Source organism: Ranitomeya variabilis, chromosome 4 (genome assembly GCF_051348905.1).
Source record: "Ranitomeya variabilis isolate aRanVar5 chromosome 4, aRanVar5.hap1, whole genome shotgun sequence".
NCBI classification, from domain to species: domain Eukaryota; kingdom Metazoa; phylum Chordata; class Amphibia; order Anura; family Dendrobatidae; genus Ranitomeya; species Ranitomeya variabilis.
In genome coordinates, this window is record NC_135235.1 from 47905776 (window position 1) to 47976727 (window position 70952).

Sequence of the window (70952 nt, forward strand, 5' to 3'; positions counted from 1 at the left end):
CTGTGCCAGACATAGGATCTCTTTACCTGAACTACAACTGCTATGCAGACTTGTGATGCATTCTTAAAGAAAAAAAATAATTAAAACCTGTGAATTTTTTCCCCTAGAAATCTAGGGGACTGGTAATCCTTGTAGAGATCGGCGTAGAAACTTAAAAGTTAGACATTGCCCCTGAGAATAAAAAAGGGATGACAATTAGATCACTTGCAAGAAGAAAGCCAACCCTCTACTCACACTATTGGAGATAGCCACCCTGTAAGTCAATGTCGACCCTTTATCGAGCCTTGCCATGTGTCTTAGGATACTGGTCTATTCGCCAGTCCGTGAACTGCTGTCCGATCTTGGTCCTTCTGACCTGTATGTCTGTACCCTGAATTATCAAGCTAAAGATGGTCTTGTATTAATCTATTGTAAATGAGAACATTAGGAAAAAAACTGCAGAGAACCAATTCGCTTTCCGTATTAGTATATTATATTTTCTGTCCTGATTATTGATGAACCTGTCTCAATAAATGAGATAATTACACCCCTGAAAGACCTGAGAATAAGAAGTGGTCACATAGAAAGATTCACAATGTCTATAGCAGTAGAATATGTTCGAAATCAATAGAAGTCAATGCTGACGTTCTCAGCAAAGGATTTATCAGGATCAGGCAGACACTTCACATTACGAGGGTTTCCTCCCAAGGAAACGGCCGCTTTATAGACTAACCATCGTAGAAAGACAGGTAGTAAGTGCTGTCCACAGAGTCCAGGGATGAGAGAAAATACGCATTATAGTCTCCATCTCTGTGTCTGTCCCAGCCCTGGGTTTGGCATTACAGATACTGCTGCGTTTAAGAGATCCATGCTCAGGGAAAGGTTTTATTTTAGCTGATCGCAGCGTAACAATAAAACTCAATGGCCTGTTTAATCGCTGTTCGGAAAATATTTCCACGCATTGAGATGTCGACATTAGACTACACGTTTCAGCATCCGACAAGTTTCTCAGTATGGTAGTCAGCTGGCTGTTTTACTTGCCCGAGGATCACATTGCAATCCACGGACTGGCCGGCAGCTCTCCTGGCCTGAGCGTAACAGCCTGTCTTTCTATGCAGCAGTCACGCTCAGGTCAAAAGAGCCGATGGCGATGTGATCCTCACACGAGTGATACGGCCATCTTTCTGTGCCCTAAAGCAAAAGTGAGTTGCGAAGAGTGTGAACCACTGTCTTATGAGCACATCACAGGTCTCATTTTAATTTTGCTCCCATAAACTTCACTGAATGCAACCTGTTTACAAAGAGGTAATTTTTTTCTTTTACCCCTCTCGAAACAGTTTTCTTAGACTTGTTGTCCAGTTGCCATTGCCGCTGTTTTCCTATGGATCAGTATTTCCAAACCCGTCTTCACGGCCCCCATCAAATCAGGTTTTCCGGATTTCCCTACTATTGCACAGGTGAGAGAAACTGCGGCAGTTTCTGATGCCTTAAAAATAATTCAATCACCTGTGCAATGCTAAGAAAACCTCGAAAAACATGACATGTTGGGGGCCGTGAGGACTGGAGTTTGGGAACCATTGCTATAGACTAAGGCAGGAATCCCCAACCTGTGGCCCAAGTGTGGAGACCCCCAGCCGATCCGTGCATTGCGGTCAATATATACAGTGTGAAATAGGCTAGTGTAAAAGCGGCCCAAGGCACGGGCTAACAGCGACTTACGCTGACACAAGAATGCGGTCATGTTCTGACCAACAAGTTTCCGCAACACGTAATTCGTAAGAAATCCTAATTAATTTTTGTGACTTGTGAATTGCACATGGATCCTTTACAATTATTAGTATAGTGAACTGTACTTGGCCTATTATGATTTATTAAATTAATGTAAGAACCATACGCATGTACTAAAGGGACATAACGATGACATACCGGCGTAAAGAATGGCCATACGGTTTACAAATAAACGTTTGTTTTCTGGGTGAAAAATGGACAATTTTGAAGATGCTCATGTGAAAGTAGCTAAAGAAAAAAAAATATATACGGCTTGTGGTAAATTGACAATTTTTGTGCTCTTGGGGAGTAGCCATAATGATCTTGGTTGCAAAAAGAACCCAGGTATTCTACCTAGCCCATGTTTATATGAGGGGGATACTTGGTTCACACATGTCTTTATAAGGATGACGCACGCTCATTAAAATGAAAACATTTATCAATTCAGTTTATTTTGTGATCAAGTGTGGTGAAAAAGTAAATCTTCTGCCACTACAAGACTGTAACAGTCATAAAATTGTGAACACAGATCATGTAATGTAATTTGCAAACCACTGGATATGCCAAAAATACTTGAAAGATGCAGGTCCCAACTCTGAGAAAAGAGCCCTGCCTCCTGCGGCGATAGGTGGCTGCACGTGTGCTTCTCGCTCCATGCACCTCTACAGCAGGGAACGCTCACTTGGCTACTTTTCGGAGGGAATGGGCCACTGAAGAACAAACGATCGGACATGTGAAAGGGAACCTGATAGCTTATTCATAGTGTCTAAACCACAGGCGGGATGAATCAGTCTGGCTATTTTTTTCCAGCCATGTATGTACTTTTACAAGTGTCTCCGATGGCTTTTCGGAGGCGTCTCCACGTTCCACTCCACTAGACCGACTGTTGATATAGGTGATCGGGACAAAGTTGCCATGAACTGGCCTCTTGGACTAGTCGCCCAAATGACACTTACCTTCAGGGAAGACCCCCGCTAACACATTAGACAGCAGGCTGATCCAGCCCAAATCAGGGGGTTCAGTGAACTCTCTCGCGTGAATAGACACCATAATGCCACAGTTGCACTCTGGCCGGCCTTTTTTCGGAAAATAAAACAGGGCAAAGTTGGAAATGCCGTACAGCCTTTCCTTTACACTTCTCATCTTGCCTCCAAACATATAAATTTGATAGAAAGCAATCTCACTATCGGAAATGCCGCCTGCGGTCAGGTATTTTCCTTTCTGCAAACAATGCTAATAAGAATCTAGAACTAATACCACAAGAGCCAAACGCGATTACATAAAATCCCAAATCGGACGTCGTCTCCACCGTAACCAAATATTGATCGCACACATAATCCGGGGACCAGGGTTCGATAAACTAAAGCACGTTTATTATGTTTGATTTGTACCAGTCTTAAGGCTGAAATATGTGCACCATTCCGAGCAGGAGACGAGCTCTCTGTTACCATTTTCCAGGCAGAGGTTTTAATCGGCAGTAAACGTGACGTCACGTCGCTAGTGTTCGAAGGCCGACATCAAATAAGATATATTCCGGCCAAGGAGCCGGCAGCGACCACATGTGCACTTCTGTACAAGTAATGTCCGAGTGAAGGATCAGGCACCTCAGTCCATAGTATTAGTTGCTGGGGAATATGTAACCTACTTAGTAAATTAATTTAAAAAGTGCAGCTAATTATAAAATTTCCGAGAACCGGTCACATTGCAGCAGTTAAAGGGAAAGAGTCCATCAGTTCTTGTGAGGGGATGAATAATAATAATAATAATAAAAAAAAAAATGTAAATTGTTTGCAACAGAATCATTGATTAGGCAAGAACCGCATCTTCGATAACCTTCAGGAAGCGTTGGGCGCAGGGTCATCAGGGCTTGTGCGGGGTCCGGCTCTGTTCCACATTACTCCCCCTAAATACTCACCTAATTGTATGGACGCTTTGGTTACTCGTATGTTAAGCTTCACCCTGGGGTCTCATTCGGCATCCGCAGTCCATTATTACTGTTCATTTCGGGAAGTGATAACGAGTAAAAATCCTCAATTTATCCAAGATTGTGCAATTTGGTGAACTAATCATTTTTCAAAAGGTGCAAGAATCGATCATTATATAATAGAATTTAAAGGGATTATGGGAAAGTGATAGATACATGTATATGGTGAAGGGGTCCACGCCTCCCCTGACTACATCAGCTGCAAGTTTTGGAGTTGAGAGGTTCATTTACTGTAGACTTCAGGCAAAAAAAAAAAAAAAGTAGGGTTTGAGCTGTTTAATGTCCCGCCTCCCTTATTACCTAAAAATCCCTTTAAATCTACACAACGCCCCCCCTTGAGGTTGACAGTACTGGCTCCAAATATACATGAGACATACAACAAGCAGCTGGGTGTACTCTTCAGCTCCGCACACACGGACAGGAGTACAGGAAGCTGACGGGAGTATAAGGCCCACGCACAGGCAGCCGAGAGACCCCAATAAAAGGCCGGCAGCGTCACCTGTCTACATTCCATGTTTCCGTGCCATCATCAGACCTAGTGCCGGTCTCGGGCATCAGAGTGTTAGTCACTGTCGCGCCAGCTCTCCATCTGGCTGTGTGCTCGCATGGTACGGCTGCTCCTCTAACATCTCACTGTCGGGAGATTCTGGCCGCAGCGGGGATTTTCTGTAATCGCTCGGCGATTCGTCTGTGTCTTCATTCATGGCCGTCTTGGAGGCTATTTTGCTGAGATCTTTAACCTCTTGGGGAACATGACAAGAAGAGCCCACAGCCTGCGGCCGGGGCATGTCGGGTGTGCTATCTATTCCTTCATCCGCGTTTATACCCTCTGAATACGGAGGAGGAAGGAGTTCTTGCGGTCTGGTCGAGGGATCTAAAGAGTCCACAAACGTTACCATGCTCTCTGCAGGCACTTGTGTCTGGATTACCATGGACTGACGCAGATCTGGTGGAAGAAGAAATTGCGGAAAAGTCAGACGCAAAGAAAAGCAAAGACATTTGTAACGATCACATGAAGGCAGGGGTGGCAAAGCTATGTATATTCAGTTATGGACTAACTTAAAGGGGTTCTCCACCACAATGATATTGATGACATCCTATTGACAAGTCATGTGGGAAACATGGTGGATTTGCAGCGCTAGGTCTTGGGTACAAATCCCACCAAGGACAACATCTGCAAGGAGTTCGTATGTTCTTTCCTCCGGGTTCTCCGGTTTATTCCCACACTCCAAAGACATACTGTTAGGGAATTTAGATTGTGAGCCCCGATGGGGACAGCGATGATGTCTGTCTAAACACCGCGGAAGATGATGGCACTATATACATAAGCATAATAAATAAACAATACCAGATTGGTGGGACCTTAAAGGAGGTGATCTGCAGAACCTGGGAGCGGCCACTAACCAGTGACTGAGTGCTGGTGGCCCGCTCCGCACTCCATGCCACATTTTGGATACTCACTGATCCGAGATTCATGACCTATTCTATTATCATTGTAGAGGAATCCTTTCAAGGATGGGTCATCAATATTACGGCAGGAGCAGATGAGTGTATTTACTGTCTGAGTGCAATACAACAAAACATCCGGATCGCACTTGGACCAATGTTAAGTCTTTGTGGCTGTGCACATTTCTGATTTTTTTCTTTAGACAGAACCAATCCAAGGAAAAAAAATTACTGCATGTCCAAGTTTGATCCAATATTCGAATAGCGATCGGCCATGCAAGTTAATGAGCGTGTGGGAAACATCAGAGTGCACTCGGATAACATCAGAGTGCAGTATGAATTCCGTGCACTCACAGAATGGAGAATGTGGAAAATTTTTATATTCTGTCTTCTCCTCATCTGAGAGAATCAGATCGCACTACGCCGACACTCTGATTGGCCCAATTCTGTCAGAAGAGAAAAGCTACAGCCGTCTGCATCTGCCATTAAAGTGGTGAAAACCCCTCTAAAACAACTTGACAGGCTAGGACTTAAATGGTTTTTGGTGTTGAAATGTCTGCCACAAATCTCAGATCCATGGTCAGCATGGGCTGGATGAAAAGCCCAATTACAAAACATGAGACTTTGCCAGGACTTTATGCAACCATTCCGCCTCTGACTTTCTGCTAACTTTCCAACCTCCAGATTCTCTCTAATCAACCTACATAAATCCATTAACTGAAAAATACATTACCAGCAGGCCACATACTTAGTTCACACAATAGGGAATGGATCACTAGGTTTATTCTGCACCATGCGAGAACAGCGTAAAATTGGGTCATAAACCTCGATTCTAACGCTGCGTCACTTTCTGGGCTTCTTGCTGCAGTTTTGATAAAACACTGTTTAATCCACTTGTGCTCTCAGTGATGACCTTGTGCTATATAGTCCTCAATATTCATGAACTCCGGTTTTACCTGCCAGCACTGATTGACAGCTTTCTGCCTATGCACGGTGTAGGTAGTAAGCTGTCAATAAATGCCAAGGATTAGGTAATACAGAGCTTGTAGCACAACACTTTTTAAATGACTCAACGAGTATAAAAAAAACCAAACGTTTTATTACCCTACAGGTGACTGACGCAACTATACCGCATACGTCTTGGCATGTGTGTGAAAGCGAGGCCATAAATGTTATGTGAATGGGCCCGAGTTTACGCTGAAGCTTACTCTCTTTGCGTTGCTTTTCTGCCTTCCTCCTGCAGATCTGGGCTCGGAGATCATTCACTTCCATCTGTCGAGCTTCTACAACCCTCTCGCTCTTTTCTACCTCTTCACAGATCGTCTACAATAAAAGACCACGGGCTGAGAATTACAGGTTACCGGTCTCTGATGCCGTCTTTTACAGGAAGATGCCTCCTTACCTGAACCTTCTCTTGTAACGCATTATAAACCTGATAAATTAATCGGATGTCCTTCATTACACCATCCTTATCAAAAAAATTGGTACTAAAATGAGAAAAAAAAAGTAGAAATAAATGCTATAAATATTCCCTGCTTGAAGAAGCAAACCCGCTGTCAAAATGCTCAGTCTATGAACGGCCATCAGTATGAACAGCACGTCACTGGGCAGGTCAGTGGATGAAAAACTTAGAGGGCTTTTACCAAAATCATTATCCCCTACCCATATCTGACCTCATGGACCCCCAGTGATCTCGAGAACGAGGCAGCCGCATCTTGAAGGAAGCAGAGCTGTGCATGCTTGACCCAGAATTCATTCATTGTCTATGGGCTGTCAGAAATAACTGATCGCTGCACTCAGGCCTTTCTCCAGCAGTCCCATAGACAATGAATGGTAGAGGATGAGCACCTCTGTCCCTTTAAGCAAGGAGCAGCAGAGTCACAATATTGGGATTGTCGGGAGAACCGAGCAGTCAGACCCCCAGTAGACAACAAATTACCTATCCCATGGATAGGAGATTACTCGTGATTTTGGAAAAACCCTTTTAACAGAGTAGGGGGGAAAATGATGAGGAATTCTAAGTATGAAAACATTTAGTATATTATAGGTCTCAAAATCATTTAAAATAGTATATCGTAAAAAACAAAAAACACAAAAACAAACGTAAAAAGCCAAGTTTATTAGATATGCATTAAAAATGAAAAACAACAAACATACTTTATTCCCACAATGGGCAAATAAGTATCCTGATATCTACAGGTGACACTATTTTCCCCATATATTGTTATCCTATTTTATTATGTCTACTGGCCACGGAAGTTGGCACCCTAGAATCAGGGATGAATGGCGCCCGTCTATTCCTCCATCCACTGTCTGGGCCCCCGGATGAATCAATAATAATGAGATAAGTAACCCCCAGTCTTCACAGAGACTACCAGTATCAATGCTCTGTGACATCCTGAGGACGATCAGCCACCGGGACAAACATACCATCATCAGAATCTGCTAATGCTATAGTCTTCAGGGGAACCGGTCACTAGCTTCCGTTCTACACCCTCCGGTTATCCATTTTTCATATCCGCGGCTAGGATAGGATAACAATATAGGGTGAAATAGTGTCGCCTATAGTTATCAGGATACTTATAGATCCATTGTGGGAATGAAGTACGGTAGGTTTGTTTTTGTTTTTAATGACTAAATAAATTTGACTGTTTAAGATTTTTTTATGGAATTCTAAGTATGGTAATTCTTAAAAAAAAATATATTTTAACACGCTTATTATTTAATGGGATCGATCGGGATTCATAATAAGGGTTCTCTAATAACAAAAATACAGCATATAAATATATTAAAAAAAAAATGTATTAAGGCAAGAGTTAACCAAAACCCGAATCTTTCTGATGAAATGAAATGCCCAACGGCTCCATGTTAGAGTCCTATATTTATTAGCCACTAGGTGGCACTGTTATGCCAGGTGCTGCAGCTACAAGAACTGGGCAATAGGTGGCAGCAGCAGCCATTAGTGTCATATGTAATGCCGTATGTAGTGCTAAAATACAGGTACACATGGCGCTTCTTCCCTACAGCCCACAATGTACAACATGCAGACTTACCCATGTTCCTTGATCACTTTGGCATAATTCTGTGAGGTGTTTGGCACTGAAGTCACTTTATATTCCTGCTGACTGGTTGTGCCCAGGTTTGGAATTGTTAAAGACACTCTCTGATTATACCTAATGAAAAACAAAGATTTTAGTCAATTACCACAAGGAGGCAGCACTAAGGGTAGAATATTTGTTGATTTTTTCCGAAGCAAAAACGGTACAGATTTGGCTGTGGATTTGCAACAGATTTTTACTAAGGGTGAAATCCGCAACGATTTCCGCATAAAGAAATGACACTGAAGATTTTAAATCTGTGATAAGTGATTTGCAGCGATCACCCCCTTAATGATGACCCTGCCCTAAGGCTCGCTATACCCTCCCTATTGCCACTGGGTCCATCCTCCAGTTATTCTCATGCTATCGGTGGAGCATGCACAGATGCACCTAAGGACCCGGTCTAATAAATCCTCCTCATTGATCTGACAGCTTGGTCGTAGAACAGCTCAGCTCTGCTATGTTCGGCTCTGCTATGCATGCAGGAGACAACGGGATCATGCTCTGAACAGATCCACGAACCACAAATAAAGCGTCATCAGTGATGTCCATTTCAGGGGTTGGGCTGATCCTTGCTCTACTGAGCACGCGTCTTGTCAAATGTAATGCGTGGTCACTGCATGCTTACAGCGCTATAACCCCTTTGAACGTGCAGTTACAGTGTGCTCCCCTGCAATGTGACAGCCAGCAAGGAAGCGCACTGTCAGTACACTTTTGGCTTATATAGGGGGACTAGGCAGGGGTGTCCGCTGTCTCCGCTGCTATTTGCGTTGGCAGTGGAGCCCCTGGCACAGACAATTAGGAGCTCGACTTCGGTTAGGGGGTTCCGGTAAGGCATGATAGAGGAGAAAATAGCCCTATATGCAGATGACATGCTACTCTTTTTAGAAAATTCTAGAGAGGCCTTGGAGGGTGTGATGCATATTCTTAAGACATTTGGTCAAATATCTTGATAGTGGATAAAGAGGGCGATGACATCCCAATATCAGGGGAAGGTAGTAAGCTGACAGTGGTTTCTCAGTTCAAATATTTAGGTGTTCAAGTGTCTTTTCCTCTCTCGAGCTACATCGATCTGAATCTGTCCCCTGTTGTGAATTCTGCTTTTGGGTTCCCTCCGGTGGTTGTAGGTGGTAATGCAGTTGCCCCTGAGTTGCAGTCCTGGTCAGGTGTATCTGCTGATTGCAGTTCTGACTGGGGTATTTAGGCGTGCAGGATTCATTAGTCCTTGCCAGTTGTCAATTGTTGTTGGGAGGTGTTGGACCTCTGCTTGGTTCCTCCTGCCTTTCTGCCAAATCAGCAAAGATAAGTGTCTGGTTTTTTTTTTCTGTGGCACACATGCTATGTGCTTCACAATCCAGTGCTATTCTTTGTGTTTTCTTGTCCAGCTTAGATTGTGTCAGTATTTTCTCAGTCTTGTTGGATTCTCTGGAGTGGCAGATATACATTCCATGTCTTTAGTTAGATTGTGGAACTTTTTGTATTATCTGCTGTGGATATTTTTGGAAGGGTTTTAATACTGACCGCCTAGTATTCTGTCCTATCCTTTTCTATTTAGCTAGAAGTGCCTCTTTTGCTAAATCCTGTTTTCTACCTGCGTGTGTCTATTCTTCTCCTACTCACAGTCATTATTCGTGGGGGGCTGCCTATCCTTTGGGGGTCTGCTCTGAGGCAAGGTTGCATTCCTATTTCCATCTATAGGGGTATTTAGTCCTCCGGCTGTGTCGAGGTGTCTAGGGTATGTTAGGCACACCCCACGGCTACTTCTAGTTGCGGTGTTAGTTCAGGATTTGCAGTCAGTACAGGTTCCACTGACTCCAGAGAAAGTTTCATGCGGCTCCAAGGTCACCAGATCATAACAGTCCCCATTGTTGGACAGGTTTAGGAAGAAAATAGGGGGCGTGGTGCAAGTTATATCTCTCAGTGGTGGGAAGGATAAACTTAATTAAAATGATTCTTATACCCCAATTATTGTATATATTGCATAATTCCCCCGCTTGGTTGCCCCGAAAGTGGTTTCATACCATTAACTATATTTCGAGACCTTGTTTGGGGGAAGAAACAGCCAAGAATTAGGCTGGAATTGCTTCAGAGGCCTAAAGATGGGGGGGGGAGGGGATTGGCCCTTCCGAATCCCTGGATCTACTTTTTGGCAGCGCAGGGGTCAGCAGATGAGAGGTTGGAGAGAGGTGAATGGACTGGGTTTGGTTCAGCGAATTTTGGTTTGGTTGGTGGGAAGGGACCCATTGGTTCAGGGATTGGAGGCAGGGGGATTTGGGAAGTTTGGAACGGCCTATCCTTCTTTGATACTGGTTCAAAAAGTATTGAAGGCAATTAAAAAGACAAAAGAAGTGGGACTTTTAACAAATCTCTCCCCAATATGGCATAATGAAAAACTACCTGAATTTATTAAAATGGGGGAATTCAAAAATTGGAAAGCATTGGGTATTCAATATATGGCTCAGATTCAGGCCGCACAAGGACTGTTATCCTTTGAGGCACTGCAGGAGAGTTACGGGTTGCAGGAGACATGTAGGTTTCAATATGGACAGTTGAGACATGCCTATCCTGCGCAGAGTAAAACAATGGCTATGGGAATTTATAGAGACATTCTGGTGGACTAGGTCTGTGCGACAGGAGGAACGAAAGGGGTAGTCTCAGATATTTATAGGGATTTGTTATATACCTTTCTTAGTAGATTCCCTATTAAGGCAAAAGAGAAATGGGAGGAAGAGTTGGGAAGGATAGAGGAGGATAAATTGGAGGATATCATGAAGTATATTCCCCAATTATCATTAAGTGAGCCGGGTAGACTTTCACATTTATATGTACTTCACAGAGTATATAGAACTCCAGATAGGCTATATGGGGCAGGGCTGAGACAGACCTCCGAGTGTCCTAGGTGTCACTCCGAGGGGGCAGGGATTCTACACATGCTATGGCAATGTACGAGATTGAATTCATACTGGTTGGATGTGGGAGAAGCAATTGGAAAATCGTATGGCTGTGCAATTGAAAGAGATCCTGTGATATATATTTTGGGATATGTGGAAGAGATCCGAGTTCCAAATCATCATAAAGTGGCCATAGCTAGATTATTGTATGTTGCGCGAAAGCTAATTGCCAGGCACTGGTTGAGTGAGGTACCGCCGACTCTGCAGGCACTTTATAGACAGTCTGATATGGTTATTAATATGGAAAAGGGTATTTGTGAAAAAAGGGAAAGTGTGAAAACTTTTGAAACACTTTGGAAACCTTGGATGGAGAGGAACTGATTCCAGTGGGATGTTGTTTCATTATGTTAGCAATGTATGCTATTGTCCTATTCTTGTTTATAAGGGAGGGAGGGTGGGGAACTGGGGGACTGTTTCAAAATGTTTGTAAATATGTTTATTCTCCTTTGCTGACACAATTGTGTGTAGTTGTCACTTTGAATATTGTTAATAAAAATTATCTGATATAAAAAAAAAAAAAAAAAAAAAAAAAAAAAGCAGATGTGGGCTGTGTAACACATCTAACATCCGCCTTCTATGGAGCGCACTCAGCTCTTGAGATGCAGCTCTCTGCAAAGCCGTGAATTCAAGAGCAACTTTTAGGGGGAAACTTAAAGGGAGTCTCTCAGCACAGAATGACTGTTCAAACCAAGTACAGGTGATAAGCGCATTACAGTGGTCAATCATTCCCGTACACCTTCCCGCCTGTTTGATTGACAGCTCCACAGAGCCAGACAAGGGTGGAGTTAGAGGGAAAACAAGGAGGTGGGGAGGTGTACTAAATTAATTGGCCCCGCCATGATGCACATAGTGCTTGTACTTTGTATCAGCTGAATGACTGTTCAAACCAAGGACAGACGCTCGGTGCTTCACGTCAGGGCCAAACAGTTCAGTGCATTGTAGCATCTAAACACGCCCCATCTTTGGCCTCTATAAAGCCAGAGCTGTCAATCAAAATAGAGGGGTATACAGAGACAAGGGGAAGACAAGTAGGTGGGAAGGAGCTCTGAACTGCTTGAGCAAGTCAAGGGATACATGTGCTTGGTTAGCACAGTCATTTTGTGGCGCAAGACTCCCTGTAAAGAGGGATGCGGCCCTATACTACTGCTACAGTGCTTCATACTCAGAATCAGTGTGTACGGGGTGGCCCAGAGGATTGAGTACCCACAATTTCTATGTCACATAATAGTGTTACAACATAAACATACACCTTAAAGGGTTTGCTCCCTTTCAATTAAGTTTTTCCGCTGGCTTCGGTTTGCTATAAAAACAAACTGTGATGTACTCAACTTCACCGGGTTCACTGCCTGCGCAGCCGCCAATCAATGACCTTAGTGGCTTTAGCCAAATTCTAAGTCGCTGAGCCAACGCCAAATGCTGGAGACAGCCGCAGAGACTCGTCAATGGACCCAAGGAAGGCGAGTACAGCGCTGTTTGGTTTTCTACTGCGGCCAGGGGAGAAATTTAATTGAAAACGACCAACCCCATTTAAGAAATAGGTTTAACCAGGATTTGATCACAATGTTCCATATTACACATTATATTATCACTTTAGCCGTTTGACCCACCTGCGATTAGGCCTGAAGAGCACATATTCCAAGGCATGAGTGGAAGTGTTGGCTGTGGAAATGAAGCTGACGAGCAGGAAGACGAGGTCAGGTACACCAAGGAGGCGAGTCAGCTGCTTGTGCAAAATCTGTTCTCTGTACGACATCTGCTGTTGGGTATTTCTCCGAAACCTGTACCAACCGATCACGTTCTGACAATCACAAAGACGACGGGCATTTTGGTTAGGAGAGACATGACATCGTCAGTCAGACCCCGGGAAACAATGACAAGACGTGATAACTAGTGATGAGCGAGTGTACTCGCTGCTCGGGTTTTCCCGAGCACGCTCAGGTGGTCTCCGAGTATTTGTTAGTGCTCAGAGATTTAGTTTTTGTCGCTGCACATGCATGATTTATGGCTGCTAGACAGCCTGAATATATGTGGGGGGGTTGCCTGGTTGCTAGGGAATCCCCACATGTATTCAAGCTGTCTAGCAGCCGTAAATCATGCATGTGCAGCGACAAAAACTAAATCTCTGAGCAGTCCCAAATACTCAGAGACCACCCGAGTATACTCGCTCATCACTAGTGATAACCATAAAATACAGAGAAATCATTAAAAAAAGAAATCTTCTATGAAGCTAAAATCAGATTATGTGTAGCAATGCCAAGAATCTAAACGATCTCAGCGTAACACACTGCTACGTTTACTGCTGCATAGTCCCCCAGGACACACGTCACCCAATAAAGAGGACTTACTTTCCGTCTGTCCTTGAGGATCCGATCAAGGCTCTCTTCATTGACGGTGCCCGTGTAATCGTAAAAGCTGCGAAGAGAACAGACGTTATAAGCAAAAGGTTTATGGAGGTTTTCCCCAGCAGTAGATGCGATAACTTGCATCCTTCTCCCAGTGAACACAGCCAGTATGACTCTCGACATCAGATGGAGCTCTGCAAGGAAAACTACCATCCCGCACAGCTAACAAAATAGATCCAAAGCCTCGTCATTAGGCAGGTGATGGCGGAGCGCAGGATTCACCTTCTTGTTGGCCTATTTCCTCACAGCGGAGTTTTGTGCAGCCCTCTCCATTGAAGTCAATAGGAGTTATGGAATCAACCAAGCAAGCAGCGCCATGATTGAGGGTACAGTTTAGATGGGAATACCCCTAACAAGTGGCGGCACACTTCACATCTATTGGGTCAGGTACATAATGGCACATGTGACCGCCCCCCAGCCGCTCCAAAACCGCTAAAGAAATCCATTGTATTCTCACATCCTCATCACCCACATTGTGCCGAAAAAAAAACAGAAGCCGAAAAATATACAGAAGCCAAGAGATCTCATCTGTCATGCAAACTCCCCACGCATTTAAAGAGGTTGTCCTCTATTTTTTCACTGATGACCTATCCTTAGAATAGGCCATGAATGTCTGATGGGTCGGGGTCAGACACCTGGCACCCCCGCCGATCAGCTGTTATCGGTGGATGGAAGTACTCGATTGCGGAGCTGCTCTGTCTTCTGATAATGGCCGTGGCAGGGTACTACACATCCTATTGATGTGAATGGTGGGGGGGATGTGCAGCACTCTGCCGCGGCCACTAACCGAAGACAGCGAGCTCCGCAATCAAGAAGTTCCGGACGGAGAAGAGCTAATTGTCAGGGGTGCAGGGTGCCGGACCCCGACCAATCAGACATTGATGACCTATTCTAAAGATAGGTAATCAATGACAAAGTAGTGAACAACCTCTTTATATCAAAATACCAGCAAATCTCATTAATGGGGGCGACACCCACCTGAATAGATTTGCACATGGTTCATGCCTATGGATCTCTGAAAAGTAAAAAAAAAAAATAAGTAGGCAAATGAGTTAAAATGTAGTTTACAGATGGCAATGAGGATATAGAAAATGGCACATTACACAAATGCAGAGGATGAGAAATGGGGGGGGGGAGCGGGACTGGGAGGGGGACAAGGTGCTGTATGGGGAGCGGGACTGGGAGGGTGGGGGTCAGGACAACACGCTGGATGGGGAGCGGGACAAGGTGCTGGATGGGGAGCGGGACTGGGAGGGTGGGGGTCAGGACAACACGCTGGATGGGGAGCGGGACAAGGTGCTGGATGGGGAGCGGGACTGGGAGGGTGGGGGGCAGGACAGAGGAGGGAGGCAACGTGCTGGATGGGGAGCGGGACTGGGAGGGTGGGGGGTCAGGACAACATGCTGGATGGGAAGCGGGACAAGGTGCTGGATGGGGAGCGGGACTGGGAGGGTAGGGGGTAGGACAACACGCTGGATGGGGAGCGGGACAAGGTGCTGGATGGGGAGCGGGACTGGGAGGGTGGGGGGCAGGACAAGGTGCTGGATGGGGAGCGGGACGAGGCTCAGACTCACCTATGACTTGTAATAGTTCTGTGTTACTGATCTGAGAATCGCTGATTGAGAACGACTCTTCCTGTCTCACTTCCCCCAGAAGAAATCCTTCCTGCAGGGATAATATTGATATATGTAGACACATTGCATAATGCATCACTGTATGACTGGTGGGAGATGAAGTGACCGGTGAGGTCAGGTCCTGATGGGGCACAGGTTCAGTTCTGTGCCCGTCCCCATGTTTTCCCTCACACACTGGTGCCCGGTCACCAGACTGTGATGAGGCCAGCTGCAGCTCCTTGCACAGCGAGTGGTGAGGCCCACAGGGAAAGCTCAGACGGGAACCCAGAGCTAAACCAGCAGCTCTAATGTCGCTGGCAAATACAAAGGTGCAGAAAATTAAGAGTGACTGGGGAAAAAAGGCAAAAAAAACCTGAAAAAATAATCGCTATTTCTCAGTCCACTGTCACTAAATACAGAAATTTGGATGCAGAGAATGAAAAAACCATTGTGTAAACTGCCGGGAGCAGGAGCTTCATGTGACTCGGTGACGGCACTTCTTGCCTCACGGTCTCACAGCTCTTCCATGATCCGGAATATTTATGTATGAAGTGACTGTACAGGATGCGCTGGTTATAGATTTACACAGGCAGGCACACCCCGAGCCTGCAATAAAGACGCCCTGCCTGCAATAATACACGGGGGAAAACAAGCTATTCACCAGCTATGAGCAGACAGAAGCACCTAGGGTTAACATGGCCGCCACAGCCCGGAGCGCTCCCTGATGTATACCGAGGGCAATGGTGAGGGGCGGCCGGTAACTAACGCTAAATACACACGCTCACAGTGATGCCACACACACACGTCCTCACAGTGATGTCACACACACACACACACACGTCCTCACAGTGATGTCACACACACACAGACGTCCTCACAGTGATGTCACACACACACACACACACGTCCTCACAGTGATGTCACACACACACAGACGTCCTCACAGTGATGTCACACACACACACACACGTCCTCACAGTGATGTCACACACACACAGACGTCCTCACAGTGATGCCACACACACACGTCCTCACAGTGATGTCACACACACACACACGTCCTCACAGTGATGCCACACACACACGTCCTCACAGTGATGTCACACACACACACACGTCCTCACAGTGATGTCACACACACACAGACGTCCTCACAGTGATGTCACACACACACACAGACGTCCTCACAGCGATGTCACACACACACAGACGTCCTCACAGTGATGTCACACACGCACAGACGTCCTCACAGTGATGTCACACACACAGATGTCCTCACAGTGATGTCACACACACAGATGTCCTCACAGTGATGTCACACACACACAGACGTCCTCACAGTGATGTCACACACACAGATGTCCTCACAGTGATGTCACACACACACAGACGTCCTCACAGTGATGTCACACACACAGACGTCCTCACAGTGATGTCACACACACAGACGTCCTCACAGTGATGTCACACACACAGACGTCCTCACAGTGATGTCACACACACACAGACGTCCTCACAGTGATGTCACACACACAGACGTCCTCACAGTGATGTCACACACGCACAGACGTCCTCACAGTGATGTCACACACGCACAGACGTCCTCACAGTGATGTCACACACGCACAGACGTCCTCACAGTGATGTCACACACACACACAGACGTCCTCACAGTGATGTCACACACACACACAGACGTCCTCACAGTGATGTCACACACACACACAGACGTCCTCAGTGATGTCACACACGCACAGACGTCCTCACAGTGATGTCACACACGCACAGACGTCCTCACAGTGATGTCACACACAGCAGTCCCCACAGTGACGTCACACAGAGGCCATTCCATGATGCCCCATATACCTGTGTCCCTCATCTACCCCTCCTAGCAGAGGACACAGCAGTCAGCGATGGCTCCGCCGCCCGGGCATCACCCCGCTGTTATGCCTGCAGAACATGATGTCAGCACCGACTCCCGGCACCGGGGCCGCCCTGCTCACTGTCATCACCCCGAGCAGTCACTTCCTCCCCGGTGCCGGCCCGCAGCCCTGCGCTCCCGTCCCCGGTGCACGTCCCCCGGGGCTCCCGCACTTACGTGATCGGAGCCGCTATTAGCGCTGTGATAACACAAGGAACTGAACGTATAACCCGAAATGGAAGCCGCCATGATGGTGAGCCGCTCCCTCCCACCGCGCAGCGCGCCGCCGCCCTGACATGACGTCACACGCCCCACACTCCGGGGAGTTCTGGGAGATGTAGTCTGCAGTCACTGCTAGTCACAACCCCAGAGCCCGTTGTGCTGAGACTTGTGGTGCTACTACGTGTAGAGCGCCGTATACTGCAGCAGGGATTGTTCTTCTGACGCTGTACTGAGGCCAAAGTAGAATCCATTCTCCTGTTTTATAGTAACCTCTTCATGACTGGACATTTTTCCACTCCCCCTTTCCATTCTTGTGAGGTTTATATATATATTTTTGTATTTCTGTTTTCCGGTGATACAGCCGTATCCTATTAGACCGTTCCCATGAGCTCACTGATGGATTCTCAGTCAGCTCTTTTTTGCAGCCACAGATAAGAGATAGAAGGGAAACCGTGTCACGTTATTAATGAGACCCACTGCTGAACATACATGCAGCCAATTAAGTACATAAAATTGTCCTAAAAGGCGGACAACTCCTCCGTTCTCAAGAGTTTTGTAATCCTGTAGTGTACGGCTCAGTGCCTAGGTTACCGGCCACCTAAGAGGTGGCCGAGGCAATGAGTGCACTACTGTGACCGCTATCGAGCCAGCTCGTCCACTTCAGCTCCCCCGCTCCTCCCCGGTCTATGTACCGGCCTTCAGCTGCACAGATATCGGAGCGCTCTCACTGGGGTACAGATGATGGCAGTGATGGGGCAGCGCCTGTCTCCTCTCACTGGGGTACAGATGATGGCAGTGATGGGGCAGCGCCTGTCTCCTCTCACTGGGGTACAGATGATGGCAGTGATGGGGCAGCGCCTGTCTCCTCTCACTGGGGTACAGATGATGGCAGTGATGGGGCAGCGCCTGTCTCCTCTCACTGGGGTACAGATGATGGCAGTGATGGGGCAGCGCCTGTCTCCTCTCACTGGGGTACAGATGATGGCAGTGATGGGGCAGCGCCTGTCTCCTCTCACTGGGGTACAGATGATGGCAGTGATGGGGCAGCGCCTGTCTCCTCTCACTGGGGTACAGATGATGGCAGTGATGGGGCAGCGCCTGTCTCCTCTCACTGGGGTACAGATGATGGCAGTGATGGGGCAGCGCCTGTCTCCTCTCACTGGGGTACAGATGATGGCAGTGATGGGGCAGCGCCTGTCTCCTCTCACTGGGGTACAGATGATGGCAGTGATGGGGCAGCGCCTGTCTCCTCTCACTGGGGTACAGATGATGGCACTGATGGGGCAGCGCCTGTCTCCTCTCACTGGGGTACAGATGATGGCACTGATGGGGCAGCGCCTGTCTCCTCTCAGTGTTGTGCTCAGACACAGGGGCTGACCCCTCACTGCCATCATTGTACTCCAAATAATTACATTCTGCTATACCGAGAAAAATACACCAGGGAGAAGCAGGGGATTGGACGTTTGGACGTCTCTTAAATGCATGAAGACAAATTCTCTAATAAAGTGATTTGCAAAGTTCCGTAACTTGGTGCCGGCTGTACAACGCTTCAGTTACCTGCCATGTATGGTGGCTCCTGCGCCCGCTCCATGGCATCTGACAACCATGCAAATAGATCAATGGCTGCACTCAATTTTACTAAAGCAAGGAAATGTGTGATACATGACATGTGAATAGCATAATGGCTCGTGAAATCTATGAAAAAACACATGAGATGCTTAGCACAAGATTTGGCCAAAAATTGTGAGCCCATCCACCAAACGTCAAGGTAATCTCAGATCGGATGGGTACCTGACCTGACTGCCTAGTGTGAACACTTACCTCTGGCTAATATCATGGTAAAGCCTGCATTTGTAGGAAGGTTAGAACCAACTGTGTTTGGATGTAATTAAAATCACAGCATGGTGAAGGGCGGGGCGTTCAAGTCAGAAAAAATAGTACATAGTAAATAGAGGAAAACTGACTGAAGTGTTCACACTAGGCAGACAGGTCAGGGACCCATCCGATCTGAGATTACCTTGACGTTTGGTGGATGGGCTCACAATTTTTGGCCAAATCTTGTGCTAAGCATCTCATGTGTTTTTTCATAGATTTCACAAGCCATTATGCTATTCACATTTCATGTATCGCACATTTCCTTGCTTTAGTACAGTTGAGTGCAGCCATTCATCTATTTGCTATATGTCTTTTTTGGTTATGCACCAGTTCAGACTAGATTGCTGTTCAGTCAGTTTTCCTATATTTATCTGACAACCATGTACATCCCCTGCTGACAGCTGCATGTGACCTACTATGTGCGCTAATGCTAGGGCGACACGGACTCTTGTAGATGTGCACCCACCATACTGCGACAACAAGAAAACTACTGGTAGGTCATTGTGTGTAAGTAAATGTGGAATATTCTGTATTGTGAATGGTATTATACTGTATATCTCCACAACCTGTACAATCGGCAATGATGGGACAGGGATACACACACACACAATCTATCTATCGTCCAAACAATTCTCGCAGTGAGAAGACTGAGTGCAGGCGAATCGTAGCCATCAATATTTCATGTCTTTACTGTCGCTAACCACAGACTCGGGGCTGAACCTAGTTTAGGTGTCAGTTTCCACCATGTTGGCATATAGTCAGTAGAATATAATGTCCCACACATGTAGTGATCAGTCCATGGTGATTTTATTTTTAAGATCAAGACCTCCTCCTGAAAACAAGAGCCGTGATGTTGTGCCCCGAGTGTCCCCCAAAACTGAAGGTCGGAGTGGGCAGTTCATCCGTCACTTCAAACTCTACAAAAAAATGAAAAAATAAAATAAACGACAAAGTAGTGACATCATCATGTGTGCAGTCCTGTGTGCTCACAGCCTCCGATATTTCCGATATCAGTACGGACGACAGCTCAGGGGGCGCAGACACCTCCTTTCGTCAAGACTATTCCTGTTACAACCAGGGCTGTGGAGTTGGTAAGAAAAACCTCCAACCCCACTGCATCGGTCACTACTGAGCATGTGCATAAAGTGCAGCACAGATTCATCTCAGCTAAAAGCCCAGATGCTTAGATCAGGAGCAGAACAGACATTTATAGGACATCATTTCTTATCTTTCCCAAATCATTATGAAAACATTTACAGCACATCCTGCATTGTACTACTGTACCCAATATATTATGCATTTTGGGAGTCGGAGTTGGTCCATTTTATACTGACTCCACCAAAATGGACACCGGTTCAGGCTCCGACTCCACAGCCCTGGCTACAATTCAGCAATATATAGAATAGATCCTCTAATGTTGCTTTACCTTCCAAAGCCGGAATGTGATGGCTACGGTGACAACAGATAAAAATAAATCATCCTTTGGGAAGGGGAGGGCCAGTTGTCAGACTATCAATATACAACATGTACAAGACTGCCCCCTAGTGACCTCCTCCATTAATGCTGGGTGTGTGATCAGATGTCGGCCGCTACTCTGACATTTCTAACACTGGAAATGTCGCCTGATGTTGTAAGGAAGCAGGTATTAGTTTTACCTTTAAGCCCTTAAGGAGCCAATTTACAATTTTTTACATAGTGTTTTTTTTTTTTTTTATCTCCCCTTCTTCCAGAAGCCATAACTTTTTGATTTTTCCTCTGACATACCCATATGAGGGCTTGTTTTTTGTAATTTTAATTGACACCATTCATTTTACCAGTTCAAGTACTGAAATAAAAAGGGCACAAAACAGAATTTCCAAGTGAGGTGGAATAGTAGAAAAAAAAAAAAAAGAGCACTTCCGCCATTGCTTTTTGGGTTCCATCTCTACATCACTTGTTGGTCTGGCAGCATGATTCTTGATTCTTCAGGTCAGTGCAAATGTATATATGTGAGAATAAACATAACTTTGTTGTTATTATTATTATTACTATTTTAGTGTTTAAAAAAAAAAAAAAAAATCTGAACTTTTCCGAGACTTGTAAACTTTTTTCTTTCTCTGTCAATTGACTTGTGTGAGTTTTTTTTTTTTTTGGGGTGGTGTGCGGTAGATTGTATAGGTACCATGTTGGGGTACAACCGATGGCCTGATCGCTTTGCATTGCATTTTTTAGGTGAGGCAACTCATATTTATTTTTACTGTGTTTAATCATTCAATATTTTGAAAGATTGCACTTTTGCAGATAAGTCAATACAGAATATTTTATTTTTCCTATTTTTTTTTTTTTTAATTCATTATTTTTTGGAGAAAATTTTTTATATTTTTATTTTATTTCTATAATTGCCCCTAGGAACCGTGAACCTTATACCATATAATGTAATACTTCAGCATTGCATTATACAGTAAACATTACAGTCTCCTGGCTGTGGTCGGGTGTCACAGGAATATGGCATCAGCACCATGTGGTCTTGTTGTGGGGGACTAGAAGGCCAAATAGATATCCCACTGGGTTCCCCCACATAAATGCTCCTGTCAGAGGCCGACAGTGGTTAATCAGCAGTGATCAGAGCTAGCTCTGATCGCTGAAGTTAGCGTCATGTGCAGAATGCAATATAGACACGACGCAGACATTGACGGAGGAGAACACGTAGCACCTGATGCGCGCTACTTACCGTTTCCAAACTGCTGGCGCAGTTCATCTTTGGTCCAGTTGCAGGAAGTTATGATGAAACGGCCATTTGGTTTTAATATTCTGCATAGTGACTGGATATACTGTCTGCGTTTAACTTCTGAAACACTGGGATCCAGACTCACTGCATCGAAGGTGCCCTTATCCAAACCGATGTCGTACTGCTCTGCAGGACTGAAGGAATCCAGGAAATCTGCAACCTAAAACTAGACATCAGGAGACACACCAGGACAAGCAAGCAATGGAACCGGAGGCTTCCAAAAGTCAAAACCTAAAGGTTTAGAACATATGGACATTAATGAAGTGGGGGGTTCCTGCTCGAGGCCCCTCCATTAGCCAGAATGGGGAACAGGTGGACTCAAACTGTCCTTGTATCACAAGTATCGCCATTTGTCCGATTGATCACTATGTAACACTACGGGGAACTGAACACTTGCAGCCCAGTTTCTCCCAAGATTAAAGAGGTTGTGCGGTGAGAAGTATCAGCTATCCTCAGGATAACTGATGACTTGATGATCAGCGAGTTTCCAATTGATGGAAGCAACACCAGTTACCAGAACGGGAGGGAACGTTTATCCCCGTGAGAATGGAGCAGCAGTGCGCATGCTCGACCTCACTTTTTGGCTTTTTCCAGCAGACCTATGGAGAATGAACGCCGCACTGATCGGGCATCTCACCTGCAACTCTACTCCATAATGGGGATAAAAGTTCCCTGTTTTGCCGCTCAGCACAGGTCCCAACGGTCGGACGCTGACCAATCAATAGGTGTTAATATTTTTCACCAGATTACCCCTTTAATGCTCATCACTGGAGATTCTTATTTGGGAGCGAACTTTAGTGACCAAACTGGATTGCAAAAAGTTCCAGCTCAGACAGAGGTGCGCAACTGAAACTAAGCTCTGCAAACACTGAAGCTTCACTACAGTCCCTCCAGGGCCTTTCACACGGTGATATCACAACTTAGCTGTTAGTTGGCACCTGAGAGATGGGAGCAAGGTACAGGCTCGAGATCGGAGCAACCAAGCCTGCACTACATGAAGTTTTACATCTGAGTTTTTCATACCAAGGATTCATGAGCACAGGGAAATGTCATTCCTGGTGCAGGTTATATATCAGTTCTCCAATCTCTCACCTGTAGGTTTATACTGTGAGACAATCCTTCCTTTTCACATATGTTTCTTGCGAGTTCTATTGCATCTGAACAGTAGTCGATACCCGTGAGATTGCTGTAGCCTGACTTTGCCTGTACAACAATCATAATTATACAGCAAATATCTGATCGATGCAGAGTTCATCATTATTCTGTTTATTCCCAATTAATACATGTCCTACCACTCACCAGTTCCACCAGTAGCATGCCATTCCCTGTGCCAATGTCCACTATTGAGGTTCTTGGTGGCACCTTCTGTGCATTCATCCATCGCACAACCCGGGCCATACTACCTTCTCCAAACCTGGTAAGATTTAACAGATTTCAACATGTTTTACAATCAAATTTCATTAAACATTTTGTGCGGTTTGCGTGCTATAGCCTATACTTTATGGCTGGCTGCAGAATGACATAAATGAGAATCCATCAGTAAGCTAGCTCCGAAGGTCCGACAGGGAGTTGGTAAGTTAGTCCGGACTCCTCTCAGACCACATAAAAGTTGAATATGCAGGGACACAAAGTCTGTAAAAGCCAAACGGTGCAACATTTTTAATCTTACCCAAATACATACATTGAATTAAAACAAATACTGTCCCCAAAAGGTGGCCACCCCTTTAAGAACTCAATACCATATAAAGTCCATACTGTTGCATATTATAAAGCATTCCTTTCTAGTAGCATAAATTAAGGGGGAAATCCTATGGCTGTGCTGCAGAGAGCAAGGACGCTCGCTGAGTACACCGGTGCGCAGCAGCACAGGGTGCAGTGCGGAGATGCAGAAGGATGGCGACGATGGTTCTGTGTACTGCACCACTGTTCTGAGGGGATCAATGAGGCTCACTGGGGGAGCGGATGGTCTGATTATATTTAGGGGTATGTGCACACGATAAGATAAAAGTTCTACATCAGTAATAAAAATTCCCTGTTCTGCCGATTGGTGCAGGTCTCAGGGGAAAAATCATGTGGATACTTATTTATACCGGACAACTCCTCTAAGCCAGGCGCCTTAAACTTGCATTTGTGCCCCCTCAGGGGGAGTAGAGCGTTATCCCTGATCGTGGTGTGGGCAGTGTTCCGGACTCCTATTTTGCTTCATGTGAACGAGGACTGTACCGAGGACGGCTCCACCATGACGCCACTCACCAGATCTCACCTTCATCGCCGAAGTCCTGGAAGGTCTTCAGTTCGCGGCGGTACACGGCGTCCCAGCTAGAGAGGAGCACAGAAGAAAGAGCTGAGTGTCCGGTACCGCGCTGAGCACATACAGACTGTATCCGACCCGTATACCATCACTACAGGATATAGGTGTCATGCTGAGATGTCCGGAATATATGCTGAGGCGCCGGCAAACCTGACACTACAAGTCCAAGGATGCCCCAACAGCTAAACGATATGCTGGGAGTTGTGCTGTGTCCGCAGTTATGCTGGGAGGTGTGGTGTATAAGCAGCCAGGCTGGGAGTTGTGGTGTCTCTGCAGTTATGCTGGGAGTTGGGGTTTCTCTGCGGTCAGGCTGGAGTTGTGGTGTCTCTGCGGTCAGGCTGGAGTTGTGGTGTCTCTGCGGTCAGACTGGAGTTGTGGTATCTCTGCGGCCAGGCTGGAGTTGGGGTGTCTCCGCGGTCAGGTTGGGAGTTGGGGTGTCTCCGCGGTCAGGTTGGGAGTTGCGGTGTCTCCGCGGTCAGGTTGGGAGTTGCGGTGTCTCCGCGGTCAGGCTGGGAGTTGCGGTGTCTCCGCGGTCAGGTTGGGAGTTGCGGTGTCTCCGCGGTCAGGCTGGGAGTTGCGGTGTCTCCGCGGTCAGGCTGGAGTTGTGGTGTCTCCGCGGTCAGGCTGGAGTTGCGGTGTCTCCGCGGTCAGGTTGGGAGTTGTGGTGTCTCCGCGGTCAGGTTGGGAGTTGTGGTGTCTCCGCGGTCAGGCTGGAGTTGGGGTGTCTCCGCGGTCAGGTTGGGAGTTGTGGTGTCTCCGCGGTCAGGTTGGGAGTTGCGGTGTCTCCGCGGTCAGGCTGGGAGTTGCGGTGTCTCCGCGGTCAGGCTGGGAGTTGCGGTGTCTCCGCGGTCAGGCTGGGAGTTGCGGTGTCTCCGCGGTCAGGCTGGAGTTGTGGTGTCTCTGCGGTCAGGCTGGAGTTGCGGTGTCTCCGCGGTCAGGTTGGGAGTTGCGGTGTCTCCGCGGTCAGGCTGGGAGTTGCGGTGTCTCCGCGGTCAGGCTGGGAGTTGCGGTGTCTCCGCGGTCAGGCTGGGAGTTGCGGTGTCTCCGCGGTCAGGCTGGGAGTTGCGGTGTCTCCGCGGTCAGGTTGGGAGTTGCGGTGTCTCCGCGGTCAGGCTGGGAGTTGCGGTGTCTCCGCGGTCAGGTTGGGAGTTGCGGTGTCTCCGCGGTCAGGCTGGGAGTTGCGGTGTCTCTGCGGTCAGGTTGGGAGTTGCGGTGTCTCCGCGGTCAGGCTGGAGTTGTGGTGTCTCTGCGGTCAGGTTGGGAGTTGCGGTGTCTCCGCGGTCAGGCTGGAGTTGTGGTGTCTCTGCGGTCAGGTTGGGAGTTGTGGTGTCTCCGCGGTCAGGCTGGGAGTTGCGGTGTCTCCGCGGTCAGGCTGGGAGTTGTGGTGTCTCTGCGGTCAGGCTGGGAGTTGGGGTGTCTCCGCGGTCAGGTTGGGAGTTGGGGTGTCTCCGCGGTCAGGCTGGGAGTTGCGGTGTCTCCGCGGTCAGGTTGGGAGTTGTGGTGTCTCCGCGGTCAGGCTGGAGTTGTGGTGTCTCTGCGGTCAGGTTGGGAGTTGCGGTGTCTCCGCGGTCAGGCTGGGAGTTGCGGTGTCTCCGCGGTCAGGTTGGGAGTTGTGGTGTCTCCGCGGTCAGGCTGGGAGTTGTGGTGTCTCCGCGGTCAGGCTGGGAGTTGCGGTGTCTCCGCGGTCAGGTTGGGAGTTGCGGTGTCTCCGCGGTCAGGCTGGAGTTGCGGTGTCTCTGCGGTCAGGCTGGAGTTGCGGTGTCTCCGCGGTCAGGTTGGGAGTTGCGGTGTCTCCGCGGTCAGGTTGGGAGTTGCGGTGTCTCCGCGGTCAGGCTGGGAGTTGCGGTGTCTCTGCGGTCAGGTTGGGAGTTGCGGTGTCTCCGCGGTCAGGCTGGAGTTGTGGTGTCTCTGCGGTCAGGTTGGGAGTTGCGGTGTCTCCGCGGTCAGGCTGGAGTTGTGGTGTCTCTGCGGTCAGGTTGGGAGTTGTGGTGTCTCCGCGGTCAGGCTGGGAGTTGCGGTGTCTCCGCGGTCAGGCTGGGAGTTGTGGTGTCTCTGCGGTCAGGCTGGGAGTTGTGGTGTCTCCGCGGTCAGGTTGGGAGTTGGGGTGTCTCCGCGGTCAGGCTGGGAGTTGCGGTGTCTCCGCGGTCAGGTTGGGAGTTGTGGTGTCTCCGCGGTCAGGCTGGAGTTGTGGTGTCTCTGCGGTCAGGTTGGGAGTTGCGGTGTCTCCGCGGTCAGGCTGGGAGTTGCGGTGTCTCCGCGGTCAGGTTGGGAGTTGTGGTGTCTCCGCGGTCAGGTTGGGAGTTGTGGTGTCTCCGCGGTCAGGTTGGGAGTTGCGGTGTCTCCGCGGTCAGGCTGGGAGTTGCGGTGTCTCCGCGGTCAGGTTGGGAGTTGTGGTGTCTCCGCGGTCAGGTTGGGAGTTGTGGTGTCTCCGCGGTCAGGTTGGGAGTTGTGGTGTGACCGAGATCATCCAGCACTGTTCTACAGCATAAGAACTTCCTACGACTCCTGCTGTCTCCCATGTGCTGTCAATGCAGGTACCAGTATGGCGCCCCCCTGTGGCTCTGCCTGTACTCACTGCTCTTTAGTTCCCAGAGGTGAAGGCGAGAAATCCTCCATCTCTGTGCAGCAATGTGGAGTGTGGCCTGGAGCTGGAGCCGGCCGGGTGCACGCTGGTGACGTCATCACCACGTGACCAGTCACATGTGGGGGAGGAGTCAGGTGCTCAGTCAGTACAAGTACATCGTACAGGAGCAGGAAGGTTGTATACCTGCTGTGCATGCAGCAGAGCAGTGTGGCTGAGGTGCATGCAGCAGAGCTGTGTTTGGCTGATGTGCATGCAGCAGCGCTGTGTTTGGCTGAGGTGCATGCAGCAGAGCTGTGTTTGGCTGAGGTGCATGCAGCAGCGCTGTGTTTGGCTGAGGTGCATGCAGCAGAGCTGTGTTTGGCTGAGGTGCATGCAGCAGAGCTGTGTTTGGCTGAGGTGCATGCAGCAGAGCTGTGTTTGGCTGAGGTGCATGCAGCAGAGCTGTGTTTGGCTCAGGTGCATGCAGCAGAGCTGTGTTTGGCTCAGGTGCATGCAGCAGAGCTGTGTTTGGCTCAGGTGCATGCAGCAGAGCTGTGTTTGGCTGAGGTGCATGCAGCAGAGCTGTGTTTGGCTGAGGTGCATGCAGCAGAGCTGTGTTTGGCTCAGGTGCATGCAGCAGAGCTGTGTTTGGCTCAGGTGCATGCAGCAGAGCTGTTTTTGGCTCAGGTGCATGCAGCAGAGCTGTGTTTGGCTGAGGTGCATGCAGCAGAGCTGTGTATATCTGATGTGCATGCAGCAGAGCTGTTTGGCTGATGTGCATGCAGCAGAGCTGTGTATGGCTGAGGTGCATGCAGCAGAGCTGTGTTTGGCTCAGGTGCATGCAGCAGAGCTGTGTTTGGCTCAGGTGCATGCAGCAGAGCTGTTTTTGGCTCAGGTGCATGCAGCAGAGCTGTGTTTGGCTCAGGTGCATGCAGCAGAGCTGTTTTTGGCTGAGGTGCATGCAGCAGAGCTGTGTTTGGCTGAGGTGCATGCAACAGAGCTGTGTATATCTGATGTGCATGCAGCAGAGCTGTTTGGCTGATGTGCATGCAGCAGAGCTGTGTTTGGCTGAGGTGCATGCAGCAGAGCTGTGTTTGGTTGAGGTGCATGCAGCAGAGCTGTGTTTGTCATGGGGTGCAGAAGAGGACAGAGCGGTGCCGATAACAGGAGACGGCGGTACATGCACCATAATTACTGCAAGAAGCCTGGAAGGTGAAAATCTGTCAGCAGAATTTCATCCCCCAAACTATTTACCGTATATGTGCATGTAGCTCTTTCAAAGATCAGTCCAGTAATACCTTTACATGGCCGGTCCGTTCCTCCGTTACTGAGAAATCAGCATTTGAGTTGGTATGCAAATGAGGCACTATGGTAGATCTGAAGCCTCAGTCACTCCAGCTCTATTCCATTCCCAGCGCGGCCTCCTCCTGCTTGACTGACAGCCTCTACGCTGTGTGGCTTCAGGCTACAGATGGAGTGACAGAGGCTTCAGATCTACCATAGCTCTTTAGACTCATTTCCATATCAATTTATCAGTAAAGGAGGAGCGGCCCAACCATGTAAAGGTATTGTTGAACTGGCCTTTGAAAGAGCTCTATACGCATATAGTTTGGGGGATGAAATCCTGCACAGAACAAGATCTGAAGGCACTGGATGACGGCTCTCCTGACCCGAACATGGTAGGAATCGGGGTAAAAAGCCGGATTACTCACCGGTAATGCTCTTTTAATGAGTCCACGACAGCACCCCACATGAGAGAGGGATCCGCCCCATAGGAACAGGAAACCTACAGAATAAAAGGAGGCGGTCCCCTCTCCTCCTCAGTTTAGTTTACAGAGTACAAAAAGGGAACCGCAAAAGCTTTAGTATTAATTCTTATTCAGCAACATAAATATCTTAAACTCTATACAACCATTATTTGTGAATTTAAAAGGAAGAGCTGTGCATAACTTAGGGAGGGTAGTAAATGGGTGCTGTCGTGGACTCATTAAAAGAGCATTACCGGTGAGTAATCCGGCTTTTTACCCTTCGCCACGACAGCACCCCACATGAGAGATTTTCAGAGATTCACTATTTGGGTGGGATTACTGTATTAAGAACAGCTCTACCAAAGGTCAGATCAGAAGATGCAGATAGATCAAGTCTATAATGGTTGTAAAAGGTAGAAGGTGTAGACCAAGTTGCGGCCTTACATATTAAATGGATCGGTACATCCGCTTGTTCTGCCCAGGAGGAAGCCATGGCTCGTGTTGAGTGCGCTTTAATACCCGCTGGAGGAATCTCGCCTTTTGACGTATAGGCCAAGCAGATAGCATCTCTGATCCATCGAGATATGGTAGCTCTCGTGACCCCATGTCCTTTCTTGTGGCCCTGAAAGGAGATAAACAGAGCCCTACTCTCCCTCCATGTCTGACACCTCTCTATATAAGTCAGGATGGCTCTTCTGACATCTAAGGTGTGGAATTTATGCTGTTCTGGAGTTACAGGTGAATCAAAAAAGGAAGGGAGAAATATCTCTTGGGACCTGTGGTAGGTGGACGCTACCTTAGGGAGATATGAGGGGTCTGGTTTTAGGACTATCCGATCATGGAATATCAGTAAGAAGGGTGGGTCTACTGATAGGGCCTGGATGTCGCTAACCCGTCTAGCTGAGGTTAGGGCTACCAAGAGGGCTACTTTATATGTCAGGATTTTTAAAGGTATTGAATCTAGTGGCTCAAATGGGGAGCTGGTTAAGGCCTCTAGCACTAGATTTAAATCCCACGGAGGTAGACGGGGAATATGGACCGGTTTACTACGTTCACAAGATTTTATGAATCTGGAGATCCACCTATTAGCTGCTATATTGCATCCATATAGGGCTCCTAATGCCGAGACCTGAACTCTTAAGGTATTTACAGATAACCCCAACTCTCGGCCTTTTTGCAAGATCTCTAGAATAGGTGTGACTGGAACTTGCTTAGTGAACGGTACCGTGTAAAAGTCTAAGAATTTATTCCATACCATACTATATATCAGGGTCGTAGATCTTTTCCTGCTCAATAAGAGGGTGTTTACTAGTTCTGCTGAGAACCCTCTTGATCTTAGTAGTTGCCTCTCAAATTCCACGCCGTCAAGTGAAGACCTTTCACTTGCGGGTGGAAAAAGGGGCCTTGGGACAGCAGCTTCTTGTCTGATGGGAGAATCCATGGATCGCATAGGCACATGGTCTGGAGACAAGAGAACCATGGTCTTTTCGGCCAGAATGGTGCAATGAGGATCACTCTTGCTTGTTCCCTCCTGATCTTTCTGATCACTAGTGGAATCAGAGACATCGGAGGAAAGACGTATGCCAGCTGGAACCTCCAAGGATGGTGGAGAGAGTCTAACATATCTGGGTGATCCATGGCGTTCAGGGAAGCGAACCTTCTTACTTGCCGGTTGTCTCTTGTGGCAAATAGGTCGATTTGTGGTATCCCCCATGATTCTGTTATCATACTGAATATGGATCTGTTTAAGGTCCATTCCCCTTGACGTAACTCGTTTCGGCTGAGGTAGTCTGCCCTGATGTTCTCTACACCTCTGATGTGCAGGGCTGTTAGGGATGTTAGATGAGTCTCTGCCAGCTGGAAGATGTCTGCAGCTATGGTCATTAGACTTCCTGACCTTGTACCACCCTGACGGTTCACATATGCCACTGTGGTGGAATTGTCCAAGTAAATTCTTACATTTGCTCCTTGAATCTGTGGAAGAAAGTGATTTAAGGCATATTCTACCGCTTTTAACTCCTTCCAATTGGAGGAATATGACAATTCTGCCTGGTCCCAAGTATCTTGGGCCAGACTGTCTTTCATATGTGCTCCCCACCCAATAGGGCTGGCGTCGGTGGTAATTATTTTAGACGGGTCTATTATCCATGGCACACCCTCTGAGAGGTGGTCCATGTCTAGCCACCAGGATAGTGATTCTAAGACATCTTTGGAAAGAGTTATTCTGCTTTCTAGATGTCCGTCTTTTCCCTGAGCCAACAATACCTCATACTGTAATTGACGAGTATGAAATTGTGCCCATGGTACAGCAGGGATACATGATGATAATGACCCCAGTAAAGACATGCCCTTCCTTAGTGTCATGTATGGGTTGCGTATTGCGTCTGATACCCTTGATTGTATAGTCAGTTTCTTTGCCTGGGGGATGAAGCATCTCTGACTTACGGAGTCTAGCTGGATTCCTAGAAATGTCTGGACAGTTTCTGGATTCAGCCGGGATTTTTCGAAGTTGACGATCCAACCTAACTCCTGTAGGGACGAGATCGTATTAGATAGACGGGTTTTACACTGAAGCATAGAGTTTCCCACCACTAGAAAGTCATCTAGGTAGGGTATTATCAAGGTATCTCGTTGACGTAGATGAGCCATCACTTCTAATATCACCTTAGTGAAGATGCGGGGAGCCATAGAAAGCCCAAATGGCATTGCAACATACTGAAAGTGACGAACCTGTCCTTCCAGGGTGACTGCTACCCTTAGATACTTTTGATGTTCGGCATGTATGGGAAGATGATAATAGGCATCCTTTAAGTCTATTCCGGCCATGACACACCTAGGAAACAAGAGTTTTATGGTTGAACTAATGGATTCCATTTTGAAGGTATGATTACGCAGGAAGGCGTTTAATCTCTTGAGATTTATGATGGTTCTAAATGAACCATCAGGCTTATTGATCAAGAATAAAGGGGAATAGAACCCCTTCCCTTCTTGGTCTTGGGGAACTTCTATCAGGACTTTTTTAGACAGAAGAGATAGGATCTCTGATTCCAGAGCCCTTTGTTGGTCTTGACCTTTTGGAGATGTTACTATAAAGGAATCCCAAGGGATTCGGTCAAATTCCAATTTTAGGCCGTATTGTACAATGTCCAGAATCCACTGGCTGGATGTTATTTGTTCCCATCTGGGGAGGAAGAATTTTAATCTGCCGCCCACCTCCTGGTTAGCGGTATTTGCGTTTCGGGTTATGGGACCCGCTAAAAAAGGCACCTTTTTGCTTCGGGTCCTTCGACTCCCATCGCTCCCTTTGTTCGAACGGCTTGTTCCTGGTAAAGGGACGTCTTCTGAAGGCTCTCCTGTAGGATGGAAGATACTGGTTAGGGAAGCCTTTTTTCCTTTCTCCTGCTTTACTCAGGAGTTCATCCAGCGCTTTTCCGAAAAGGAACTCACCCTGGCAGGGGATCGCACAAAGTTTTGCTTTGGCCTGTGCGTACCCTTTCCAGTTCTTTAGCCAGAGTGCTCGCCGGGCTGTGTTCACTAGGCCGGCTGACCTGGCTGCTAGGCGTAGCGAATCCACAGAGGCATCAGCCAGGAATGCTACTGCTTCTTTGATTAGAGGGAATTTCGGCAGGATTGACTCTCTCAAAGTTCTACCTCTAATCTGTTCCTCCAGTTGCTCCATCCACACTAGTAGTGACCTCGCAGTGCAGGTACTAGATATGGCGGGCCTGAACGCCCCCGTGTTGGCTTCCCATGACCTTTTTAGTAAAGCTTCCGCTTTACGGTCCAGCAGGTCTGTCAGGACTCCTGAATCCTCCACCGGTAAGACCGACTGTTTGGTTGTGGAGGCTACAGCGGCATCAACCTTCGGCACCTTTGACCAGGTATTTAGCTCCTCGTCGCTGAAGGGATAGCGTCTTTTAGAGGATGATGGTAGAAAACCTCTATTTTGCTTATCCCACTCTTTTTTTACTATTTCTTTAATAGTTTTTATGACGGGGAAGGACCTACGTTTCCTCTGTCCTAACCCCGCGAACATGATGTCCTGAGCCGATTTACTTTCTTTCTCATCTGAGCACCCCATCGTGCTTCTGACAGATTTTATTAAATTGTCCACACTGCTGTTGGGAAGACAAAGTCCCCCTTCAGTCTCGGATGAGCTCGGCTGGGATTCCGCTTCACCTGAGGATATACGTACATCCTCTGACTGTGAACTGACTGGAGATTTGGACCTACTAAGCTGACGGGTACTGGTGGTACTTGTCTGCGCCAACCCCTGCATTTCTTCCCGGATTATAGCTCTGACATCTGATGGAGTCATTATGTTTTCCTGCCGTAAGGTTTGCATGATACACTCCGAACACAGTTTTTTAACATAATCATCCGGGAGGGGCTGCGTACATAAAGCACATTCCTTGTGCTTGGACTTGTGTGTCCTTTTCTTAGTCTAGAGGAAAGATACAGGAGGAACATATATCAGCATATAGGAAGAGACTCTTTCAAAAACTCACCCAGTGAAGCTGACAGGTACCGGTTCTGGAGGCGGATTTCGTTTGGTGGTAGAACCCTTCTCTGGAGGTCGACCACCACTCTTTGTGCTGCTCTTAGCGCTTCTCTCCTTGCTAGGAGAACGCTGTTGCACTGCGGGCAAGTGCGCATCGTCGGCCGGTGAAGCCATCTTACACACACCGGCCCGACGCTAGCGCTGCATTTTTAAATCTGCCGCCCATTCTCCTGCCTCCCCGGACCAACCCGGAAGTGCTCCAGCGACTTCCGGGTTAGACGCGCCGCTCTCACTCACCATGCGGCGGCTAGGGATATTAAGCCGGCCGCAGCAGCGCGCGCGTCCTCACGGTGCCGGGCGGACCCACGGTGACCGGATCCGGACCGTGGATGCTTGGCCAGACGAGGGGGGAGGCTGCAAGCAGGGGCTCCCCCGCCGCTGCTTCTGGAACCGCAGCCCCTGCCGTTCCCTCAGATACCGACGCAGGCGGGTGCATGGCCCAGGGATCCTCTTCATCTGTAGGTAAGCTGGGTCCCTGTAGGAACAGGAAACCTAAACTGAGGAGGAGAGGGGACCGCCTCCTTTTATTCTGTAGGTTTCCTGTTCCTATGGGGCGGATCCCTCTCTCTCATGTGGGGTGCTGTCGTGGCGAAGGGTAAAAGTGTCACTTTCAACTTTTCCCTACAGAGCTAATCTGCAGTACCAGACGCAGCCTGTGAACCATGGTAGCGCCGTTGCTGAAAAGCGTAGTATCAGACCATTTTCCTAACCAATAAACACAAGGAGCCTGACTGCATCTTCATTGAAAATTATTTTATTTGATATTATAAAATTCTATCATTAATTCCAGTTACAAAAAGAGACAAAATCAGATTCTTCCGTTACAGCGGGCGATATTAATTAGACCAGTTACATTGTCCAAAACACATGGGAGGGGATCTGTGGAGGCTGGTGAAAAGAAAAAGTGGAGGAGTTACACAATAGCAACCAATAATTTGCTATTTTTGTTCCAAAAATGGTCTAAAAAATGCTTGGAGGAAACTCCTCCACCTTGCAACAGTTTTAATTAATCTTTTCCATAGAATTTTACTGAACCAGTGTTTGCCTGCAGGTTGCTCACGGTCTAATATCTGGTTTTGGTGATTTATGGCGACATTATACGGCCGCTGCCGCAGGAGAACTTGTGTCTCTGGTATATACCAGCACCATCAACCAGCAGATGATATAAACCAGGGATATTATGGGAAAAAATTAGGCTTACAGCGCTTGTAGGAATTCTAGATTCTTTTATACCCCAATATCATCGATCTGGTGAAAGTAGGGGATCCCATACTTATTACCGTAAGCTGTCTGGTGAACTTGTCAACATCGGCCAATGTTAATCTGTGCCTGGGGTCATTAAAGGGGTTATCTGGTCTTCCGATAATATTCTACAATCGCTCTGTACCTGGTGATCTATGTGCCAGGAATCTTTGTACCTGGTGACCTATGTTCCGAGTGCCTCTGTACCTGGTGATCGCTGTACCTGGTGACCTATATACCCGGTGCCTATATACCCGGTGCCTCTGTGCCTGGTGATCTCTGTACCTGGTGACCTCTGTGCCTGGTGATCTCTGTACCTGGTGACTTATGTTCCCAGTGCCTCTGTACCTGGTGATCGCTGTACCTGGTGACCTATATACCCGGTGCCTCTGTGCCTGGTGATCTCTGTACCTGGTGACCTCTGTGCCTGGTGATCTCTGTACCTGGTGACCTATGTTCCCAGTGCCTCTGTACCTGGTGATCGCTGTACCTGGTGACCTATATACCCGGTGCCTCTGTACCTGGTGATCGCTGTACCTGGTGACCTATATACCCGGTGCCTCTGTGCCTGGTGATCTCTGTACCTGGTGACCTATATACCCGGTGCCTCTGTGCCTAGTGATCTCTGTACCTGGTGACCTATATACCCAATGCCTCTGTGCCTGGTGACCTCTGTGCCTGGTGATCTCTGTACCTGGTGACCTATGTTCCCAGTGCCTCTGTACCTGGTGACCTATATATCCGGTGCCTCTGTATCTGGTGACTTCTGTGCCTGGTGATCTCTGTACCCGGTGCCTTTGTACCTGGTGACCTCTGTGCCAGGAATTTTTGTACCTGGTGATCTATGTTCCGAGTGCCTCTGTACCTGGTGATCTCTGTATTTGGTGACCTATATACCCGGTGCCTCTGTACCTGGTGATCTCTGTACATGGTGACTTCTCTGCCTGGTGATCTCTGTACCTGGTGACCTATGTTCCCAGTGCCTCTGTACCTGGTGACTTCTGTGCCTGGTGATCTCTGTACCCGGTGCCTTTGTACCTGGTGACCTCTGTGCCTGGTGATCTGTGTACCTGGTGAACTCTGTGCCTGGTAATCTGTGTACACGGTGCCTCTGTACCTGGTGACCTCCATACCTGATCACTTCTGTATCTGGTGAGCTCCGTACCAGGAATCTCTATACTTGGTGACCTTCATACCTGGAGACCTCAATATCAGTTGACCTCCATACCAGAAACCTCTGTACCTGGCGACTTCTGTACATTGTGGCTTCTGGTTACCTGGTGACTTTCCATGTCTAGTGACCTCCATACCAGGAATCTCTGTACCTGTTGACCTCTATGTACCGGGAAACTCTGTACCTGATGAGCTCTATAAACATGTGAACTCTGAGTATAGTGACCTCTGTACTTGGTGACCTCTATGGATGTAGATCACTACCTTGCACCACCATCCAGAGGGGGGAAGATCAAGGTGGCACAAGGTAATGGTTAGCACATTGGGGACGCATGGAAACCCTATTTAGGAAGAAAGGCGCCATTATTGTGAGGCACCGTGCCGTCATTGTAGTAGAGTAACTAGTCTGGTATTCTGCACTATAAGTTTTGGGTGCTTGACACGGCCCAATGTGGTAGCAAGAAAATTTGGGGCCTCTCATCTGTATACAGCGATTCATAACATGTATTTTAGCTTGTATAGCCCCCTGTGCAAACAGCCCCGGTCACACTGCCGTCATGGCTCCTGGTCTATCTCTGCTATGAAGGATTGGTTTTCCAGATGACCCTGATAAATCCTACTGAGGTAAGACAGGGCCCATCGCGTTTCTGTAGGGGTCCAGTGTTTTTTTTTATAACAAGAATTGTGCTCCAAAATTTAAAAAAACAAAAAAACAAAAATGTAAACATAATGGCAGCCCCTATATAACACACGTCCTTTTAATTTACAACTTTGTTATTCAAGTAAATGACACGGCATCTAATCCAAGTAATGTCCCGTATACTGGAGAGGGCAGCGGTCAGGCTGAGTGTTCGTTGCTGAATTTCCTATTCACAGTGCAGTTATTTTTGCATACTTTTACTACTCGCTGCCATTTCTTTTGCTGTTATTAGCAAATTAGAGAAAGAGGCTATAAAGAGTAAACTGCGGTCAGTGGCCGGCCGACACAGAGGCCAGGAGGATATCCACGGCGTGGGCTAAATTATTCACATACCCATCAGCAGTCACTTGAGGGTGGCTCTCGTCGCTGGGCCTGGAAGAGAGGACATATTTAGGCATATTCTTGTGTATCCACTAGTGATGAGCGAACATGCTCGGATGACGTCTTACCGAGCATGCTTGGGTTTTATCCAAGCATTTGGGCGAGCTCGTATATTATGTTTGAGTCCCTGCGGTTGCATGATTTGCGGCTGTTAGACAGCCTGAACACGTGGGGATTCCCTAACAAACAGGCAATCCCTGCATTTGTATAACAGTCGCAGATCATGTAACTGCAGGGCCTCGAACAGAACATACGAGCTCGCCCAAATGCCCGGATAACACCCGAGTGTGCTCGGATAAGACATTATCCGAGCACGTTCGCTCATCACTAGTGTACAGCAAAACGGTGCTAAGATCTGGCTCTTATTGGTCTACCTGTATTTTCCAGTTCTGACGAGTACACCTCGAATGCCGCAGCTTTGTGCTCCTCCGATATCGTTCACCACGTCGTCTCCAATCATTACAGCCTGCAATATAAGGGCAGTGATCTCCAACCTGTGGCTGCAGGACAATTTATCAAAGGTGGTGCACTTGCCTACAATCCCTGCCTTCATTTTTCAGCTACCAAACCGGTTGCTACATGCATGCACGGTCAGGGCTGTGGCGTCAGTAAGCCAAACCTCCGACTCCTCAATTTCCATGACACCGACTCCACCAAAATGGGCTCCGACTCCACAGCCCTGTGTACGGGACATGACGCCTCCATACTGTACCTCGTGTGGTTGCACTCCCAGCTCATCCAATGCAGACAGGAAGAAGTTCTTGGACGGCTTTCCCACAACCTCCGCTGTAATATCGCAGGCGTACTGGACAAAAAAGAGAATTACTAATGTGCAATAATGTACAACGCAAGCACAAAAGACACCTTACCTCCAGAGCTTTCATATAGGCCCCAACGTCTAACATCAGGCCGCCTGTTTCCTTATAATAACGTCTGAAAAAAAACACAAACACAACTATCTATAAATATATATATTCCTTAAATATACACACGAAATACAGAACGACCAAAATGGTGGAAAAGACTGCAGCAAAAAGACCCACACAAAAAATATAATTTATGTTAATATTATTTTTTTCCATCAAATGCACAAAAGGAAACCTAATGCTGATATAGTCCGTGAATCAAATTCTATAAGACGGCAACGATAAAGGGGAAGATTTAGCTTTTCTTTTGGCCTCTAGTGTAGGCACGACAAAAGATCACATAAAATATGGCATAGTGTGGAGCACAAAGAAACTATGGCTTGGACTGTCCGGAAAGCTTTCTTCAATGAGCCATTAAAACAAGTACCACTTTCTGGTTTGTTGGTGTTAAGACCCCCATATACAGTAGCCGTCGGCCAAATGATCGTTTAGCCGACAGTTACAGTGGGAAAAGGAAAACTGAAATATCACATGGTCATAAGTATTCAGCCCCTTTGCTCAGTATTGAGTAGAAGCACCTTTTGAGCTAGTACAGCCATTCTTCTTGGGAATGATGCAACAAGTTTTTCACACCTGGATTTGGGGATCCTCTGCCATTCTTCCTTGCAGATCCTCTCCAGTTCTGTCAGGTTGGATGGTGAACGTTGGTGGACAGCAATTGTCAGGTCTCTCCAGAGATGCTCAATTAAGTTTAGGTCAGGGCTCTGGCTGGGCCAGTCAAGAATGGTCACAGTTGTTCTGAAGCCACTCCTTTGTTATTTTAGCTGTGTGCTTAGGGTCACTGTCTTGTTCGAAGGTGAACCTTCGGCCAAGTCTGAGGTCCAGAGCCCTCTAGAAGAGGTTTTAATCCAGGATATCTCTGTATTTGGCCGCATTCATGTTACCTTCAATGACAACCAGTTGTTTTGTCCCTGCAACTGAAAAACACCCCCACAGCATGATGCTGTCACCACCATGTTTCACTGTTGGGATTGTATTGGGCAGGTGATGAGCAGTGCCTGGTTTTCTCCACACTTACCGCTTAGAATTATAACCAAAAAGGTCTATCTTCTTCTCGTCAGACCAGAGAATCTTATTTCTCATAGTCTGGGAGTCCTTCATGTGTTTTTTAGCAAACTCTATGCGGGCTTTCATATGTCTTGCACTGAGGAGAGGCTTCCGTTGGGCCACTCTGCCGTAAAGACCCGACTGCTGGTTGGCTGCAGTGATAGTTGACTTTGTCGAACTTTCTCACATCTCCCTACTGCATCTCTGGAGCTCAGCCACAGTGATCTTGGGGTTCTTCTTTACCTCTCACCAAGGCTTTTCTCCCACGATTTCTCAGTTTGGCTGGACGGCCAGGTCTAGAAAGACTTCTGGTGGTCCCAAACTTTTCCATTTAAGGATTACGGAGGCCACTGTGCTCTTAGGAACCTTGAGTACTGCAGAAATTCTGTTGTAACCTTGGCCAGATCTGTGCCTTGCCACAATTCTGTCTCTGAGCTCCTTGGCCAGTTCCTTTGACCTCATGATTTTCATTTGGTCTGACATGCACTGTGAGCTGTGAGGTCTTATATAGACAGGTGTGTGCCTTTCCAAATCAAGTCCTATCAGTTTAATTAAACACATCGGGACTCCAATGAAGGAGTAGAATCATCTCAAGGAGGATCAGAAGGAAATGGACAGCATGTGACTTAAATATGAGTGTCTGAGCAAAGGGTCTGAATACTTATGACCATGTGATATTTCAGGTTTTTAATAAATATGCAAACATTTCTACATTTTTTGTTATGTTTCAGTCAAGATGGGGTGCAGAGTGTACATTAATGAGAAAAAATGAACTTTTTTTAATTTACCAAATGGCTGCAATGAGACAAAGAGTGAAAAATTTTAAGTGGTCTGAATACTTTCCATACCCACTGTAATTCCACCCACCTGCCTCATTTACAGGAACGCTCAGCTTGGCCGCTGGAATGCGAATGTGCAAAAATAATCTGTTGCTATCTATTTAGTTAGTAACTACCTTCCTGTTCTATCCGGTGTCGTCTCAGAGTGGTCACTGTCGGCGATTCAGCTGCTCCACATAAACAGAGCAGCTCTTCCTCTTCTGAGCTGCTCTGTCAACAGGTGCAAGACTGCAGATGTCATGCTGATTGAAAGCCGGCTCCCTGCAGTTAGGCAGCGGGGAGCCAGCTGTCAATCAGCATGACATCGGCAGTAATTCTCTGTAAGCAGAAGAGAAGCCGCTGCTCTGTCGATGTGACGTCAGTGGAAGCTACAGAATTGCAGACAGGAGCAGTTTATGACCGATCTGCGCTGCACAGAACAGGTTGGTAAATAGTAACTACCTCCTTGTTAGTTCTAGTCCTGGATAACCCCTTTAAATGGGCTCAAAATTATTTTTGCAATTCGGGGTTTATTAAAAATGTTGCACCATTTACTTTTTTTGCCTGTAGTTTTGCCATCTTTATGGCTGGTAGACGAATATTTTAAGTAAGTATCCGTCAGAGAGCTTAGTAACTCTTTAGTCTTTTAGTCTTTTACCAAGCTTCAATCAGTTCTGCCGTGAGCTATGATCGCAAATCAGCAGAGAGAAGCTCAGAAAATCACAGATAAAAGAGCTATAAACTCCCTGCCAGAACAAGCTCACTGACAGGTTCTTAGTTAATCTTATTCCGCAGCCAACAATAAGCAGAGTAAAAAAATAGCCTTCATAGTCAAAATGTGCCAAATTTTTAATGAAATTTAATTGCAAATATTTTCAGTCCAAATACATGCAGCTAAGTAAAAAATGCATGTATTTAGGAGTCCCACATCATGATGATCTGTGGGGGTCCCAGCAATCAGACCCCTACAGATTTTACACTAAATGTGTATTAGTGGAAACTAAAGATTACCTAAAGTGTATTGTCCTTCATGTCAAATGCAGGGATGATAAGGATATCTCCTTGGTCCATTAGTTTGGTATGAACAACCAATATTCCGACTCACGTTCGTTCATAGGGATTTCTATAGATGATTCCGGGGACACGTAGGACGCTGAACCACTCACCCTTTCCCTAGAGATATGAGCACTGGTTTCTCCAAATTGACCAACACCTGAAACGCTCGGTTGACATTTTGATAGGAGAAGTTTTCGGCAGCGTCTCCAACCACAACGCAGTTGGGTTCAGATTTATCAATGGAGTCAAATTCAGGGAGAAGATCTAAAACGAAAAAAGATGGTGGACATATAGATACAATTCATTGATCCATAAGGGTAAACATTTCAAGATGTGATTTTAAATGATAATAATAATAATAATAAAAAAAAGTCAATATTGACTTTTGGGATTGCTACATGCAATAGCTGGTTGTCACGCTTTGAAGGTCTCAAACTGTCCCCCTGGAGCTGGGACCCTAACTATCCATGTCCCGGGGGTGCTCTTAGAGAAGCCCAAGTCTCCAACCTTACTATGCTCCTGTAAAAACCCTAATCTGTCCCCACCCCATGAGACATGGAACAGAAATGAAAGGTGAGCCAGAGACAAAGACAAGACAGGGATAACAGAAAACCTCTATCATACAAAAGCACAAACCATCAATAGGGAGGAGGATAGGGACTGGGAGGAATAAACTGAATGGGAAAAGGGAACAGGAGATAAACATACACATTCAACAGCAAACTAGAGAACACCACATCTCCAACTCCAAACTTCAACTACTTAGCACAGGAAGACGAATCTTTCACAGGCAGGGACTAAACGCCCAGAGCCAATATATACAGAGGGAATAAAGCAGTTACAGCTGGGAACAACCAGGCTGTATGGTCTCATCCAGCATGGAAAGAGTTTTTAACCCTCTCAGAACTGAAGGAAAGGAAAATCCATCTAAATTAGAACACGAATCACACCGTCTCTAAAGAGGACTGCGATTCATTGCCCGTTGTGACCGTCTAACTCCAAGTCTTCCAAAGGGATGTGACACCCTCGTGACACTGGTGCAAGAATCCATGTCCCCTTCTTCAAAGAGGTGATTTGCAAAGAATAAAGGTGTGATGTAAAACATCTAATGTGAAACAATATTTGTCTTTATAAGCCATTCTTATAGCTATTATTTGCCATCATCCATCAGGTACGTTACCACCATTATTGGACAGGTGCAGCTTCTTCCGGCGAGACGCTATATCCACTCACCATCATGGACCAGTAAGTGAGGGCGCAGTCCCTGTTCCATCATCAGTTTTCTTGCAGCCGGTCCTGGAGCCGTTACTTCATCTTCGGATATGTTAAAACCAAACTTCTGCAGTTTACGAACAAACTGGGCTCTTGTGGCCTGAGACTCGTTTGTGCAGAATCGCAACTTCAAACCCGCTTGCCGGATCCTAGTGAAAAAGACCGAAAACTTCACTTGATGAAATCGAAGTCTGTAAATGTGCAGACACACAATCGCATATATACAGTGACATTTCTTCTCCCTGGGAAGACTTAAAGGGATTGTTCAGACTTGGGGTTCAAGACTGCAGTCACTGTATATTACTGCAGACTTGTGAATCCTTACAGAGCGCATTGTGCACTCTGTCAGGATTCTCCGATGCAGGTGGAAGCGTGATCACAAATATGGGGTTTGCATACTTGAGGTTTACATGCCCATTAGACGTGCGCGGCCTCGTTTAGTACAAGCAACTTAAACGAGGCTGGTCACGTTTAGTCAGAATGTGGCTGGAAGCATGAAATTCATATGCTTGCGGTTACAAGACTGTCCGCTCCCGGAGAATCCTGACAGCGAGCACTGTGCACGAAATGTGAGGATTCAAAAGTCTGCAGTCACATGGAGTTACTGCAGCTTTGAGCCCCAAGCCTGGACAACCCCTTTAACTAGATCAGATTTTGGGGGTTTTGGAATTTTTAGTCCCCAAATACCATATGTAGTATAGTGGCTTTTTTTCATTGAGCAGGCGGCCACTTTTCTGGAAGATCATCTTTTCACTGCAGTTTTGGGTGGCCGTGATTGAGATATTTTTGTGTGATGTATTAAGTAGTAAGTGAACAGTTCTTAAAGTGGATGTGTTAGAAGCAAGAAAAATTGACAAGTGTAAGGAAATGAATTACACCAACAAGGGGCAAAATGTGTTGACTTGACGAGTGGGTCAGAGCATCTCCATAATGGCAGGTCTCGTAGGGTGTTGCCTGGATGCAGTGGTCAGTATCTAAGAACAGGGGTCCATGTAAGGACAACCGGTGACAGACGCAAAATAACGGGCATCCAAGGCTCACTGAGGGGTATGGGGAGGAAAGCCTAGCCTGTCTGGTCCCATACTGTAGACGATGGTAGTGCATTTTTGCATATTTGGGCAAAACAAGAACTGTTAATAGCAAGAGGTAAAAAATCCAGTCTGGTAAACCAGAAGGACAACTGAATGGGGCCAATGCAAAATCTATAATGGTGAAATTTACAAAAAAGTAAGTTTTGGGGACAAAGTCAGACGTGAGATTAGGTAGACGCCGCCCAAGTGCAGAACCGGGCACAGGAGATGGAGGTGCAGAGTCCGAGCCCTTGTGGTACCTCAGACCTCAGCAGCTCGAGGTTAAATACAGCTCCTGGGCTTGTCTGTGGCCATCAGACAGATGAAAATTACACCGAACACTTAACGTGTAATTGCCCTTCATAACATGAGCTTTTCTCTTTTAAATGAGGCCATTTGGATAAAGAGATAACGAGATTCCAGCGTACGTTACTAATGTACCAGCGGAGCGTGGCGCACTTGGAGGGTAATGATGCAGGTGAGCAGAGCATACGAGGGACCAATTATCCCTAATAAATGACTGTGCGACCTTCTCAGAACAGTGAGCAGAGGGCGACAGGAGGAAAGGGCCGAGGCCGCATCTGTTCTCTCACGATATGGCGAGTACTCCCAACAAGTGCCCACCCGAACCGGAATGTAGGGAAGAACGCCGCCATGGTCCCAGGTGTGCGCTCCATGGCCACACTTTAATTCAATGTGTCCTATATATCATTAATATAAACCTGTTAAGCCTTTGTAGTACTGACAAGCAACGATAAAGCTTCTGGAGCGGGTATTCTACCGGCAGAGGTGTGCGGAAGGTGCAAGGATGTGCTACTTCTCCATCAGCCGTAGATTCTCTCATCTGGGACGATTATGCTAATCACACTCTGACCAGAGTGGGATCCGATTATCTCGGATGAGAAGATCTTCAACATTCTATGAGGACATTTGAATAGGACTTCACTCAGATGTCATCCGAGTGCAGTCTGATTTTTCCCTCTCATTGACTTGCATGGCTAATATTGGATCAAACTCACTTGGACATGCAAAGATTTATTCCTCAGACAGTCTGTGTCCGAGGAAACTAATCGGACATCTGCGCGGTCCTATAGTATAACACTGGTCAGAGTGCAATCCCATGTTTTGTCAGTTCACACTCGGACTGCACACACGCTCGCCTACACCCGCCCTTAAAGGGATTTACAGACCAAGGCCTGATACCATCACTGTTGTGTTGGCAAAGCTAGAAAAGAATTCTGAAAACCCTGAATCACTCGGTGCCATTTCCAAGCTCGCAACGGATGTTAAACTCCAACCGAAGCTATATTAGGCCTCATTCAGACTTCCAATATTTTTTTTCTGCATAAGAGAATTGGAAAAATTGATTTTAATGCAATTTTTATCCATTTTTGGTCTGTGTGTCAGTTTTTACCATCAGTGTTGGATCTGTTTTTCAGGTCTGCAAAAAAAAAAAGAAAATTCCAAGCCTCTCCTACCCATTAAGGATGAAACGCCTCCGAGAGCCACCCTTTCTTTTTCCATGGACCCATTTGGCCTTGGTTTGATGAATACGATCCGTAAGTCTTTGCAGTGAAATTTTTGTAGACTCTCGGTCCATAAAAGAAGACACGGACACGTGAACAGCTCCGTACTGTGGATTATAATGGGCAAATGTTCTACCCATGAAAAAACGGATTTCTGAATGATGTCTAATCTGAACTGACATACTATCCAAAGCTGGAAAAATCCACAGAGCTCAACATCAGGCGCACATTTCTGACTCTCCAACTAGAGGCTACTAACCGGGGCAGAGGGCTATCCTCCTGCCAGATGCCGGCGGCAGCCGAAACTATATACTCAATGGACAGTCCAGGGTTTAATTCTGGTCAGGCTTAAAAAAGTGATTTTCTTCCCTGATGGCATACTATTATTTCTAGAGGTCAGTGAATCAATGGCCGCAGCATTGATGTTCATACTGTACGTTCCAAACCTTCACATTCCAAAATTCACTTAGAATTTCTGTAAATGGACATGTGTCAATAAAGAAGAATAAAAGGGGGGCAATAAAGAGCGATGCACACATTGATACCCCAGATTGACCGCTCTTACCCCCCAGGCCGCCTTCCTGCCCATTATCTGCAGTGTAAGGCTCTGAGCGGCAGGGGGTTAATGCGATCCTAATTCCAGGTCTTCTGATCTTTTATGACTTCCACAAAACATCTGTGTTGGTAAAACAATTACCTGCGTAGATGCCTGTGCGCCATTTAATCATTAATCGGCTGCTGGCGGGAATCTAAACTGTGATCGGGGCATCTGTTCCCCCATTACATGGACTAATCAGCAACAATCATCGTTATAGGGAGAAGGAAAAAGAAGTTGTATCTTAAAGGATGACAAAACTGACATTCCTGCCCGGTAACGGTGCTCCGAACAGACAGCCATTAATCAGATAAGTGCAATACGTAGTTGTGACGGATAGCACTCGTCCCCGGGTTATTCAATGAGGCCGGGCACGTGTCCGATTTTTTTTCCTTGGACCAAGTGGTGCAAGAAAACAAATATCGCAGAAGGCACTCACCCATTAATGTCTATGGGTCTGAGAAAAAAAATCGGATCACACTCGGATGACCTCCGATTGTCAAAAACTGACACAATGAAGAAAGTGGAGAAATTTTGTTTTTCTCTCCACCTCCGGGAAATTCGGATCCCACTTTGATCGTGATTAGCACACTTGGCGATGGAGAGACCACCGCCGTCTGCACTTGCCCTAAATGAAACACAACATTCTATTCCTTCATGCACGTCTAGTCGAAATGTGGCCAAAAGTATGAAAATGACATTCTTGCGGTGACATGACCACCCACCCCCGGCATCGGATAATCCTCATAGTGCGCAGTGCACGCGTATGTCAGGTCTGTAGGCATCTGCATATTTTTTTCATTTTTTTTGCTGGCTGTATGGAATAGTATAGAAAAAGTTAAAAAAAAAGTGAGGTCCTATGGGTACAAAAAAAGGTCCCCAAAAAGGGACCAATCTATTAGACTTACAGCTCGCTTGTCATTAGTGGTTTATGAGCTTCTCCGTGTTTTCGGCTTCTTCTGTGGGGATGATCCGCTATAGAACGTCATTACATTGGAAGTGGAATTCAACTAAAATCTTCTGTTAAGACTGAATATTTAAAAAGACAAATAGCAATAAATTCCAAGCCGGACGCCCCGGGGGAGCAGACGGCCTCCTGCGGAGCGGGATCACTTTATGGGATATGTATAGGCACATATTTCGTGGTAGCGGGGTCTTGTCCTGCCTGGTGGGACACCGATCCGCCACCCGCTGCTCACTTCTCCTGTCAGGATTTTATTGCAGACTGTTCAGACAGAAGTTGTGTGCAAATCTCCAAGAATACGCTGTAAATGTCTATTCATATGCCAGGAGGGAGCTGATAGAAGAAGGTGGTCTCCTGCCGGCCTCTATTGATCAGGCACACTTCCCAATGAAAACATTCATTCTATGCACTTGTCACCACAAAGATCCAAGACAAGGAGGTAAAGAAAGGACACACGCACTTGTCTGTTTTTAAGCGATTAAAACTTTCTTTTTTATTTGTTCAGTATGGAAAATTATGAAACATTGAAAATAACTTTATTAGGGGATTTGTCTTAATTTATGTAAAAAAAAATGCATATAAGTGGCTTCCAAAATGTAGCTTTTCTCTGGTGTATTTAGCGGCCTTCAGAAGCACTGAGAACGTCCTCATTTGGAGTACAGATGATGGCAGTGATGGGTCAGCGCCTGTCTCCTCCACCTCTGAACAAGAATCCCTCCTGCAGCAGCTTATCAGAGTTAGTGACTATAATATAATAATGATAATGACACATATGTGCCGAGCTGACCCATCACTGCCATCAGCTGTACTCATCAACATTTTTATCCTCTTAATATATTGCAGTCATCATATTATATAGCACTGCATGCTTACAATTGCTCATTTTGCCTTTCTACCCAGCTAATTCTTCTCTTTTCCATTAGGTCTATGACATCACATGAATTTTTCTAAGCTCTATGTAGAAACAGGAGGTCAATTTTCCCCGTATGAGTCATCGCTGCAAAAGTCCCTGGCGGGAGGAGGAGTCTGGGTCAAGTTGTGAATAGAGGAATGATTTCTGCAGGGACAAGTAACTTCCTGTTTCTACATAGAGAAGAGAAAAGAGAAGAATTTACTGGGTCGAAAGGGAAAGTGAGCAATTGTAAGAACACAGTGCTATATAATGTGGTGACTGCAATATATTAAGAGGATAAAAACTTTGATGGGAGGAGGAGGAGGGCTTCTTTGATGCAGCTAAAAGCAAGCAAATAGACAGGAAAAGCTGAGGTTTGGAAGCTGCTTACAGGTAATTTTTTTACTAGAATGTAGACAAATCCTCTGATAAAGTTTCGTAACTTTCCATGGTGGACAAAAGTATTAAAAAAAAAAGTATTGTTACTCTTAAAGGCTCTGTACAAGTTCTAAAATCCTTTGTACACTGGTCACGGAGGCCCATGGGCTCCTACTGGTCATCTGTAGGCTTCAGGAAATGTCCCACTTATATGAATGTGGCTTACAAAAATTTAAATGTTTGTGACCAAAACAAGCCCATTTGGGTGAATAGAACTGATTGTTACTGTCCTAAATTACTGCGACAAAATCTGCTGCGTGTGAATATAACCCAACTCTGCCGCTGCATAAATGAGCTCTGCTAAGCTGTAATGGACGTGTCTGATGGTGAGCTTGTCATCAGTATCCAACACCATCCAACCAGGGGCGGTGCAACCTGTGCAGCCATACAGGGGCCCAGGAGGTCAGGGGCCATTAGCGCCTCCAGTGCAGGTGGGATTGTGCATTCTGATGAGATATTGGCTGCAGATGTCCCATATACTGTTCTATCACAGGGGCCTCTTCTGTCTGTGTCGCTCCTGAATCCCACTGGGGCCTCTTCTGTCTGTGTCACTCCTGAATCCCACTGGGGCCTCTTCTGTCTGTGTCGCTCCTGAATCCCACTGGGGCCTCTTCTGTCTGTGTCGCTCCTGAATCCCACTGGGGCCACTTCTGTCTGTGTCGCTCCTGAATCCCACAGGGGCCACTTCTGTCTGTGTCGCTCCTGAATCCCACTGGGGCCTCTTCTGTCTGTGTCACTCCTGAATCCCACTGGGGCCTCTTCTGTCTGTGTCGCTCCTGAATCCCACTGGGGCCTCTTCTGTCTGTGTCGCTCCTGAATCCCACTGGGGCCTCTTCTGTCTGTGTCGCTCCTGAATCCCACTGGGGCCTCTTCTGTCTGTGTCGCTCCTGAATCCCACTGGGGCCTCTTCTGTCTGTGTTGCTCCTGAATCCCACTGGGGCCTCTTCTGTCTGTGTCGCTCCTGAATCCCACAGGGGCCTCTTCTGTCTGTGTCGCTCCTGAATCCCACAGGAACCTCTTCTGTCTGTGTCACTCCAGAATCCCACTGGGGCCTCTTCTGTCTGTGTCGCTCCTGAATCCCACAGGAGCCTCTTCTGTCTGTGTCGCTCCTGAATCCCACAGGGGCCTCTTCTGTCTGTGTCGCTCCTGAATCCCACTGGGGCCTCTTCTGTCTGTGTCGCTCCTGAATCCCACTAGGGCCTCTTCTGTCTGTGTCGCTCCTGAATCCCACAGGAGCCTCTTCTGTCTGTGTCGCTCCTGAATCCCACTGGGGCCTCTTCTGTCTGTGTCGCTCCTGAATCCCACAGGAGCCTCTTCTGTCTGTGTCGCTCCTGAATCCCACAGGGGCCTCTTCTGTCTGTGTCGCTCCTGAATCCCACTGGGGCCTCTTCTGTCTGTGTCGCTCCTGAATCCCACTAGGGCCTCTTCTGTCTGTGTCGCTCCTGAATCCTACAGGAGCCTCTTATGTCTGTGCCGCTCCTGAATCCCACCATGTGGTGAATTCATGTACACTGTGGGGTCTTACACACTACCATGTATGTATATCGCATATGTGCAGCCATGCGCTTGCACGCTCCAGGCACCGTGACTGCAGACTTGAACCCCAAGCATGGACAACCCCTTTAAAGGGAATTTGTCATCAGAAAATGATCTATTATATAAATCAGTATTTTTAAAAATACATTTTGCTATTTTTTTTAATCTCATATCATGATCTGTATAAGAAAAAAAAAAAAATAATTAATAAAAAATAAAGTAATCTTGCAATTTTCACATTGGGCGCTGAGGCTATTTTAGACTCATACTTACTGTCCTTTCAGGAACAATTTTCATAAGTCTCACTATCATCACAGACAGGAATACAACCATACAACCACAAGTCACACCTCTATTTCCCTAACTGATCTGTCACCACTTCATTTCCAATGCTGTTTCATTCCTCCACCAGTCTCCATACTTCCTGTAACTTATGAACAATTATGTGACCACTGCAGCCAATCACTGGCGGCAGTGGTGACCAATGTGCCACTGCTGTGGCTGGTGATCGGCTGCAGTGGTCACATACCAGTATGGACTGAAAAGGAAGTAGATTGTCCCACAGCCCAGGTGCTGTAGTTGCTGGTATCACCGTTCAGTGCTAATCTGTGGATCGTCTGTCACTGCACGCGCCTCTATATATAGACCTGTGTACTAAGTATAGCTGCCACCTGCCACCCCAGACTGCCAGACATACAGTCGCTGCCCATCATGGAGGTGAGCACAGGACGCCTCCTTCTCGGACACCTTTTTTAAAGCAAATGCCCAAAGTCAGACACAGTGACTGATAGCAGCATGACATAAAGCCTCATACACGGTGATGTGCTGCAGACTTGTGCTGTACAGGGACCTACCAATCAGCGGAAGTCACCAGCAAGAGATCCGGCGCTCCAAAGCGCCAAAACAGTGTAGTGGCCATTCTCTGGTACTGCAACAGCTAGTCACACTATGATCTGAGCTGCAGTACCCGAGAATGGCCAGTACACAGTGTACGGCGCTGTGGTGTCTCATATCAGCTGATCGGCGGGGGGTGCTGGGTGCTGCCCCCCACCAGTCTGACACTGATAACCTATAGGGAGAAAGCTGACTGACTAAGCAGTTATGAGGATCTTTCACTCGGTCAAAAGTGAACAAATATTTGCTCTTATTTAATTCACGCTGCTCCCTCGAGTATTCAGATTTTTTTACTTTTTAAACACTGTCATTTAGTTCTAGAGATGTGGACCTTTTTATTTAGTACTATTTTTATGGTCTTTTCAAGGGGGCGTGGCTCATAGTAATAATGCCAAGTAGTCTAAAGACACGCCCCTGAAGATCCTGTGAGCCACGCCCCTTTATAAAAAAACATACAAATAACACTAAATAAAAAGGCCCATATTTCTGGAACAGTATATTATATATTTATATATATATATATATATATATATATATATATGTCACAAAAAATACTCAGCAGTGGGCATAAACTAAGAGCAAAACTGACCATTTTGGACTTGTTGGCATGTTGTCTTTAAAGGGTTATTTCCAAGATAGTGAGTTATATGTGTAGCGCCCCCACTGCCGCAGGGCCGAGGGGTACCCGGTACCGGGCCTCTGAGTCTCTGCTCTGGGGTTGTCATGGTGGCTAGACCCGGTCCGTGACCCTGCTGAGGGGCGCCCAATGAAAGGTGTGGATGGTGATGATGTTATGGTGCAGTGCAGGTCGCAGTAAATAACGAGGACACCAGGTTGCAGTCTCTTTACCTCTTTACTGAAGGCTTCAGGATCCTCAGTCCGGAATACAGTTACCCGGGCTACCTGAGTCCGGCCGGTCCGATGGCACCTCCAGAGTTCCCTTTGCAGGTGGAAATCTGTGCCTACCTTCTAGCGCTTGTGTGTTGTAGTCCTCCCCTGCTGTGCTTACGGGATAGTCCCCACAACTGTTGTGTCTGTTTCTGAAGTTCCCTCACAACTCGATGATGATGTTCTTCTACGTCCCCCAGATGATATGGCTAGGACGCACCCGTATGACGGGTAGGCTCGGAGTTCTTCCGGGACCCTAGTGTCGCCCCTCTCCTGTTGTTGCCCCGTGTCTTCATAGGTGATTTGGGTGAGACAGCCCGCCTATAGCTGACTGTCCTGCCGTAGGTTTGAAGTATTGTTTGGAGCTCAATACTTCCTCGGCGTTCCGGCCACCGGCTGCGCGCCTCAGTAGGATGTTGCCTCGTCTTACAGCACGACTCCTACTGGTGTTTCTCCTTGTTGCGTTGATCTCGTTTCTCACTCAGCACAATAAATCTCGCTTCTTATCCTTTCTTGGGGCACCGCCGCAATGAAGTGCAGGCGCGGTCCTGTAACGTTCTCTCTGTTCGCTAGGCCTCTGTCAGGATCCCACCCCTGACAGGGACCCCCCTGAGTCTCTCCCCGCAACACCCTCTGCCACAGGATGTTGCCTGTTCGATTCCCAGTCAGCTTCTGTCTAACTTCCTATCCAACCCCCAGTTTTACCAGATTGTGAGGAGTGGCCTAATACATAGCACCCTTAGCTCCCCCTGGAGGCCAGACTGTGAAGTGTATTGGTGTCTGTGATACCTGGTCAGATGAACTCCTTCAGTGCCATCAGACGTACCATAGCCCCCCTTAACGGCGGAGCATCAGTACTGCAACGACCAGGACTCTGGGGCGCTGCATATGCTATCTACAGGATAAGGGATATCTTATTGATTGCTGGGGGTCTGACTGCTGAGACCCCCAGTGATCCTGAGACGGGACCAGCAGAGTCCCATCTTAAACGGGAGTACGTGCACATGCCTGGCCTCAGTTCCATTCATTGTCTATGGGTCTGCGGCCAATGGCGGAGAGATGTACCTTCTATAGGAGTCCCATAGACAATGAATTTAGCAGAGGTCATGAACGTTCTCGGGATCGGTGGGGGTCCCTATGGTCGGACCTCCAGCTATCAGCAAGTTATCCTCTATGCAATGGAAAGGAGATTACTAGGGTTGAGCGAAACGGATCGGTCATTTTCATAAGTCGCCGACTTTTGGCAAAGTCGGCGTCTCATGAAACCCGACCCGATCCCTGTGTGGGGTCGGCCATGCGGTACGCGATCTTGGCGCCAAAGTCGCGTTTCGTATGACGCCTTCCCCGCCATTTTTTCAGCCAATTAAGGAGTGTGGGCAGCGTGATGACATAGGTTCCGGTCTCTGCGGCGTCATAGAGCCATATTACCGTTTGGGCTGCAGTGATTTCCGCAGTCAAACACAACATATGCTTTGCACGGAGGAGAGAGAGAGAGAGAGACTGACTTGCATTGGGTTTCGTGTTCCGGTCCGGAACCCGACTTCACAGTAGAATCGGCCGATTTCACGCGATCCGACTTTCGAGAAGGTCGGGTTTCACAAAACCCAACTCGATCCTAAAAAAGCAAAAGTCGCTCAACCCTAGAGATTACTCTTTGGGGAATAAACCAGTCATATAACACAAACTACGATTAAAAAGGGGTGTAATCCACTGGGAAATTAGAGATGAGGGGGACCGTGATAGGCCGCAGAGGAGGCATAATGGGGTCCATCAGTGTGACCTTATGACCTTAGTTTCCTGGTGGTCTGGTTAGGGGGATAATGGTGCAAATAACAGAAGTGTCTGCCAGCTATGATGGAGCTGACGATGTGGTAGTGGGTGGTCGATTAGGGGGTCACCTGGGGAGAAGTATGAACATGGGTCCATTAGACTGCAGCTGTAGGGGTCGGGCAGAAGGGAGCACAGGGATCACTGTGGATGGGTAATAAGAGTACACAAAGTGATAACAGAACTTTCGAGAACAGTAATAAGAAACCCTCTGTGCTCGGATGTTATATGGATCATGGATAAATACCAGCTTATAGGACGTGCAGAGGATTTATTGCTGGGGAATTACATTCATGCCGATCCTGGAACGACCAAATTGTAAGAACTTGATCGCACAGACCAGGTGACAGTGACATTCACCGGCAGATAAGCCACGCCTCTTCGTACGACTCTAGCCCCGCCCCGTCACTTGCACACCACGCCCCCTGGCTGCAGTGCAGCCTGCTCACCTGCTGACTGCCTCGGTAGAGCCGGTTATGGCGGCGCCCCCCGCAGGGCCGCCGCTGTCATACAGGACCCCGCTGACGTCCAGCAGCACCGCCCGGACCCCGCCAGTCCAGGACGCCATGTCCAGCTTGTTCCGAGCTAATCAGACCACATATGACGTAATTGCAGCGGTGCATCACGGGACATGTAGTTCCGAAATAGAGGAATCAGGAGAAAGCAATCAATAACCGAGAGCAGTGGGAAGAAAATGAAACAACACTGACCTGGAGATGAGGGCGCAAAGTTTAGAAACAAAAAAAAATAAATTAGGAACTTTTTTCTTTATTTTGAAATTTTGCACCCAAAGATCCCTCCTCTGTGCCCTCCTTCAAGCTACACAACTATACAGGTGTATCTATCTATCTATCTATCTATCTATCTATCTATATATATATATCGGCTGCAGTGCTGTTGCACCATGTGGCCTCACTCTAAAGTCTTCACTCTATGTAATATGTATGTAACCCATTCTCATGTACAGCACCATGGAATCAATGGTGCTATATAAATAAATAGTAATAATATAATATGGCGCTGCAAGTTCACCAAATATTATTTTAATACAATATTCCTCACTGCTACAATTACTGAACACTGATGTCCTGTCTCTGAGTCGATAAAGCCTATGTTCTTCCTTTATATATTTACTAGCTATTGAACTCGTTCTACGCCCGGGTGGCGAGCATTTATATTGGTATATGGTCTCCATCCTGGTATGTGCTGCTTCCATCCTGCGCCCTCATCCTGTTTTGTGCGCCTCCATCTTGTCATGTGCTGCTCCCATCCAGCGCCCCAATCCTGTCATGTGCTCCCATCCTGCACCCCAATCCTGTCATGTGCTCCCATCCTGCACCCCAATCCTGTCATGTGCTGCACCCATCCTGCACCCCAATCCTGTCATGTGCTGCTCCCATCCTGCGCCCCCATCCTGTCATGTGCTACTCCCATCCTGCACCCCCATCCTGTCATGTGCTCCCATCCTGCACCCCAATCCTGTCATGTGCTGCACCCATCCTGAACCCCAATCCTGTCATGTGGTGCTCCCATCCTGCGCTCCCATCCTGTCATGTGCTACTCCCATCCTGCACCCCCATCCTGTCATGTGCTCCCATCCTGCGCCCCCATCCTGTCATGTGCTACTCCCATCCTGCACCCCCATCCTGTCATGTGCTCCCATCCTGCGCCCCCATCCTGTCATGTACTGCACCCATCCTACACCCCAATCCTGTCATGTGGTGCTCCCATCCTACACCCCCATCTTGTCATGTGGTGCTCCCATACTGCACCCCCATCCTGTCATGTGCTGCTCCCATTCTGCAAACCCCATCCTGTCATGTGCTGCTCCCATCCTGTGCCCCCATTCTGGTATGTGCTGCCTCCATCCTGCGCCCCCATTCTGTAATGTGCTGCACCCATCCTGCACCCCCATCCTGTCATGTGGTGCTACAATCCTGCACCCCCATCCTGTCATGTGGTGCTCCCATTCTGCACCCCCATCCTGTCATGTGGTGCTCCCATTCTGCACCCCCATCCTGTCATGTGCTGCTCCCACCCTGCATCCCGATCCTGTCATGTGCTGCTCTCATCCTGCGCCCCCTTTCTGTCATGTGCTGCTACAATTCTGCGCCCCCATCCTGTCATGTGCTGCTCCCATCCTGCACCCCCATCCTGTCATGTGCTGCTCCCATCTTGCGCCCCATCCTGTCATGTGCTACTCCAATTTTGCACCCCAATCCTGTCATGTGCTGCTCCCATCCTGCGCCTCCATTCTGTCATGTGCTGCTCCCATCCTGAGCCCTCATCCTGTCATGTGGTGCTCCCATCCTGCACCCCCATTCTGTCATGTGCTGCTCCCATCCTGCGCCCCCATCCTGTCATGTGCTGCTCCCTTCCTGTGCCTCGATTCTGTCATGTGCTGCACCCATTCTGCGCCCGCATTCTGTCATGTGCTGCACCCATTTTGCTCCACTTCTGTCATGTGCTGCTTCCATTCTGCGCCCCCATTCTGTCATGTGCTGCACCCGGATAGGTACCGTATATACTCGAGTATAAGCCGACCCGAGTATAAGCCAAGACCCCTAATTTTGCCACAATAAACTGGGAAAACATATTGACTCGAGTATAAGCCTAGGGTGGGAAATGCAGCAGCTACCAGTAAATTTAAAAAATAAAAATAGGTACCAATAAAACTAAAATTAATTGAGACATCAGTAGGTTAAATGTTTTTGAATATCCATATTGAATCAGGAGCCCCATAAGATGCTCCATACAAAATACGCCCCATATAATGCTGCACAAAGGTTAATGATGGCCCCATAAGATGCTCCATAGAATAATATGCCCCGTATGCTGCTGCTGCGATTAAAAAAAAATGACGTACTCACCTCTCATCCTAGGCTCCGAGTGTCGCGGGCCTGAGCAGGCGGGGACACCGGAGCGCTATGGGGCTCAGGTGCCGGAGTCGCCGCTGGCTCAGGCTCCAGGCACTTGCGATATTCACCTGTCCCCTTTCCACCGCCACGTGCCGCTGTGTCTTCCGGGTCCTCTGACTGTGACTGTTCAGGCAGAGGGCCCGCACTAAACACGTCATCGCACCCTCTGACCTGAACGTCACAGCCAGAGGACACGGAAGACACAGCGGCACGTGGCGGTGGAAAGGGGACAGGTGAATATCGCATGGCTCAGCCTCCCCCGTCATACTCACTCTCCTGGCACGTCCCTGTTTCTCCGTCGGAGATCGCGTTCAGTGCTTATGCATACTGCGATCTTCTGGGCCACAATCGTCATCCCTGGATGTGTAACTCTGTGGGGTCCAGACTGCGCAGGCACGTCGCGTGTGCGCAGTCTATAAAGGCTTCGGACAGAGGAGGCTCCCAGCATTATATTAAAGATTTTACTTGTTTTTATCCAATTTATATATGTTCAAAATAGCCCTCAGGTGACCATATATACGGGTCATGGTAGTCGCCTTAACCCCTACCCGACTTTGGGATTTTCAGTTTTTTGCGTTTTCACTTTTTGTTCCCCTTCTTCCCAGAGCCATAGCTTTTATTATTTTTCCGTCAGTATGGCCGTGTGAGGGCTTGTTGTTTGCCGGACGAGTTGTAATTTTGAATGACACCATTGGTTTTACCATATCGTATACTGGAAAACTGGGGAAAAATTCTAAGTACAGTGAACTTGCAAAAAAAGGAAAATTCCACAATTGATTTTTTGGGTTTTATTTCACCATGTTAAATGCTAAAACTGACCTGCCGTTATGATTCTCCAGGTCATTACGAGTTCATAGACACCAAACATGTCTAGGTTCTTTTTTATTAATGTGGTGAAAACAAAATCAAAAAGTTTGTATAAAAAACAGGGTGCCATTTTCTGAGATCGGTAGCGTGTCCATTTTTCAGGATCTGGGGTTGGGTGAGGGCTTATTTTTTGCGCACCGAACTGACATTTTTATTCATACCATTTCGGTGTAGATACGATGTTTTGATTGCCTGTTGTTGCATTTTCTTGCAATGCTGCAGCAACCACAAACACATACCGTAATTCTTGCATTTTGATTTTTTTCTCATTATGCCGTTTACCAATTGGATTAATTATTTTTATATTGTGATAGATCGGGCGATTCTGAACTCGGCAATACCAATTATATGTAATTTTTAATGTTTTATTATTAATGGGGCAAAAGGGAGGTGATTTGAAATTTTATTTTTCTTAATTTTTTAAATATTTTTAAAAGCTTTCTTTTTACTTTTCACTTGCTGCCGAAGATTGTCCAATCGCTTGTGCTACATATAGCAGAGCTTCAGCCTTGCTATGTGTAGCAAAAATAATCGACTGCTATGAATGCTGGCCATTGCGTTATCACTGCAGACCCCCCCCAGGTTGGTATGCCAACCCATCGGTGCCCCGCGATGTGTTTCGCTTCCTGGAAGCTCGAGTCAAATGCTGCCATCAGAGAATGACAGTGGCATTTAACAAGTTAACAGCCACAGGTGGATCGCTATTCCATCCGCGGCTGTTAGGAGCACATGACAGCTGATCAGATCAAGTGTCATGTGCCGGAAAACATGCTTGCTCAGCACAGGAGCCCGCACCAAATGCCGGGACGTGACCTATGACGCATCTAAAGTCATGAAGGGGTAAAAGGGAGTCTGTCACCCCAAATTTACACTTTAACCCTATAGCCTTGTAGGAAATAGAGCAACAATAAAAAAAAGTTATTTTCAATCTGTTCCTCCATTGCCCCCAAAAACATTACTGTAATATGCAAATGCACTCAGTGCACCCTCGGCGTGGCTAAATGCCTCAGCGGACCGTTCCACCCACTTATTTAGATTAGTACCAGTTTGTCTATGTTGATTGACAGCGCTGGCCTGCACTGTCTGAAGATAAACCTCTGTTATGTGATCACTGTCCCTGTGCAGGAGAGAGCACACAAATCACTTTCTCCTCGCTGCTGACAATGCCCGTCTCCTCTACTATCACTTCAGTGCAGGAGAGAGCACACAAATCACTCTCTCCTCGCTGCTGACAATGCTCGTCTCCTCTACTATCACTTCAGTGCAGGAGAGAGCACACAAATCACTCTCTCCTCACTGCTGACAATGCTCGTCTCCTCTACTATCACTTCAGTGCAGGAGAGAGCACACAAATCACTCTCTCCTCGCTGCTGACAATGCTCGTCTCCTCTACTATCACTTCAGTGCAGGAGAGAGCACACAAATCACTCTCTCCTCACTGCTGACAATGCCCGTCTCCTCTACTATCACTTCAGTGCAGGAGAGAGCACACAAATCACTCTCTCCTCGCTGCTGACAATGCTCGTCTCCTCTACTATCACTTCAGTGCAGGAGAGAGCACACAAATCACTCCTTCCTTGCTCCTTACATTACTTATGTATAGCTGTGTAGCAATGTCAGCAGCGAGGAGAGAGAGATTTGTGAGCTCTATCCTGCACAGGGACAGAGATCACCTAACAGAGGCCAGCGCTGTCAATGAACATAGAATGACAGTAATCTAAATAAGTGGGTGGAACGGTGCCCTGAGGCATTTAACCACACCAAGGGTGCACTAAGCTCTTGCATTTGCATATTACAAGAACGTTATTTTGGAGGGCAATATTGGAACAGATTAAAAGAAAAATATATATATATATATATTTATTGCTGCTACATCTCCAACAAGGCTATTGGGTTAGTTTGAAGTGTAAATTTGGGGTGACCGACACCCTTTAAATCGACTAACATTTCACGCTTTATGAAGCTGCTTATTTTCCTCCATGTAGGTACAAGCCGCACAATGTCCGTTTCTGAGCCTGATGTCTAATAATGAATCCGAGCAGCCGTACCTTTGAAGGCCAAACCGCGCCGCGCTCCCTTATCAGCCCAAGCCACACGCTGAGAGTATTGATTTCAGCTTGCTCTAGTCATCAGGACAGGTCGGGGGGTGATACACACCCTGGATCAAAGTAATTTAAAGGCTGCACGGGGACAGAATATTAATGATGATGATGATGATGATGATGATGATGATGAAGATGGAAAGAAAATATGAAATAAATCATAATGAAACAGGAAAAAAAAATACAAGTAATTAATAAAATAATTGACAATTCATCTAAATCGCTGTTTCCTTAAGGAGGACCGGTAGAAGTGAGATTCTGCAGAGTCTTTCCCGGAGACGGTACCAGGTTATTGTAGCACTGAAATGTATTCTGGATAAACAACTATAAAGTAGCAGAGAATTGTATACACAGGAGATATGGGGTAACGTACAGTTGGAGCAGAGTGTATTGCAGCAATATCCGCAGTGATGTGTCACTTACTGGGCTGCTTGGATGTGTCACTTACTGGGCTGCTTGCAGTAGTTTTGATAACGCCTATTCCCCCGAAAGCCCTTGATCTCCTATAATAAAACAAAAATAAAAAAACAACAATATACCTCACCTGTCCGTCGTTGTGTCCCATGCTGTAATCCATGTCTGGGGGCTAAATAGTTTTCAATCAGGATGGTGCCAAGATGTGACCTTCCCGGATGAGAACCACTGGTGACTGAGCTGCTGAGAGCGCAGCGTGATTCGCCAGCGGTGACATCATCGAGGCCGGGCTGAACTGCGGTGACCTCAGGACCGTGGGAAAATGCCAGGGATGATGTCACCGCTGCTCACTGATGCTGCGCTCTCAGCAGGTCAGTCACCAGTGGTTCTCAGCCGGGACGGTCGCATCTTGGTATTGTCCAGGTTGAAAACTATTTAGCCCCCGGACATGGATTACAGCATGGGACAGAACGACAGACAGGTATGGTATATTGTTGTTTTTTTATTTTTGTTTTATTACAGGAGACGAGGGCTTCGGAAGAATTAGGCGTTAGGTGAGTATAACTGTGTTTGTTATTTTTAAATAAAAAAGGAAAAGTGTGTTTTGTTTTACTTATAATAAAATACTTTATTCTGGCTCTGTCTTTATTTACCATACAACTATAGGATTAGTAATGGATAGATGTCTTATAGACGCCTCTCCATTACTAAGCCGTGGGCTTGATGTCACCTGACATTACAGAGGTGACATCAACCCCATAAATATTATCCTCACATGCCACTGCTATAGGGCAAGTGGGAAGAGCCGGGCAAAGTGCCTGAATTGGCGCATCTAATAGATTGCTATTTTTAGGCTGGGGGGCCTATATCCATGGCCCACTTACCAGCCTGAGAATACCAGCCCCCAGCTGTGAGCCTTAGCAATGCTGGTTGTCAAAAATGGGGGGGACCCCATGCTGTTTTTTTTAATTATTTATTTAAATAATTAAAAAAAGAGCGTGGGGACCCCTCTATTATTGACAACTAGCCTTGCTGAAGCTGACAGCTGAGGGTTGCAGCCCCCAGCTGTGAGTTTTGTCTGATTGGTTAAAGAAAATAGGGGCGAACCCATGTCAGGTTTTTCATTGATTTATTTTGTTATATCGCAGGTGGCGGGTGAGGAATACCCCGATCATCCGCTCTTACTGTCACTGTTATTAGCGGCAGCAGGTGTTGGATGATGGAAGTAAGAGTCTCAAAAGCCATCACCTGCTGTCATTGTTCAGACTTTAATATAACTCTCATCATTCTCTTCAGCTAGCGCCGATCGCCATCAGAGCAGGGGAGAATGATGAGAGCGGCTTCAGCACCCGCCGCCGGGGAACAGCGCTTACTGTAGCACTTCTTCCCCGGGGGCTGTCCATGTGGTACTGATGCGGCACATGGTTGCCACACGTGTGCCGCAAGTATTACACACATGGACACGGATATCTCCGGTACAGGAAATTAACGGAAGTGTGAAAGAGGCCTTACTCATCCTCCCCAGGTCCAGCTCTGACTCTGCAACACTGCTTGTGATGTCTCGTATTGTCTAAAACACTGACGTCAAGTCGACAACACTGCAGCCAATCACTGATAACAGTGATTGGCATCTGACACTCAGAGCTGCTGAACTCACTGATCGGCTGCAGCGCTGTGCGAGAGATGTCAATGCCGCAAACAATAACAGTAACCACGAGCAGCGGTGGAGACTCATCATTGGACCTGGGGAGAGGAGTAAACATAATTTGTTTGTTTAAAAAAAATTTTTTGACTGAATCTAAGACAGAGATTTTCCAAAAGCAGAAAACCACAATACTGTGGATGCCGATATTGCCCTGCAAAACTTTTACCCATCAGCTCACAAGGTGCATGGAATCTGCAAAATGATTTCATTATTTGTAAATATTGACTCGTTAAAGGGTTGATTGTGACTTGTAGGGTCGCTAATTCCAACAGGTGGCGCTATAGAGTTAAGTCCTCTTTTTCTCTGAAGAGGCAATTTGCATATTAAATATTGATACAAAGTTTCAAATTGTTCTGAAAAGTAACATTTCCCCATAATAAATGTGTTGATTTGTCTCTTCGTCTGTGACACAGCTCCATCCATTACCTGTAAAGATTGATGAGAGCGACTTGACGTCGTGTTTTGTTTTCTTTGTGAATTATTTAGAATCCGCATCAATCTATAACCGGAGAACAATGACCCCGTTAATGTCTGTTTTAATCTTTACCTTGAAATTCACATTATAACTAACCAACCAATGCTAATTTGAAGAGTGAGGCCAAATGGATGAGGAATTAAATGGATGATTGGGATGATGGGCAGATGGGAGATGAAAGAGCGGAATGACAGGATGGGGCAGTGTAAGTGCACGGTAATTGTGGCTATGAAAGAGCACAATAGGAGGACACCAAGGACAAATAAATGGACTGGGTACCAGGATAAATAGACTTCTCCTCTCCTCCCCTTGTCATGTTGTCATTCCAGTTTCGTGTCTTCTCCTCCCCCCTGTTTCTCCTGGCTGCTATGTCTCCTCCTTTATGGGATGCCCACTAAGCCAGAGGCTGGTGCCTCACATAAAGAGTAGTCATCATGTGCCTCACATAAAGAGTAGTCATCATACAGAGGAGACACCGAGGGGCTTCAGAGATCACCCTGACTACAAACTACAGTTTTACCCCCTTCCAGACTCATCCTACAAAAAGGAAAAAAAAAAAACATTCTAATCCCTCCACAAGTCACTGAGGAATTCCAGGAACTCCCTGTAGGACACATCGGACATCACCTAGAACATAATGGGGATGTTCAACTGCGACAGTGGGGACGAAAAGATGAACTCTGCTCCGAAACATCTTCATACACCTTTCTCCATTGTGGACATCTTGAGTCAAGACAAGGACAAGAAACCAAGTGAGAGTTCTGAAGAGAGTAAGACAGGGGGAGAGGATGCAGGTGAGATGTGGTGGAGAAGATGACAATCTTCTCCTTTATCTTTAGGCTCCTTTAACACTGTTTTTTTTTTCATAATTTTTGTGTATTTTTCTTCACTTTTTTAAAAAAAAAAATATATATTTTTTTTCATATGGCCATGTGATATGTTCAAGTATATAGTGACATATCAAATGCATTTTTTTTCCAGCGTTTCGGTGATTTTTTTGGGGGGAGTCAAAACATCACATTATCCGGGTATAGTATTCTTCAAATAGGTACCTATGTGCACATTTTTTTTTAGGGGTTTTTGGAGCGGAAACTCTTTAAATCTAAAAACTCCTCATAAACTTGGAGTTTCGGCTCCAAAAACTCAGCTAAAAAAACCCTGACTTCTCCATAACAAATGAGAAATGCAAAAAAAAAAAAAATAATAAAATCACGGTAGAAATATAACCAAATAATAAAAATAAAAATCACCAGTTAAAGTCTGTATCTTTTAAAAGGATTAAATAACTTGTTGATCACAAACTTTTGTAAAACTTTTACCAGCTTTAAACCTGTTGGCGCTGGGACTTTTAGTTTCTCGGTGGCGAGAGAGAGACAAGAGTTAAAAATTTGACCATTTCATTTAAAAATATATATATATACAATAGGATAATGTATAAAAATATTTTTCTGATAACTGGTGGTTACATTTATAATATAGGTGAAGAAAAATTGGGATAATAATCAAGAAAATTCCAGATATTTCAGATCTGATTCCAGTTTATTTTTGGTCACTAGATCGAATTTTTCAGTTTAGAGCAAAGCAAACTATGTCTGTATGGGGGATATCATTCCTATAGCTGCAGAACCTCTTTGCATATCCAGTGAAACCACTGTAGAAGACAAGCCCATTATCCAGACCATGATATATTCTTTTCAATGTAATTTTGGGTGGAAGTATCAGAAAGGTTTTATGATAAGTGGAGGGAGGGGGGGTCTTAGGATATCAGGACATTGTTATTGCAGGGTCAGGATGCCTTTTTTAATCTAGGCACTTGGTATATTAATGGGGTTATTCCCATCCCCAATTCTCCTATGGGACATACAGTCAGATTTTTGGGATTCATAACTTATAATGAGTTTCGTAGCCGCATAGGTTAATGTTACTGTAAGATGATAATATAAAGGGGGGTATTTTCTAGGATATATTATCTACATATAATAATAGTTTTTTTTTATCCCAGGCCTGGGTGACGTCACTGTGTATAAGGTGAAGAGCAGATGAATAAGGCATGCCGATCACCCCGAGCCGGGGGCCCCAGTAATTGCTCTGGCCCCTATGGGAAGCAGGGGCAAGTCGCTTTAGTTGTAAGGCTGCTTGTCCCTGGCACTGATCAATATCCCATTACTGGTGGCTGCCTATCTCTGAGCACAGGCGTCCTGTCTGACGAGAAGCCCCCGTATTACAGAAATGACAGCTATCGATCTAATCACTGGCCGGTCACTTCATCTGGGCACGGAAGCCAGCAATTCCTTCTTAATAACCCTGGCTAATAAAATCCGCCAGTCTGTGCTCAGCCGCAGGTCACGGTTTTAATACTTGTAGCATAGGTATAGTATAGGGAGGTACATACGCTAATGTGTGGAACTACAAGTCAAAGGATGCCCTGACAGCTTACGAAATGGTATATGGATACTCTTAAGAAAACCAGGTGGTTAATAAAGACAAACAGGAATAAAAAAAAATGAATAAAGTAACTTTTATTGTGGCATAGGATGATCACTTCAGTATAGTGCAAAAGTAATGGGACATCAACCAGCAAGTCACAAAATGGAAGAACGTTTTGCCACTTGCTCGTCACAATCCTGGTTCCTTGCAGATTTCATCATAATTGCTGGAAAAAAAATCCCTCACCAAGTAGTGGCATTTCTTCTGGAAAAATGATGGACCCCCCTGATGGTATCACATAGACCCCATTACAGTCAATATTTATTTAAAGGATTTGTTTGGCCTTTAGTACAATGTGACTGCAGACTTGTGAACCCCCGCAGCGGACGCAGTTCTTCCTCACTGGGAGCCTGACTGCGAGTATGTGATTTGCATACATGCTATAATACTGCTGTTACGGGAAAAAGGGTGACACTTACTGTGCAGCACTTCGGTGCAGAAGTGCAGGCCGCCACCAGGAGGCGTCAGAGTAGTCAGACAGGCTGAAGTCAGCAACAAACAAGGAGATGAAGTACCAGAGGTCACAGCAAAGCACGAGGTCAGAGACGAGCCAAAAGTCAGAGCCAGCGCGGTATCCAAAACGTGAGATGGAAAGAGGAGTCAAGGTGCAAGCCAGAGGGTCAAAAGCCAGTCTGGGAACGCAGTACCAGAGACAGAAAATCCAAAGGTGACGTTCAGAGTTCAAGCCGAGTCATACACTGTAGGGAAATCACCAAACGTACACTGAGTCAGGGATAGGGAACAGGTCAGATACACACACGGGAAGTCAGAGGCAGAAGGATCACTAGGGTATACGGATCAGCTGCTCCAGCAAAGGCCAAGAATGATCACTGACACAGGCTACCAAAAATAGCACCAATAAATAGCCACCTAAGAACCAAAGAGAGTCTGGAAAGGTTAACCCCTCCATGACCAGGCCGGGGAAACAGAAGCTAGAAGCAAACCCCGACCTGGATCATGACACATGCGATCACATGCCGACCAGACGTGCATGGCCTCGCTCAGTGCAAGTGAATTGAGTGAAGCCAAACAAGTCTAGTCGGAATGTGGCTGGAAGCATGCAAACTAGTCACAAGATCACACCACAATGCTCAGCGTTCACAAGTCTACAGATACATAGAGTGACTGCAGACTAGTAGTCTAAGGCCGGACAACCCTTTAAGGGAGCTGTAAGGCCCTGTTGACAATTTTTTTACACTCTTTTAGCCATCACCTCGCAAAAAAGCTCTATGGGTGAGTTTAGCATGTACGTTTAGAGCTGATTGTAGGCTGAAAATGTGATGTGAACATAGCCTGAGATGTCTTTATCGTGTTTAGTTTTCTTTGTCCATTTAGCTCCATTTTGGCATTTAAAAAACGAATTTGCTGCTGACAGTCTACAGCGCAGCAGTGTGAGTGCTGCGTCTAGGAGGGCCACCTTGTGGTTGTAATTGTGTACTGCATGGGAGAAATGTCAGTACAGAAATCCAATTATTACCATTTAATGTACCAAAACGCCGCAGGATATATTTTGGCAGTGGTCTTAATTTTGAAAACAATAGCCTTCATTTTGTGAAATTACACCCCTAGCATTTTTATAGGATCAGAAAGGTCTCCTATAGAATATATATGGTATTCATACAGCATTAGCCTTTGGAGCACATTTATGCTTTATACATATTCTTACTGTTGTGAACTCTCCTGGAGGAACCTTTGTGCTTCTGTCATTTCCAGTTTAGTTTTATGAATCATGCTTATGGTTGTCCATTTTTTTTTTCTACAAGCGACAGATGAGAACTTCTCCTCTGTGGACATTGCTGCCGGACCTGGAAATGATGTCGGATCATCTACTTCTCATAGGATTAAGGACCTGGATGAAGGAGAGTCAGTAAGTGGGGAGGCTCAGAAAGACCTCAGACCCTCGGTGGCCAGTTCTAAGCCCAGGCGGGCACGTACTGCCTTTACTTATGAACAGCTGGTGGCGCTGGAGAGCCGCTTCCGCAGCAGCCGCTACCTGTCGGTGTGTGAGAGGTTAAGTCTGGCATTGACCCTTCACCTAACAGAGACCCAAGTCAAGATCTGGTTCCAGAATAGAAGAACTAAGTGGAAGAAGCAGCAACCGCCCGGAAGTTCAGAGGGCAGAGGATGTGGCCCTCACAATTGTCCAAGTCCTGGTCAACAGTTTCTCCCACCATTCCCAGCCTTCTCCTGCCCTGCGCAGCTTCCATCCAGTACAAACCACCACTTACCTCCATTCCCAAGACTTTTCTTCTCTCCTTCCTCCAACAATCTGCCCCTTGCACCAACATGTCCATTTCCCCAGCTTGTAAATTCGGTTGGCCTCGTATCATTCTATGGCCGCTAATGACTAAAGCAACCCATGGATGTAGAGGTCCTTCTCGCTGGTGTGAAACTACAACTACCAGCTTCTCCGTCCCGTTGGTCATGTTGGAAGTTGTACATTCATCGTTTCAGAGACGGGATGTGTAACCGATCAATATCTTCCTTCAGTCTTGATATGCAATATACTCCCTCGTCACGTGAGAAGGACAAGCTCTTTGCACTTTTATCAGGGGTGGACATATCATTGGTGCAACCTGTGCAGATGCCCAAGAAATCAGGGGGCCACTACCACCATCACCTGCAAAACAGGTGCAATTCTGCATTATGATGAGATATTGGGCCATGAAGGGCCTATATACTGTTCTTGCACATGGACCTCTTCAGTCTGTGTCCGTCAGTGACTTTCATGGTGTTATCAAAGCATCATAAGCGGACAACCATTTCACCGAGCGGGAGGAAGACGACGATGGATTTATGGTCGATTGGATGTTTCGTACATCCGACTTTCATGGTCCACATTGTCCTCCTAAGCATATAAAAGGCCAGTTCAGGTCCGAAGACCCCCTAGTCCCGGCTTTAAAGAGTAACCGTCGATTAAATTTTTTTTCATACATCAGTAGTGCAGATGAAAATAAGAAGCTGTGCAATAAATCCTATCAGATAAATCTGCTTCTTTCTCCTACTGGACGGATCATTCATTCCCAAAATTCTCATGGGTAAAATGTGTCTTCGTTAAATACAGATTTTCCCATTACTGAGATAGGAGATGACAGTTGGTGCAATTAAAATTCTACGGAGAATTCTAACTGACGTTTCAGAAAAACTTACAGCACAATGTCGGTGACTCTAGCTCCTTCCCCTACATTCTCCATAGAATTTTATAAGCACCAACTATCATCTTCTAGCTCAGTAATATAACAATACTTTAATAATAATTTATTGATTAATTTAATAATAATATTTTTATTTTTATAGCACCAACGTATTCTGCCGCACTTTACAATTAAAAATGAAAATTCTCATATCAGATTTTAACCATGAAATGAAAGCGAAAGATCAGTCCAGGAGGAGAAAGAAGCAGATTTCTCTGATAAGATATATTACAAAGTTGCCCATTTTCACGTTCTTACTATTAATTTATGAAATAAACCGTAAAATGATGGTTACGTTTTAATGATTCTTTTAATTTCAAGCCGTATTTCTGGAATTGTTAACATCTGTAAATATACATTTATTAATATTAAAGTATAAAACTTGTGTCAGCCCTACATATTGTGAGGGTATACATGTAATAAGGAGTGATGACTTCTATCAGCCCAGAATGGGGTCCATAGGGATCATACACGGTAGAAGCCATGAGTCTGACACATCCCCTTAGCAGACTTTGGTCACGGTCACACGTTCAGTATTTTACATCAGTATTTGTAAGCCAAAACCAGGAGAGGGTGATAAATGAAGAAGTGGTGACGTGTTTCTATTATACTTTTCTTCTGATTGTTCCACTCCTGGTTTTGGCTTACAAATACTGATGTAAAATACTGACCAAATACTGAACGTGGCCTTACCTGCCGAGATATGATTGGTTGAAGTTACAGGCTCAATGCCTGAGTCTGCACTGACTCCTACAATGTGCTGTGAATTGATATTCATTAACCCCTTAATTCCATATGACGTACTATCCCGTCAAGGTGACCTGGGACTTAATTCCCAGTGACGGGATAGTACGTCATATGCAATCCGATCGCGGCCGGGTGTCAGCTGACCGCCCCCGGCACATTAACCCCCGGCACACTGCGGTCAAACATGATCGCAGCGTTCCGGGGGCATAGGGAAGCATCGCGCAGGGAGGGGGCTCCCTGCGGGCTTCCCTGAGACCCTCGGTACAAGGCGATGTGCTCACCTTGTACCGAGCGTCTCCTCCCTGCAGGCCCCGGATGCAAAATGGCCGCGGGGCTACATCCGGGTCCTGCAGGGAGGTGGCTTCCAAACGCCTGCTCAGAGCAGGCACCTGTAAGCCTGGAGCCCTGCTTGTCAGTGCTGTGCAAAGTGTCAGATCAGCGATCTGTCACTATATAGTGATGTCCCCCCCTGGGACAATGTGATAATGTAAAAAAAAAAAAATCCTAAATAAAGAAAAAAAAATATATATATATTGTTCCCATAAATACATTTCTTTATCTAAATAAAAAAAAACAATAAGTACACATATTTTGAATCGCCACCTCCGTAAGGACCCGACCTATAAAACTGTCCCACTAGTTAACCCCTACAGTGAACACCGTAGAAAAAAAAAGAGGCAAAAAACAACGCTTTATTATCATACCGCCAAACAAAAAGTGGAATAACACGCGATCAAAAAGACGGATATAAATAACCATGGTACCGCTGAAAACGTCATCTTGTCCCGCAAAAAACGAGCTGCCATACAGCGTCATCAGAGAAAAAATAAAAAAGTTATAGTCCTCAGAATAAAGCGATGCAAAAATAATTATTTTTTCTATAAAATAGTTTTTATCGTATAAAAGCGCCAAAACATAAAAAAAATATAAATGAGGTATCGCTGTAATCGTACTGACCCCAAGAATAAAACTGCTTTATCAATTTTACCAAACGTGGAACGGTATAAGCGCCCCACCCCCAAAAGAAATTCATGAATAGATGGTTTTTGGTCATTCTGCCTCACAAAAATCATAATAAAAAGCGATCAAAGAATGTCACGCACCCGAAAATGTTAGCAATAAAAACTTCAACTCGTCCCACAAAAAACAAGACCTCACATGACTCTGTGGACCAAAATATGGAAAAATTATAGCTCTCAAAATGTGGAGACGCAAAAACTATTTTTTGCAATAAAAAGCGTCTTTTAGTGTGTGACAGCTGCCAGTCATAAAAATCTGCTAAAATACCCGCTATAAAAGTAAATCAAACCCCTTTAAATCACCTCCTTAGTTAGGGAAAAATAATAAAATGTAAAAAATGTATTTATTTCCATTTTCCCATTAGGGTTAGGGCTACAGTTAGGGTTGGGGCTAGAGTTAGGGTTGGAGCTAAAGTTAGGGTTAGGGTTGGGGCTAAAGTTAGGGTTGGGGCTAAAGTTAGGGTTAGGGTTAGGGTTAGGGCTAGAGTTGGGGCTAAAGTTAGGGTTAGGGTTTGGATTACATTTACAGTTGGGATTAGGGTTGGGATAAGGGTTAGGCGTGTGTCAGGGTTAGGGGTGTGGTTAGGGTTACCATTGGGATTTGGGTTAGGGGTGTGTTTAGATTAGGGTTTCAGTTAGAATTGGGGGGTTTCCACTGTCCAGGCACATCAGGGGATCTCCAAACGCGACATGGCGTCCAATCTCAATTCCAGCCAATTCTGCGTTGAGAAAGTAAAACAGTGCTCCTTCCCTTCCAAGCTCTCCCGTGCGCCAAAACAGGGATTTACCCAACATATGGGGTATCAGCGTACTCAGGACAAATTGGACAACAACTTTTAGGGTCCAATTTCTCCTGTTACCCTTGGGAAAATACAAAACTGGGGGCTAAAAAAATCATTTTTGTGATGAAAAAAAAGAACTTTTATTTTCATGGCTCTGCGTTATAAACTGTAGTGAAACACTTGGGGGTTCAAAGTTCTCACAACACATCTAGATAAGTTCCTTAGGGGGTCTACTTTCCAAAATGGTGTCACTTGTGGCGGGTTTCAATGTTTAGGCACATCAGGGTCTCTCCAAACGCAACATGGTGTCCCATCTCAATTCCAGTCAATTTTGCATTGAAAAGTCAAACTGTACTCCTTCCCTTCCGAGCTCTGCCATGCGCCCAAACAGTGGTTTATCCCCACATATGGGGTATCAGCATACTCAGGACAAATTGGACAACAACTTTTAGGGTCGAATTTTTTCTCTTACCCTTGGGAAAATAAAAAATTGGGGGCGAAAAGATAATTTTTGTGAAAAAATATGATTTTTTATTTTTACGGCTCTGCATTATAAACTTCTGTGTAGCACTTGGTGGGTCAAAGTGCTCACCACACATCTAGTTAAGTTCCTTAGGGGGTCTACTTTCCAAAATAGTGTCACTTGTGGGGGTTTCAATGTTTAGGCACATCAGGGGCTCTCCAAATGCAACATGGCGTCCCATCTCAATTCCAGTCAATTTTGCATTGAAAAGTCAAACGGCGCTCCTTTCCTTACGAGCTCTGCCATGCGCCCAAAGAGTGGTTTACCCCCACATATGGGGTATCGGCGTACTCAGGTCAAATTGTACAACAACGTTTGAGGTCCATTTTCTCTTGTTACCCTTGGTAAAATAAAACAAATTGGAGCTGAATACATTTTTTGTGAAAAAAAGTTAAATGTTCATTTTTTTTAAACATTCCAAAAATTCCTGTGAAACACCTGAAGGGTTAATAGACTTCTTGAATGTGGTTTTTAGCACCTTGAGAGGTGCAGTTTTTAGAATGGTGTCACACTTGGCTATTTTCTATCATATAGACCCCTCAAAATTACTTAAAATGAGATGTGGTCCCTAAAAAATATTGGTGTTGTAAAAATGAGAAATTGCTGGTCAACTTTTAACCCTTATAACTCCCTAACAAAAAAAAATGTTGGTTCCAAAATTGTGCTGATGTAAAGTAGACATGTGGGAAATGTTACTTATTAAGTATTTTGTGTGACGTATCTCTGTGATTTAAGGGCATAAAAATTCAAACTTGGAAAATTGTGCAATTTTCAAAATTTTCACCAAATTTCCGTTTTTTTTTTCCACAAATAAACGCAAGTTATATCGAAGAAATTTTACCACTAACATGAAGTACAATATGTCACAAGAAAACAATGTCAGAATCATCAAGATCCGTTGAAGCATTCCTGAGTTATAACCTCATAAAGGGACAGTGGTCAGAATTGTAAAAATTGGAACGGTCATTAACGTGCAAACCACCCTTGGGGCTTTAAGGGGTTAAATCCATTTATGTTCTATACATAAAGATTTATACACAGACATAATGATTTAAGATATTTGGGTCCACACATGGTCTTCACGCAAAACAACACAGGAATCAAAATGCTACATGTCATCCCGTGAGTTAAAATAAAGTCATCATTCAGGTGTATATTTACATGGATCATATACTATTGCATAGTTTACATGTTAATTTGGAGTCAAGGACCTGATTTATTATTCCATTTGCACCTTTTCTTGTCTAGGTTTTGGTATTCTTCGCC

The 70952-nt window shown here is 46.3% G+C and overlaps 3 protein-coding genes and 1 long non-coding RNA gene across 10 annotated transcripts; 1 reads left to right on the forward strand and 3 right to left on the reverse strand.

Moving 5' to 3' along the window:
• Positions 1 to 3097: 3097 nt before the first annotated feature.
• Positions 3098 to 17609, reverse strand: ABRAXAS2 (abraxas 2, BRISC complex subunit). Its single transcript, XM_077258461.1, has 9 exons — positions 17339 to 17609; positions 15202 to 15292; positions 14606 to 14642; positions 13571 to 13637; positions 12833 to 13023; positions 8230 to 8349; positions 6579 to 6663; positions 6385 to 6499; positions 3098 to 4676 (listed from the first exon to the last, which is right to left on the reverse strand). Exons 1-9 carry the CDS (start codon positions 17408 to 17410, stop codon positions 4297 to 4299), a joined length of 1158 nt encoding a protein of 385 aa, XP_077114576.1. The 5' UTR covers positions 17411 to 17609; the 3' UTR covers positions 3098 to 4296.
• Positions 16881 to 20222, forward strand: LOC143769690 (uncharacterized). The gene is made up of 2 exons (XR_013214463.1): positions 16881 to 17414; positions 20077 to 20222. It is a non-coding gene; the product is annotated as an uncharacterized LOC143769690 (long non-coding RNA).
• EEF1AKMT2 (EEF1A lysine methyltransferase 2) lies at positions 19663 to 27032 on the reverse strand. Of its 2 annotated transcripts, none has more exons than XM_077258464.1 (6): positions 26912 to 27032; positions 24279 to 24344; positions 23325 to 23439; positions 23118 to 23228; positions 21969 to 22185; positions 19663 to 20175 (listed from the first exon to the last, which is right to left on the reverse strand). In XM_077258464.1, exons 1-6 carry the CDS (start codon positions 27016 to 27018, stop codon positions 20078 to 20080), a joined length of 714 nt encoding a protein of 237 aa, XP_077114579.1. In that variant the 5' UTR covers positions 27019 to 27032; the 3' UTR covers positions 19663 to 20077. The 2 variants fall into 2 exon arrangements, with proteins under 2 accessions (XP_077114579.1, XP_077114580.1); XM_077258465.1 differs by having other exon boundaries at positions 24289 to 24344; positions 26912 to 26987.
• Positions 27033 to 33946: 6914 nt separating this feature from the next.
• LHPP (phospholysine phosphohistidine inorganic pyrophosphate phosphatase) lies at positions 33947 to 53062 on the reverse strand. Of its 6 annotated transcripts, none has more exons than XR_013214462.1 (8): positions 52903 to 53062; positions 41785 to 41972; positions 40662 to 40815; positions 37574 to 37637; positions 37417 to 37509; positions 37079 to 37170; positions 35145 to 36695; positions 33947 to 34877 (listed from the first exon to the last, which is right to left on the reverse strand). XR_013214462.1 is itself a non-coding variant. In XM_077258462.1 (7 exons), exons 1-7 carry the CDS (start codon positions 53019 to 53021, stop codon positions 36593 to 36595), a joined length of 813 nt encoding a protein of 270 aa, XP_077114577.1. In that variant the 5' UTR covers positions 53022 to 53062; the 3' UTR covers positions 33947 to 36592. The 6 variants fall into 6 exon arrangements, 1 of the variants encoding a protein (XP_077114577.1); XR_013214459.1 differs by having other exon boundaries at positions 33947 to 35042; positions 35121 to 36695; XR_013214458.1 differs by having other exon boundaries at positions 33947 to 35057; positions 35121 to 36695.
• Positions 53063 to 70952: the final 17890 nt, after the last annotated feature.

Coding starts and splice junctions, on each gene's coding strand:
- ABRAXAS2 (XM_077258461.1), bottom strand. CDS start 17,410: ATGGCGGCTTCCATTTCGGGTTATACGTTCAGTTCCTTGTGTTATCAC. Junction 13,638..14,605: donor CCATGTGCAAATCTATTCAG/GTGGGTGTCGCC, acceptor TTCTCTTCGCAG/CTTTTACGATTACACGGGCA. Junction 6,500..6,578: donor CGTTACAAGAGAAGGTTCAG/GTAAGGAGGCAT, acceptor CTTTTATTGTAG/ACGATCTGTGAAGAGGTAGA.
- LHPP (XM_077258462.1), bottom strand. CDS start 53,021: ATGGCGTCCTGGACTGGCGGGGTCCGGGCGGTGCTGCTGGACGTCAGC. Junction 37,638..40,661: donor CTCATATCTCTAGGGAAAGG/GTGAGTGGTTCA, acceptor GTTTTTTTTCAG/ACGTTATTATAAGGAAACAG. Junction 36,696..37,078: donor GTCAGAACTGGAAAATACAG/GTAGACCAATAA, acceptor CCTCTCTTCCAG/GCCCAGCGACGAGAGCCACC.
- EEF1AKMT2 (XM_077258464.1), bottom strand. CDS start 27,018: ATGACGTCACCAGCGTGCACCCGGCCGGCTCCAGCTCCAGGCCACACT. Junction 23,440..24,278: donor GGCGATGAAGGTGAGATCTG/GTGAGTGGCGTC, acceptor AAATCTTACCAG/GTTTGGAGAAGGTAGTATGG. Junction 22,186..23,117: donor CTCACAGTATAAACCTACAG/GTGAGAGATTGG, acceptor GTCTAGTTTTAG/GTTGCAGATTTCCTGGATTC.